A 72,089-nucleotide genomic window follows, 5' to 3' on the forward strand; every position below is an offset into this window, starting at 1 on the left:
TCTTAATGAATGCAATTATGAACCTTCCCATCTGGTATTTTATTCCTTCTAAAGTCATGAAATGCACATTGAAAAGTTTTTGCTTGCAGTAAATTGAATGGATTGCCATGATTTGTGTTATAGTTATCATAACTTCAGTGTTTCTTACACCAGGTCCCTATGTTCTTTCCACCGCTCACCACCAGAGGTCATCATCTCCAGAATTCTATGAATTCAAATGAATACTATGTGCTGGAAAGACCCAGTGGATCTGAACGAGGTTAAAATTCCCTTCTCATCTGTTGATGTTTTTTCTATAACCCACCATTAAAGCTCCATCTATTGTAGTCTAAGTAAACATTCTTCTCCAACCTGTTAACTGTACTTAACTCTAACTCCCTGGACCTGCCCCTGCCCTAAGAGGCCTACGAGGCCTCCCTGCTACAGAGCGTGGCCACGGCCTGCAACGTAATCCACGACTTCCACGCAGCCCAGCAGCTGATTGGGCAAGTGGAGGTGGCAGACTTCCTGTAACCCGGAAGTAAGACCTTCACCATGGTGGGTGAGTGTGTTAGCCAGAACCTGCTAGAAGACGTTGCCATGGAGCTGGATGCCCTGAGGAGGAGGAGCCCGGGGCCCAGCAGCAGCAGTGGGAGGAGCAACAGGAATCAGGAATGCCTCCGTCTTGACTCGCCTCCTGCCTCTCGTCCTCCTCCACTTCCCGGTCCTGCTACTCCTCCTCTTCTTCCACCTCTGTTTTCTCCTCTTCTTCGTCCTCCCAACCCTCCACCAGCTCCTCCACCTCCAGGGGCTCCATGGCTCGGGCCCCTAGCCCAGAGGGACATCATTTGGGGCCGCTCGGAAAGACTGACACCCCCATCCTCCAGAGATGGTTCAGACTGGTAAGCTGAAAACAACACCACACACTGGCACTAGGTAGAACTGACCTGTACTGAGTCAGCGATAAGAAGGGACGACATGTGACAATCTCAATGAATCTGTGTGTCTTTGCTCTCACTTCCAAACCCAGAAGAAAGAGAAGACTTTCCTTAAGGATGGACAGAATGTGGCTGCCAAGGGAAAAAAGACAAGCAGAAACAAAGTGTCTCCCCTTTGCGCTGAACGTAAGATCCTGACTGCACATTTGCTCATTTAGGCTTTCCCACTTTAGTTGGCTCTCCAACCATTTCACACACACATACTTGCACACACACTCACAAACACACACTGCATACAGATACGCACACACACACTATTTTTAAGTGAGAGGTCACAGTGCTGAAGTTCCGTGTGATGTCATACCCTGTTGTGTGATGGTGTTTCCTGTCCAGGTCCAGACCTTGGCGAGTCCTCCATTGCCAGAGGACAGGAGAAGAAGAAGAAGACGTCCATCAAAGCCTTCTTCAGGGGGTTCTCTGCAGTTCTCTCTAGGGCTTTCTGCTTCGGCTGCGTGAAGGATATTCACCAGTAGAGGGCGCCACCTGCTTACTCAACTGGCTGGCAGAGAAAGAGAACCTGTCACTATGACAACAACTGTAGCTACTTCCCTCTTCTTCAATTTTTTTGTATATTCCAATAAAAAATACTGGAATTTTGTTTATATCTCCTTTGTAATCGTTAAGCTGTTTGTGTAAAAGGTTGTGACATCACCATGTCAGGACTGCAGCCACACAGAGAGGCTGATTAGCATTTGTTAGAGTAATTGTACACAACCACTTTACATCAGTGTAAAAGTTACCTTAAACAATAGCAGACATGTGTATGTAAAACTTTTACATACACATGACCAAACTATTTATTTTGAGAATGCTACTTGAGTTTTTTCAGAATAGTTGTGATTGTTCCCCAATTTAAAAAGAGCCTTCTTTTGTAATTAATGGGCGGTTCAGGTAGTTCAGGCACGGAACTCGGGCAGCGCGCGCCACATCACCCATCGCCGTGTTCTCAGCCCATAGGCTTAGCTTGATAGGCGGCGCTATAAAGTCGCACACATGCACGCACACGCGTCCTCGATTACCCTTGTCTTCTGCGCTGCTGCCACCTACCACCATCCCCTTCTCCCCCTTGTGGTCTGTCTGTTCTCCCCGTGGGGGATTTAACTCGTTGTTCCCTGCCTCATGTCATGCATGCTGCAGTGAAGGCAGGGAGTGCTTCCCCATGTACATCCATTCCGCCAATGTTAAACCATTTGTCATGTGTATGAATAAATGGGGAAATCAATCACTTGAGTGTCTTGACTGAATTAGATTGGTAAATGGACTGCATTTTTATAGCACTTTTCTACCTTAGCGGCACTCAAAGCGCTTTACAATGTTTGCCTCATTCACCCATTCATACTCACACTCGCACATACCGACGGCAGCGAGCTACCATGCATGGTGCCGGCCTGCCCATCGCGAGCAACATGGGGTTCAGAGTCTTGTTCAAGGATACTTCCTTGAACAAGGGGAGTCAGGTGGCTGAGCGGTTAGGGAAGCGGGATTGTAATCAGAAGGTTGCTTGTTCGATTCCCGGCCGTGCAAGATGACGTTGTGTCCTTGGGCAAGGCACTTCACCCTACTTGCCTCGGGGGAATGTCCCTGTACTTACTGTAAGTCGCTCTGGATAAGAGCGTCTGCTAAATGACTAAATGTAAATGTACTTCGACACATGACCGAGGAGGAGTCAGGGATCGAACCGCCAACATTGCGATTAAGAGACAATCCTCTCTACCCCCTGAGCCACAGCCACCCCCGAGATTGAAACACACTACCGTTCTTCTTCATTCCAAGTGGTCTTGCTTGCATCTGCTCATACATGTTTAGCTAACACACACAGATACACACACAGATATTGATTTATGGTATGTGTGAGCCACTCTGTTTGATAACTTGTATTTTTGGAGCAGTTGATCCAGTTGCAGTAAGTTTTATTGCACACGCACGCACGCACACACTGGCACATAGCACAGAAAATAAACCGGAACCACTTTACCTTTTTTGGAATCTTCACAAAACGTGATCTGCTCACAAAATTCACACTTGATAATAAGACATTATTGTCATCAAACAGAGCTATAGAGACAGGGTGAGACAAAGAGAGAGGTAGAGAGCCACAGATGACCTTTCAGATGACCACTTGTACTTCAGGTGACCACTCCTATGGTGACCAATGTAATAGAATTTTAGGATGCATGTACAATTGTCAGAAAAGGTAAAAATGTCACCCTTCATTCTGTATAAAATGATAGTGTTCAACATTCCTTTTGTGCAGAGAGGAACTACCCCTACAACAGAAGAACGAAATGCCACAATGACAGAGTTACGTGGACCAGGATAATTGTTTGGCTATCGATTTTTACGTTTAACACGCAATATATACTTTTGCATAAGTAGCCTACTATTTGCTACATGCTTCGATAGCCAAACAAATGTCCTGGTGCACGTAACTCTGTCAGGCTATTGCATTTTGTACTTCTGTCGATCAATTTCTTGTTAGATACTGCATCCATTCAGCAACGAAGTGTTGTACCTACCCTTTCCGTTTTGAGTTAAAGTAATGTGTTTTTGAGTTAATGTAATGTCGTTTCCCATTTGGGGGAGCGTGTCTTTGTATTGGGGGGATGTGAGCAAGTCATCCTATTTGGGGGGAGTTGACTCGTATTTGGGGGGAGTGTTTTCATTTGGGGGATGCACTCATGTTAGTGGGTGTGATTTGCACTTCAGGGCCACCGTAGGATTCTTTTAAGCTTGAAAACACGCAACTACAAACACAATATGATGAAAATTAGGAAATGTAAGTGTAGATACTTATTGGGTGTGCAGCAGATGTTTTAACCTCCACTGACTGAAGAAAGACCAAATGGGGGAGGGGATGTCACTGAGTACATCAGTTGGTTTCTTAAAGGGGCGTTTACCCCATAATGACAGGGTGGACAGCAATTTCAGGGACACATGCAAAATGATTAATATTATTATGAAACTCAAATATAAATAATCAAAATGACTTGTTTTACCAAATAACTTGTTAAGGACAATAAGTACATTAAAAAAGTATAAAAATTGTATGTAATTTAACCACTTTTTGCACTCACTGAAGTCAGCTGAGCAGCGTGTGGGACATGCCCAAATCACATACATCCAATCAAAGAAAATGGTATAAAATCAGAAAAACACATTTTCAAGAGACTTATCATTGTACCTGTATGTGTTTGTTTTGCCATTTTGTAATAAAACCTCAGTTTCATTATTTTGCATTATGTTCATGATGACTGAGCGATTCTGATGAGGACACCAAAGGCACTTTATAGTGATAATGACCCTGCTAGTTTAAGAGCATTATTCATACAGCCATTGCGGCATGAAACATAGATGGCAAGAAAACTGGGTTTATCGATCAAATAAAAATGTCACCTTTCTGTCTAAAACGCATTGTTTATGAAGAGACGGCACATGGCCCTCTCCATGGTGTATAGACATATTATGACGTCATTGGGCAGACAGGGATTGTGACGCGCTTTACAAACTTATAAGAACGTTACAAAATCATTCATTGTTGCAGCAGGCAAGGAGCGAACCGCGTCTACTTTTTTCTCGTTGGAAAGTGTAGTAGAAATGTATATTTATTGTGGAAATGTATATTTATTTGAGTATTTCTTAGATTGCCATCTTTAAAGAAACATGGATGACATTCCGAAACATAAAACTCTTCGGCGGCCTAAACAGAAGGTAAGTCTGGTAAACCTAAAGTAAATAAAACAATTTAGACTGTTGATAAACATCGACGAAAATACTAGATTTTTCTAAATTGTTTCAGTAGGCTACTTGTGCCAGCCCAATTTAGCCCCGCCCACAAATAAATTAGGTCGGGAAGTTGGGTCTGGGGAAGCTCGGTTGGGGAAAAACTATGTCCGAACAGGGGCCGTTCGGACACAGTTGTGTTTCACAAATAGCCTAACCCTAAACTGTAGACCTTTTTCATAGTCATATTTCATATGTAAAAGTAACATTTCTTTTTCGAAAAATAAAATAATTTCTGTTCAAGACACTCGCTGTATTTCCCCGCTAACCCTAACCCTTCTCACTCCTCCTTATGTTTGTGTGCGCGTGTGTGTTTTCATACGTCTGTGTATTTACGTGGCGTGTGTGTGTCTGTGTGTGTCTGTGTGTGTCTAGCCTGCTCGTCTGGCTACCTACCGCCTCGCGCCCTGTTGGCCAGAGCTGGGAGCTGAACTGAAGCTTCCTGCCCTGCTGTTCTCAGAAGTTCAGAACCCCCTCCAGGTATAATAAGGAATAACAGATTAAGGACACTCAGTCCTCACTGTCAGTGTCAGGACAGTTATCTTCCAGTTCCTCAGTTTCTTTTGTGTTGGCACAATTACAACAACGACATAAGTCTGTGCAACACAGTCCTGCAGAAAAACATGAACATCTGCTTGTCTCACACGCACTTTTGCAGCCGCAGTGTATCACATGTAAAACACTGTCAGGGGCCGAATTTCTGTTACGTGAAAGGTCCCATCCTCTATTTGCCAAACATATCCATCCATGTTGACAAAAAGAAGCTACCTTATTGGTGTATAACGATCACGTGTCGAACCGTGCCACCAAAATCCTATTATACGCTCTGAAGAAACTAGTTCTGCATAAAACATAATCGACTGGAATTTCAGCGACAAACTTTTTTTTGGTAGCTTAGCACGAATCTTTCTTTTTTATGAGCTAAAGATTGTGTAGATGCCAGACTGTGGAGCGGGAATCATTTTCTAAAAGACTTTCCGTGGTTCACCTTGCAGCCTAGTAGGAACACATACCTGGAGAGACTCAACACATTTGACACTTTGTTCATGTTGTCCACATTGATCAAAAGTGACATACAAACATACAGTAGATAATAAAGGTTCAGAAGTGCATAAGTCTAACAGTGTTTCAGTGGGTAGAGCAAAGGGAGTCTGTATTTTACCAGCTACTATCAACATAATCTCAAATACAGTGTGTTAATGTCAAAGAGCAATAATAACAATATAATCATGTCAGAACTTGGTGCCAAAGCCTCCTCGATGCCCGGAGCCCAGCCGCAAGAGCAAGGCTGCCAGGAAGGCTGCAGGAGCTGAGAAGGATACAGGGGGCAACAAAGGGCCTTTGGCAGAGTCCTGGAGGGTTGTGGAGGACGCTGGAGCGGCTTATCCTTCAGCCCTGGATGACGAGCTGGCAGGACTAGGCAGGGTGGTGAGTAGAAGGCCCTAATCCACCTCCCTGGATGCTACAGACTCCAGCCAGGCTCCTCTTCTCCTCTCTATCTTCCTCCACCTTTCCTGTATCTCTGATACTGGCTCTGTTACTGTGCCTTGCTAAGTATTTTCTTGCCTGCAGGTGACTGGTGGTGCATGTGCGAAGATGCTTCCCGTCCCCCAGACCAGCTACTGTGAGTCTTTGTTCAATAATGTATCAAATGTAGACTATTCCTGATGAAATGATCACTTTCTGTCAAGAGAAGGGATCCACCAATCACATTGTCACTTTCCTCTTCCTGTAGGTGTTCTTCCAGCAATCAAAAGTTCCTCTCGCCCAGTGGAACCAATCAGAGCATCGGCCTCTGAAACACCCGGGCCCCTGGGCTGCAGAGCCACACCAGATGGAAGGGAGAGTGCGTACTCCTCTCCACCTGTGTCTCCACCTGCGTCTCCATCTCCACCTCCGTCTCCACCTCCGTCTCCATGCCGACCTGAGGCGCAGTCTCCAGGTTCTTCTCCACCTCCAACCTTGAATGACCCCATGACCTGGGAGACCACGCCCAGTCTTCTGTCATCGGAGGAGACCGAGGACGAGCGTTCTGTGTTGGAGGCCATGATGTCACACCCGTGAGTGCTCCTCCAAACGTCCCCTTTAGACTAGTGTCCTGTTCAGCATAATGTTACGATGCGTCGTCAGTTGTCATTGTACTGGGAAGTGATGTCAAATGTCAGTTCTTGTTCTTGTTACAGTCATTGGAAAATCATCAACAGGGTCCTGTTGAGAAAGGTAAATAAAATGTTTACGTTAATTTCCTTTTATTCAGTCTGACAACAGTAGATAACAAAGGTTCAGAAGTGCATAAGTCTAACAGTATTTCAGTGGGTAGAGCCAAGGGTCTGTATTTTACTATTTAATATCAGCATAATCTCAAATACAGTATGTTAATGTCGAAGTGCAATAATAACAATATAATCATGTCAGAACTTGGTGCCAAAGCCTCCTCGATGCCCAGAGCCCAGCCGCAAGAGCAAGGCTGCCAGGAAGGCTGCAGGAGCTGAGAAGGACACAGGGGGCAACAAGAGGCCTCTGGCAGAGTCCTGGAGGGTTGTGGAGGACGCTGGAGCGGCTTATCCTTCAGCCCTGGATGACGAGCTGGCAGGACTAGGCAGGGTGGTGAGTAGAAGGCCCTAATCCACCTCCCTGGGTACTACAGACTCCAGCCAGGCTCCTCTTCTCCTCTCTATCTTCCTCCACCTTTCCTGTATCTCTGATACTGGCTCTGTTACTGTGACTTGCTAAGTATTTTTCTTGCCTGCAGGTGACTGGTGGTGCATGTGCAAAGATGCTTCCCATCCCCCAGACCAGCTACTGTGAGTCTTTGTTCATTAATGTATCAAATGTTGACTATTCCTGATGAAATGATCACTTTCTGTTAAGAGAAGGGATCCACCAATCACATTGTCACTCTCCTCTTCCTGTAGGTGTTCTTCCAGCAATCAAAAGTTCCTCTCACCCACTGGAACCAATCAGAGCATCGGCCTCTGAAACACCCGGGCCCCTGGGCTGCAGAGCCACACCAGATGGAAGGGAGAGTGCGTACTCCTCTCCACCTGCATCTCCACCTGCGTCTCCATCTCCACCTCCATCTCCACCTCCGTCTCCATGCCGACCTGAGGCGCAGTCTCCAGGTTCTTCTCCACCTCCAACCTTGAATGACCCCATGACCTGGGAGACCACGCCCAGTCTTCTGTCATCGGAGGAGACCGAGGACGAGCGTTCTGTGTTGGAGGCCATGATGTCACACCCGTGAGTGCTCTTCCAAACGTCCCCTTTAGACTAGTGTCCTGTTCAGCATAATGTTACGATGCGTCGTCAGTTGTCATTGTACTGTGAAGTGATGTCAAACGTCAGTTCTTGTTCTTGTTACAGTCATTGGAAAATCATCAACAGGGTCCTGTTGAGAAAGGTAAATAAAATGTTTACGTTAATTTCCTTTTACTCAGTCTGACAATCACCACATGTATATGTATTGCCATATCACATCTCTCCCCCTCCCTCTCCCCCTCCCCCTCCCCCTTTCCCTCTCCCTCCCTCCCTCCCTCTCAGAACAAGAGCGTAGCTGAGCTGCAGGAGCGCTCGGAGGAGGTCATGGAGTGGGTTCTCAAGGTGACCAACGAGGTGGTCCTGCCCGCCATGGCCCTTTACCAGGTCCTCCACATCCGCAAAGACCAAGATGGCCGCCCGCTGTCCGCCACCATCTCCTACAGCAGCTGTGACTCCCAGAGTGACAGGTCCTCTTCCGCAGGGCTGCTGTCCACAGCCAGGCCTGTCACTGGCTCTCTGACTGGGATGGTATGTTTCAACCCTGCTGATTCTCCCCAGGACCAGGCCTCTTCTCCGGGCTCCGCCCAGCCCTACGTCCCCCAGGGCGTTCTGAGAATAATCTCAGAGAGGTTGCACCATCTGCTGCTAGGAGGGCAGGGATCCAGGTCCCAGAGCAGGATGCTGGGTGGCAGGCCTCTGATGTCCGAGGAGGACGTCCTCGCCACGGCATCCCTCACTGTGGCAGAGATTCTGCTGAAGGTGCAGGCGGTGAGGGATAAACAAGAGCACGATGCAGAGGACAAGCTGTCAGCCTGTGCGGAGGACCTCTACGAGTCTGTCATGGGAGAGGTGCTGGAGAAGTTTGCACTCCACCGCCCCTGCTACTTGCTGTCGGACTGCCGTGTGACCAGCATCTCAGAGGACCTGATATGCAACGCCTGGCAGGACGCCAAGGAGAAGATTCAGGTCCTCGCCAGCAGCCACACCGACGCCATCAACGAGCTGGTGTCCCCGCGGCCCCCGTTGTCTGCCGACACGAGGGAGAGGATGGAGATGGCCTCCTTCCTCATTGGTAGCGTGGCGGAGGCGGAAGAGATGGAGAAGGCGATGGCTCCGCCCAGCCGCGTGACGTCACCGACCCTCTGCTCCCTGAAGGAGAGCCTCTCTGGAATCCTGGCCTGCCACGCCCTGTTCCAGAGCCCGGGCGTGGTCCCCACGGAGGAGAAGCTGGACCTGGTGAGGATGGTGGGGGGCTTCCTCCAGGAGATGGAGCCCACAGAAGGAGGCTCTTCCCTGGACCAGCCCCAAGAGGCCTACGAGGCCTCCCTGCTCCAGAGCGTGGCCACAGCCTGCAACGTAATCCACAACGTCCTGAAGAACTTTCACGCAGCCCAGCAGCTGACTGGGCAAGTGGAGGTGGCAGACTTCCTGCAGCCTGGAAGTAAGACCTTCACCATGGTGGTGAAGTGTGTTAGCCAGAGCCTGCTAGGAGACGTTGCCATGGAGCTGGATGCCCTGAGGAGGAGCCCGGGGGCCAGCATCAGCAGTGGGAGGAGCAGCAGGAATCAGGAATGCCTCCCTCTTGACACGCAGCAGGAGCGACCAGTGGAGTGCAGCTCTGCTAGCAAGGAAGAGCAGGAGGAGGAGGATGCTCAGAAGAAGGAGGAGACCGCCCCTCCCTCCTCCAGGAGCACTAGCGCCTGGAGCGAGGCTAGCAGTGCTGCCAGCTGCCAAGACCTCAGCCTCACCGCTGAAAACATGCTGGACGCCATCGTGCGGATGGCCCACTCGGCCTCCAGATCCTCCCCCGACAATCAGGACGACAAATGCGACGTCAAATCGTTCGACCAGGCGGAGTACGACCTGGGCCGCCTGCTGGCATCCCACACCATGTGCACCAGGATGTTCCAGGTGAGGATCCACCACTTCTCCGAGCAGCTGATTGGACGCATTTATCAGCTTCTCCTGGACACAAGGATGGGACGACTCCCCTCGACACCCCATTGCCGCTCCGAGCCCAACTTCCAGAACCTGGAGGACAAGGAGCGCCTGGACCAGGAGCTCTTCACCCCTCTGCTTTACAACTTCTTCCAGACGGCCTTCAAGAGCCTGATGGGGAACCTGCTGGGCGAAGAAGACCTCACGGACGACCACCGGGCTGACTCCTGCAGCGATGCGTCCTCGGACAGCAGTGACAGCAGCAGTGACAGCAGCAGTGACAGCAGTGACTGTCCCTCCCTGGACTGGTCCCGTGGGATGATGCCGGGCCCCAGGCATGGGGTTGTGGGTAGTAGGAGATCGCAGAGCAGGTTAAAGCCCTCCTGCAGCCAGGACCAGAGGTGGGCGCTGGAGGCCATTTGTGAGGTGTTGACTACCCAGGCGGGAAGTGACCTCTACAAGACCTGCAACGACCCACAAGAAAACATGTTCGTTGTTAGCAAAGGTAGATACATTTTTTTACCTTTCAGATAAAAAAACTGGTAACTATACTATTTTAAGACATGCTATTGTAAGACAGATTTGTAAGTATTGAGTTCTGCTGAATGACAGTGTAGGTCAAGTAAATAACTATAATAATAATATTGTAGTTAACAGCCAAAATATGTAATGAGAAAAGTATAGTTAATAGCTGTAATAGTGTAGTTAAAAGTGTGTTTTCTTGTGCCAGGCCTTGATGCTGAGGCCATGGCCAAGGTCGGTAACCTAGCCAGCTCCTCCTCTGAAGACATAAACCAGGAAGTGACAACAGGAAGTCTCGACCCAGAGTCAGGTCTCATCAACCAGGAAGTAGGCCAGCCTGAGATGGATGACAACGAAAATGCTGACTACACTGATGATTTCCACGAAGAGGAAGAAGGGTCAGATTGCCAGACAATTGCCAAGGGTGCATTGATCAAGGAAGAAGAGGAGGATGAAGATGATGGAGCTCCAGGCCTCCCTGAGGAGGTCCAGGATCATCCCTCCCTACCTGCGAGACACTCTGAGACACCCTCCCTACAGCCTGGGGAAGTTCTGATCCAGGAGAAGGTCCTGATACCCCCCCGGCCCAGTGCCCTGCACCACCAGACCCTGCATGACCTGCTGCACAGGTTGGTGGGACGCCTGGCCCTCCAGGGGCCCCTTCGTTCCTGCTTCACCCCCACCAACTCGGAGATAGAGGCTGACCTCCTCCAAGACGTGAGACGGTTTCTCTGGAACCAGGCTAGGATTGGCCTCGTCCTGGAGCATGAACCCCAGAACCCGTTCTTCGGTGGCGCCGATGCCCTGGACGCCATGTTTGAGGCGACCTACGCTGAGCTGATGCTCTGTTCCGATAGAAACAGGGCCCAGGTCCACTCCGCCCTCCAGGGAGGGGCAGGCATCGTCTGCATGGCCGAGAACGTCGCCAAGGTAATCTTCCGTCATGCCGAGGTTTGGCGGCCTTCTGCCGTGTCGGGTGAGAGTCATGATTTGGAAACAGGTTGTGAGGAGAAGGAGAGCGCAGAGGACTCTGCTGGCTTGGAAAAGGCCGGTAGAAATTCCACCACCTTCATCACAAACACGAGCTTGGATGAAGGACTTGAGATGGACTCTGCTGGCTTAGAAAAGGCCAGTGGAAGTTCCAGCCCCTTCATAAGCAACACAAGCTTGGATGAAGGACTTGAGATGGACACTGCTGGCTTAGAAAAGGCCAGTGGAAATTCCAGCCCCTTCATAAGCAACACAAGCTTGGATGAAAGACTTGAGACTGCTGAGTCTGCTGGCTTGGAAAAGGCCAGCAGACTCACCTCCTGCCTCTTGTCCTCCTCCACTTCCCGGTCCTGCTACTCCTCCTCTTCTTCCACCTCTGTTTTCTCCTATTCTTCGTCCTCCCAACCCTCCACCAGCTCATCCACCTCCAGGGGCTCCATGGCTCGGGCCCCTAGCCCAGAGGGACATCATTTGGGGCCGCTCGGAAAGACTGACACCCCCATCCTCCAGAGATGGTTCAGACTGGTAAGCTGAAAACAACACCACACACTGGCACTAGGTAGAACTGACCTGTACTGAGTCAGCGATAAGAAGGGACGACATGTGACAATCTAAATGAATCTGTGTGTCTTTGCTCTCACTTCCAAACCCAGAAGAAAGAGAAGACTTTCCTTAAGGATGGACAGAATGTGGCTGCCAAGGGAAAAAAGACAAGCAGAAACAAAGTGTCTCCCCTTAGCGCTGAACGTAAGATCCTGACTGCACATTTGCTCATTTAGGCTTTCCCACTTTAGTTGGCTCTCCCACCATTTCACACACACATACTTGCACACACACTCACAAACACACACTGCATACAGATACGCACACACACACACACACACACTATTTTTAAGTGAGAGGTCACAGTGCTGAAGTTCCGTGTGATGTCATACCCTGTTGTGTGATGGTGTTTCCTGTCCAGGTCCAGACCTTGGCGAGTCCTCCATTGCCAGAGGACAGGAGAAGAAGAAGAAGAAGACGTCCATCAAAGCCTTCTTCAGGGGGTTCTCTGCAGTTCTCTCTAGGGCTTTCTGCTTCGACTGCGTGAAGGATATTCACCAGTAGAGGGCGCCACCTGCTTACTCAACTGGCTGGCAGAGAAAGAGAACCTGTCACTATGACAACAACTGTAGCTACTTCCCTCTTCTTCAATTTTTTTGTATATTCCAATAAAAAATACTGGAATTTCGTTTATATCTCCTTTGTAATCGTTAAGCTGTTTGTGTAAAAGGTTGTGACATCACCATGTCAGGACTGCAGCCACACAGAGAGGCTGATTAGCATTTGTTAGAGTAATTGTACACAATCACTTTACATCAGTGTAAAAGTTACCTTAAACAATGGCAGACATGTGTATGTAAAACTTTTACATACACATGACCAAACTATTTATTTTGAGAATGCTACTTGAGTTTTTTCAGAATAGTTGTTATTATTCCCCAATTTAAAAAGAGCCTTCTTTTGTAATTAATGGGCGGAGCTAGTTCAGGCACGGAACTCGGGCAGCGCGCGCCACATCACCCATCGCCGTGTTCTCAGCCCATAGGCTTAGCTTGATAGGCGGCGCTATAAAGTCGCACACATGCACGCACACGCGTCCTCGATTACCCTTGTCTTCTGCGCTGCTGCCACCTACCACCATCCCCTTCTCCCCCTTGTGGTCTGTCTGTTCTCCCCGTGGGGGATTTAACTCGTTGTTCCCTGCCTCATGTCATGCATGCTGCAGTGAAGGCAGGGAGTGCTTCCCCATGTACATCCATTCCGCCAATGTCAAACCATTTGTCATGTGTATGAATAAATGGGGAAATCAATCACTTGAGTGTCTTGACTGAATTAGATTGGTAAATGGACTGCATTTTTATAGCACTTTTCTACCTTAGCGGCACTCAAAGCGCTTTACAATGTTTGCCTCATTCACCCATTCATACTCATACTCGCACATACCGACGGCAGCGAGCTACCATGCATGGCGCCGGCCAGCTCATCGCGAGCAACATGGGGTTCAGAGTCTTGCTCAAGGATACTTCGGCACGTGACCGAGGAGGAGTCGGGGATCGAACCGCCAACCTTGCCATTAAGAGACAACCCTCTCTTGATTTATGGTGTGTGTGAGCCACTCTGTTTGATAACTTGTATTTTTGGAGCAGTTGATCCAGTTGCAGTAAGTTTTATTGGACACGCACGCACACACTGGCACATAGCACAGAAAATAAACCGGAACCACTTGACCTTTTTTGGAATCTTCACAAAACTTGATCTGCTCACAAAATTCACACTTGAGAATAGGACATTATTGTCATCAAATAGAGCTACAGAGACAGGGTGAGAAAAAGAGAGAGAGGTAGAGAGAGCCACAGATGACCTTTCAGATGACCACTTGTACTTCAGGGGACCACTCCTAAGGTGACCAATGTAATAGATGTTTAGGATGCATGTACAATTGTCAGAAAAGGTGAAAATGTCACCCTTCATTCTGTATAAATGATATTGTGTTCAACATTCCTTTTGTGCAGAGAGGAACTACCCCTAAGTTAACTCTAGGCTTACGTAAACGTACAAACCTTGTGTGGGGGGGAGGGTGAGCATTTGTTACTCTGTGTTGCCCAAGACTACAGGATGTTGGGGGGGTTTGTTTTTGTAAAGGAAATAGGAGCTTTTATGACACCAGGACTAGAGATTCAGCTGCTATTGTGTTTCAACCAGGCTTGATGTCGTAAAGACGCACACACATACGCGCAAGATCTATGCAAGGGAGTTAGCCAATGAGAGGAGACATAGGACAACTGCATGTCTTTATGATGACTGTATGTCTTTATGAGGACCAATGACAATTGAAAACTGTGCTCTGTAAATGGTTTGCAAGGAGACTGGCTTTGAGACAACTTTGGACCTCCATTGCTATTAGTCTCCTTGCAGCCGCCAGCAAGTAATAAAGCTTCCTTGACTTCATCGACTCTGTGCATTACCTTTATTCATTTAGCAGACGCTTTTACTTGATAATGACATTTCTTCAACAGCAATTCATGTGTTTTAAATGTGGTTCATGTCAGGGGCGTAGCCAGAAAAATATTTTTGTCTAGGCCTAGAAAAATATGGATAGGCATCTTTTCATTTTGTTTTACTTATTTACTTTGCGATGTGCACCCTGTGCATAAGTTTTCGGAGATATTTTCGTTTTCGGGTAGGCCTTAGTGGCTACGCCCCTGGTTGATGTATAAGAAACATGCTGAAACAACCACTTATGTTCTTTGCAGGAAGGGGAGATAATTAAGCCGAGTTTGTAGGTTGAGAGGTTGTCCTGTGTTGTTGTTATTCACCATCAATAATATAAACAACAAAAAGAGAAAACATACACGCCAATACGAACAAGTTATTCCTCAAATTAGGCCTCTTGGAATTGGTATGATGCAAACCTGGTTATGTGACGAGAATTGTCCAAAAAAAGCTTGCCATTTACGCATATAGGCACAATCTAGGACTGTGTGGATATTTCCTTGTCTGAACGGTTTAACATTCTTGGAGTCGCGATCAAAAATAAAAACTCAAATTGTAAAATGAAAGTTGTATGGTGCCATGCAAAATCGGTTGTCACCCGCACAAAATGAGCGAAAACATTATGTGCGCAAAATGCTGAAGAAAATGAACGAATTCTACTTCAGCCATGGCACCCTGGCAGCGCACCTGATTCCGCCACCTCAACTACACCTGTGTTATCGGACGTGGTATCTTTCGCAGGCTAACTGATAACCCTAACTTTCTGTAAGTCGCTCTGGATAAGAGCGTCTGCTAAATGCTAAATGATTAGCCTAAATGTAATGTAGCCTAAATGTCCGATAAGGCAGCATATTGTATACGACTTCACTGTTCTTCTAAATAATACATTGTGCTTCCTTGGTTCTCTCCTCTACCAATAACTCGTACATACACATATTATTCCGTTTATTATTTGAAGTGACTTTATGCAATGTATGAGATCGTACCCCTTGTTATCTGAACAATTTCGGAGCGCTTGAACACTTCCCATTTTTTGGTACTAAATGACATCTGACTCATTCAGTCTCCAACCACCGAGGAGAGAGGACCTCTGAACTATCGCTTAGGAAAACTGCACACACAGCCTAGCCTGCGAGTCGGGTCTCTCTCTCGCCCCAAACAATATGTTTCTATCTCCTTTGAAACAAATGGGACAGCGGGCAGCGTTGTGAAGAGTTGTTAGGCGTACACTGTGTGCACTGTTTCCCAGCAACCTAGGTTTCTTGCTCTATTGACACGAATGATGTCCACTTGCAAACCAGACAAGCCACCTGTTGGTTTCTAGCTCATTTCTATTTCATTTTAGAGCACATCGAGTCAAAAACAGGAAAAACAAAAATATTGAAAGTAGAAAAAAAAACAAAAAAACTTTGATTGCAAACCAGGCAGGCGCGAGGCCACCAGTGACCCGAGGCCTTGTGCGGTCACACAGCTGGGACAACCCATGTCACGGTTCTGGCGGGCAGCATCATGGCGAGATGATAGGCGTACACTGTGTGCACTGTTTCCCAGCAAACTAGGTTTCTTGCTCTATTGACACGAATGATGTCCACTTTTCCCCAGCCTCACAGCTCAATTGAAACTAATCGGACAGTGGGCAGCGACGTAGCGAGTTGATAGGCGTACACATTATTTTCCCAGCCACCTACCTGTAGGTTTCCAGCTCCATTGACACGAATGATGTCCTCTTTTTGCCAGCCACACAGCTCAATTGAAACTAATCGGACAGTGGGCAGCGTCGTAGCGATTTAATAGGCGTACACTGTGTGCACTTTTTCCCAGCCACCTGTTGGTATCTAGCTCATTTCTATTTCATTTTAGAGCACATCGAGTCAAGAACAGGAATACAAAAATATTGAAAGTAGAAAAGAAAAACTTTGTGATAGCAAACCAGGCAAGCCACATGTTGGTTTCTAGCTCATTTCTATTTCATTTTAGAGCACACCGAGTCAAAAACAGGAATAAAAAAATATTGAAAGTAGAAAAAAACAAAAAAAAACCTTTGTGGTTGCAAACCAGGCGGGCGCGAGGCCACCAGTGACGCGAGGCCTTCTGCGGTCGCACAGTTGGGACAACCCATGCCACGGTTCTGGCGGGCAACATCATGGCGAGTTGATAGGCGTACACTGTGTGCACTGTTTCCCAGCAACCTAGGTTTCTTGCTCTATTGACACGAATGATGTCCACTTTTCCCCAGCCTCACAGCTCAATTGAAACTAATCGGACAGTGGGCAGCGTTGTAGCGATTTAATAGGCGTACACTGTGTGCACTTTTTCCCAGCCACCTGTTGGTTTCTAGCTCATTTCTATTTCATTTTAGAGCACTTCGAGTCAAGAACAGGAATACAAAAATATTGAAAGTAGAAAAGAAAAACTTTGTGATTGCAAACCAGGCAAGCCACCTGTTGGTTTCTAGCTCATTTCTATTTATATTTCATTTTAGAGAACATCGAGTCAAAAACAGGAATAAAAAAATATTGAAAGTAGAAAAAAAACAAAAAAACTTTGTGAGGCAGGCGCGAGGCCATGTGCGGTCGCACAATTGGGACAACCCATGCCACGGTTCTGGCGGGCAGCATCATGGCGAGTTGATAGGCGTACACTGTGTGCACTGTTTCCCAGCAACCTAGGTTTCTTGCTCTATTGACTCGAATGATTACCACTTTTTCCCAGCCACACAGCTCAATTGGTTATAGCTGGCTGCGATGCCACCTCCTGTCTATAATGAGACAAATGAAACATGTTAACTTCAAAAATCAAGTAATAAAGTGTAAATATTACAAGTCTAGACAACCTACGTGTTTGAATTGTTGTTTGGGTTTCATGGATATTTTATTATTTGGCTATTGCATCCAGAGATATTTTAAAGGCGTCAGTTGTCAGATGGCTGAGCGGTGAGGGAGTCGGGCTAGTAAGCTGAAGGTTGCCAGTTCGATTCCCGGCCTTGCGAAATTGACGTTGTGTCCTTGGGCAAGGCACTTCACCCCACTTGCTTCGGGGGGAATGTCCCTGTACTTACTGTAAGTCGCTCTGGATAAGAGCGTCTGCTAAATGACTAAATGTAAATGTAAGGCACAAGCCCAACTGAACAAGATTCCCTCTCCGTCCGTCAGATTCCCTCTCCCTCTCCGTCCGTCAGATTCCCTCTCCTGTCCAGGACGAGACCTTGGCGAGTCCTCCATTTACAGAGGACATTTCCTCCCGACTTGGAGAGAATTGTAAAACGAAAGTTCTTATCACCTGGGGGAAGGAGCTTTTTTCCAATCACACAGCTCAATTGAAACGAATGGGACAGCGAGCCGTAGCGAGTTGATAGTCGTGCACTTTTTTAGAGCCACCTCCTCTTCGGATCCTCCTCGATTTCCTCCTTGGTTTCTCTCTTCGATCCTCTTCGGTTTTCTCTTCGGTTTCCCAGCCTCTTCGGATCCTCTTCGGTTTCCTCTTCGGTTTACCAGCCTCTTCGGATCCTCTTCGGTTTCTTCTTTGCACTATCCCGGCGGCGACTCGAAGTGGCTGTGAGCTGGAAGCATAGACTTATATAGCCTACAAGGCTGGAAGGCGTAACGGACTGACAGTGGCCCTTCGGATTGGTTATAGCTGACTGTGATGCGCTTTAGCACCTCCCATTTGTTTGTACTACATGACATCTGACTAATTCAGTCTCCAACCACCGATGAGTGAAGTCCTCTGAACTTTCGCTCAGGAACACTTCTTAACACACACAGCCTAACCTACTGAAATTAACAATACATTTTTTTTTAAAGAAAAATTGTGCTTCCGTGGAAATCTCTCCAGTACCAGTAACTGATACATGCCAATACGCACAAGTTAATCCTCAAATTAGGCCTCCTGGAATTGGTATGATGCAATTACCTTGTTATCTGACAAGAATTGTCAAAAAGCTTGCCATTTACGCATAGGCACAAATTAGCAACCTGAATCTAGGGCTGTGTGGCTATACTTGTCTGACAACATTCTTGGAGTCGCGATCAAAAATATAAACTTTAAAACTAAAAATTGTAAAATGAAAGTTGTGTGCCAGGAACAAATCGGTTGTCACCCGCACAAAATAAGCGAAGACAATATGTGCGTAAAACGCTGAAGAAAATGACCGAAGCCTAGTTCAGCCATGGCACCCGGCCAGCGCACCTCATTCATTTAGTCATTTAGCAGACTCTCTTATCCAGAGCTCTGTGATACCCTGCAAAAGTTACAACGTCCGATGAGGCGGCATCAAAATGCCTCAACTATACGACTTCACTCACTCCCTGTTGTAAGATATCATTGAGCTGCTGCCATCTCCATCCATCTCCCCAGTGTTGTCTGAACAATTTCGAAGCGTTTTAGCGCCTCCCATTTCTTTTGTAGGCTTCCACATGACTCATTCAGTCTCCAACCACCGAGGAGAGAGGACCTCTGAACTTTTGCTTAGGAACACCGCATAACACACACACTGCATGTTTAAATTAACAATAAAAAAATCTTCTAAAAGAGAAATTGTGCTTCCGTAGAAGTTTCTCCAGTACCAGTACCTCATACATGCCAATACGCACACGTTATTCCTCAAATTAGGCCTCCTGGAATTGGTAGGATGCAAACATTGTTGTGTGAACAGAATATTTAAAAAAGTTACCATTTAAACATCGGCACAATCGGGCCTACCTTATAACATGCTTGGAGTCGCAATCAGAAATAAAAAGCTTTTAAAACTTTTATTGTAAAATGAAAGTTGTATAGTGGTATGAAGACTATCACCCGCACAAAATGAGCAAAATCATGTGCGCAAAATGTTGAAGAAAATGAACGAAGTAGGCCTACATATGAACCCCTAGATGCGTGCATAATGGCATCCTGACAATGGCGTATTACTCCTCAAAATTGCAACATTTACATGTTACAGGGTTAGACTTCGGCTGACAACAGAATCTTTAAATTACATTTCAACCACGGCTGAATTGTCCGAACATTGTTATGTCTAGGTATGACTGTTCAGAACATCCAACAAAGCTGGTTTATCCAACCATGCTTTATGTTTATTCATTTTTTTATGCAACAATGTGTATCCAACCTCGGCTGAATTGTCCAACCAAAGTTTGTATATATGGCGTCCTCCTCAGCTCCGAACGCAGAAGACGCACCTCAAGGCTGTTGTAAACCTCGCACAAGTCTCCAATTAAAAAACGACCAATTTTCCTGTCATGGAATCCGTGTTGTCTGACGAACTACAGGACGAGCAGTCCACATCAGTCAACTGGACTTTGACATTTGGATGCATTCGTCTGACTTTCCAATCAGACGCCAGCGGAACCGCTTTCGTGTTGAGATGTGTGAGGAATTTACCTGCCACGCCCACGAATAACTACAGGGGGATACCTGGGAGAGAGCATTTTTTCCAAAATCATGAAACCCCATCGGCAGTGCATGATAACACTGTCCAGGACGCAGTCACGACCATGGCGCTGTCCTCTTCGGATCCTGGATCAACCCTGAGCAACGAAGTAAATACTCACAGTGTGAACACAGTGCGTCTGGCACTTTCCGGGCAGCGACTCGAGATGGCTGTGAGCTGGAAGGCGTATGGACTGACAGTAGCCCTTTGTATTGGCTATAGCTGGCTGTGATGTCACCTCCTGTCTATCATGAGACTAATGAAACTTGTTAACTTCAAAATTCAAGCAATAAAGTATACTATTATAACAATTACAAGTCTAGCCCTCCTGTTGTGTCCCCGTCAAAAGTGACCAATTTACAGTTAAGTTTATTCTGATTGACATAAGGTTCCATGACTTTCTCCACACAGGGTAGGCCTATCTAAACAGCCAAAACATTTTTTCCAGAAGTTCATAAAAATGTGGGCGTTTTATTCTATGCTTTATTTTATACCTGTGTTGTTCCCGGTCGTAAATGACCGGTCATTCAAAAGAATGGGTAAGACCATTTTTTTGGTTTAAAATGTTGTTCAGGCACACACCCATGCACGTGTGTGTAATTGGACAAGATTACATTCAAAATAACCATTAGATATAAAGTTACATTGTCAAGGATTACTTCATGACATTTTGATCCCGTCTTTAAAATTGCCTTTTGTAACTGGTTTCATGATATCGTAGGCAAAAGTTCCTGGTTGGGACAGGCTACAACAGTTCTCACCCATTCTCAAGAGTGTAAGGGGGGCCTAGGGGGACGCCTCATTAGCTTCAAGGTTGTTACGTGTTTTCTCGCCCTAGAAGGATTTGTTATGGAGAAAGGAGCCACAACAATGTATGAGAGAACAGAAAACAAGGAGGACAGCCAAGGTCATCAGTTGAGAACATGTAGGATTGAAGGCCAAGCGTCTGGGGGTGCAGGTGTTCCCTGAACCTCTGCCCATCGTGGGAGCAAAGCGGAACCAAGTGGAACAGGTCAGGTTGACCGTAGACAGATATCGAGTGTGTACACATGGCAGCCTCATTGACTCTGGGCAAGGTTTGGGAAAACATTGAGAAACCGCTCTATGAAGGGAGGAGGATTTTCCTAATTTAGACTATATAAAGTGTTGCATCTTTTTGTAGCTTTGCTGAATAAACCTCTCACGCCATCTTGACTCTTCTGTCTTGGAAAATATCCTACAATGATAGCCAATGCTATTAACCAGTGGTGTCTGGTAAAATCAGATGGCTGAGCGGTTAGGGAATCGGGCTATTAATCAGAAGGTTGCTGGTTTGGTTCCCGACCATGCAAATGACGTTGTGTACTTGGGCAAGGCACTTCACCCTACTTGCCTCGTGGGAATGTCCCTGTATTTACTGTAAGTCGCTCTGGTTAAGAGTGTCTGCTAAATGACTAAATGTGCATTTAAATGTATTCAGTAATTGACTAGGTCAAGTAGTATTCTTCAAGTAATCTGACCCAACCCTGCAAGTATGTGAAGGAAAAAGGCTTGAAATGTATTTATGGGACATAACCTTGGCCACATTCATCTGGGAGGCACGGAGAGCAGCCATTGCCTAATTGATCTTAGAGTGCAGAGCTAGTGGAGACCCCAGCAGGTGGATCACCTCATCATTTTCCATCTCCAGGAACGGGTATAGACTTTTCTTCAAGTTTTTGCCATTTTAATTTTTGGGGCAATAAAACGTGCACGTTAATGGTTATTATTGAAATAATCTGATGAATGTCGATAATCTGATGAATGTCGACTTTTTTCAATAGGCTATTTTTACAGATTGTATTTTGTGTGTTTGTTCTTACATTCTCATATGGGTTTATACAGACTCTCGGAGAAAAAAAGTTCCATCTATACTTTTCTTCAAGTTTTCGACATTTTAGCTTAAGGACTTTTAGCTTAAGGACTACCTAGTGTTTTTCATTTATACTTTGCTCCTATACTTGTCACACAACAGAGTTTGCCTCCTAACACATCCAGAAGGCTTAATTTGAGGAAATCCGACACTCTTGCTGTTTGACCAGGTCTCATGCTAGTTATCTCTCTCTCACACACATCCTGTGGCCATTACAAGTTCCTCATTTGATGATTATCGCACCTGTGCCAGCCTTCCTACGAGACTCCTCTCTCACCACAGTCCTGCGGAGTGTTCCTCTTGTCACAGCACTACTTCGAACTTCAAACTTGAAGATAACACAATTCTTCAGACTGGCAAGTCATGCAAAAAAGCACACTATTATCTGAATGGACAATACTATCTGGATGATCAATGTATGGGTTATGAATGGTAAAACATGATTTACAAATTGATTGATTATCGTTGATGAGTAGGTCTATTCTACGTTGAACTATAGTGTAGCGGACCGTAACCTGCTTTGTAGGCTAGGCTACAGGACGGGGGAAAAGTAAACATTTGAATAACTTTTTAAAGATACGATCCTGGCTGCATGCACGTGATCCCCCGCCCCAAAATAGCATTCATTTGGGCTTTTTTGGGGGGGGAGGGCCTGAGCGGGGGAGGGAGCGAGCGGGGAAGGGGGTGAGCAGGGGTGAGCGGGGGAGGGCGTGAGCGGGGGAGGGCGTGAGAGGGGGAGGGCATGATAAATAATTTGTTGGGGCAAAATACGTGCCCCAACACAACTCAGTATTAGGTTAATTACATAAACACGCACAATGTACTTCCACACTATTCCTATTGCTCACTAGCCTGCACTTATTTCATGCAATGCATTTCATTATGCCAGAGAAGCACTCATCTTGCCTGTGCATTGTTTGTGGACATTTCGCTATAATATGACTCAAAACTGTAGGCTAATGCTTGGACAATATCACCTCCTAGTGGAAATAACTGGCACACTAGCTGGCACTCATTTGAATGAATATTTTCACACATGGTGTCTGGTCCTGCCATCAGTCACTCCTCCCTCCGTTTGTCAGCTAACAACGTTTCTTGTACGGTGGAGTGTTCTGTGAAGAACGGGAGAGATGTGACCCTATATATATATATTTTAGAGATAGAAGCTACTTCTCCTTGCTTCTTCACACACATGCTTCTGTCTTTCCAGTTCCCTTCTCCCAGGATGTGTTCGGCAACCACACTCTTCCCGGCCCCAACTTTCCCCAGTACTGCTTATATATATATATATATATTACAGGTAGAACAGAGACTAGGTCGGGGGCAAAAACAAGGTCAGTATCCCAAGGTATGTGGAAATAACTGGCACACTAACTGGCACTCATTTAAATGGAAATTTTCTGACATGGTGTCCGGTCCTGCCATCAGTTACTCCTACCTCCGTCTGTCAGCCAACAACATCTCTTGTACGGTGGAGTGTTCTGTGAAGAACGGGAGAGATGTGACCCTAACCTTGTACAAAGGAGAGGAGAGACTTAACCAGACCAGCAGTCCTGATCTCTCCTCCAACATCTCTCTCCATCTGGAGATGAAGGACCAGGATGGAGACACCTACAGCTGTGTGGCTGAAAACCCCATCAGTAACCAGACAGCCAAACTCCACAAGACAGAGCTGTGCCCAGGTCAGTGGCTGTTTCTCTCCATGTCAAGAGAAGCAGATGACAAACAACTAAACATGGAGACTCTGAATCCTCAGTTTTCATAGTAACATCTCTGATGCACTTTATTACACAAATTATAAACATTATAGTACACTGTCATGTCTGCCGGTCTGTTTACTGTTGGTTATAAAAACGCCTTGTGAGAAAGACAACCATTTAGCACTCACTTTTGACCACAGAACCTGGAAACACTAGTAAAACTCCATGGTTGTGTGTGTATGTGTTTCTTCAGGTCTGCCTACAACCACCAACTTTCGCAAGGGACCGGGGTGCTGTGGCTGTGATTGTGGCTGTTGTGGAAGAAATTGGGATTTCCTGTGTGCTTACATTAATCACTAATCAATAAAACTAGTCATTGGATACTAGTTAGTACGTTTATCATGTAAGCTTGCTATTAATAACAGTATATTGTGTCTATGTGTCAGGTTAATAGATGTTCGGGGTCAGGAGAAAGTACTGGCTAAACGGTCCTTGTCATGACTACAAGGAGAGCTCCAACTATGAACTCTCTAGTGTGAGAGTTGTCATGTGTTGGGAGCAGTGAATCTTTTTCTCTGAGACTGTTGTAACGTCATTCCTGCCTGACTGTCACAATCTATGTTTACATTCTTGTGCCCTATAAAAGATGGTCCTCCGGCTTTCGGAGTGGGGAGAGACCTGGTTGAGACCTAAGCTTGGTGTTGTGTTGTCATTTATGGTCAGAAGACTGGTTTTCTCTCCCAATCTGCAGATTGATAAATACGTATTAAAATCCAGAACTTAACTGAACTTAGTCACTCCGTTTATGAAGAGACGGACAAAACACTTTCTTCATCAGTGTACAGGGAGAAAAGCAGAGGAGAAAGGACGCAGCCCTGAGGAAATCCGGTGCTGATGGACCGGGAGTCAGAGACTTGTGTTCCCAGCTTAACACACTGCTTCCTGTCAGACAGGAAGTCTGTGATCCACCTGCAGGTGGAATCAGTCACGTTCAGCTGGGAGAGCTTGTCCTGAAGCAGGGCTGGGATGATGGTATTGAAGGCAGAGCTGAAGTCCACAAACAGGATCCTGGCGTAGGATGCTGGGGAGTCCAGGTGCTGTAGGGTGAAGTGGAGGGCCATGTTAACTGCGTCGTCCACAGACCTGTTGGCTCTGTAGGCAAACTGCAGGGGGTCCAGTAGAGGGTCTGTGATGGATTTAAGGAGGCTATTCTACCTGGCACAGGGACACTGAGAAATCAAGGTTAACCCCAAACCCTGGACAGAGGGGCTCAGCGAATGTGATGTGAAAGGTGTGCAGATAACCTGTAATCAGACTCATCCCCGCCAGAGATGATCCCAATTAGGGTGGTGTCAGCAGAGAGCAGCTTCATGCCAATGTCCTGCATGTCATTGTTACTCAGCTGTTACCAGTTTTCTCAGGGAGGAGTTTAACTTCATGTTTGAGGCCAGAGAAGCACAGCCCTGCTCTGTGACCAGACAGACTGACAGCCTGTAGAAGGTTATCATTACAAGAAGGACTACAAACACCACCGTGGTCCGTGACGCGCTCCTAGTTGTGGTGCTGCTTTGTCGCTATAGGTTTTACAGGACAGTGATTGGAGGGCTAAGGAGGTTGTCTGGCTGATTACCTTCGACTGCGAAGCTCCCTATATTGGGAAAATGTAGCTGGTTTATCCACTTTGTATTGATGACATGGTTATAGTACCACACACAATATTCTTTCAAATGAATAACATATGTTATACATTTATGGTCTACACCCCCTGTTTAGAAACGTGTTTTTTCCAACCCCACTACTTGAGATGAAAGTTTCTGCACAAAATACTTAGAATTAGCAATAATACACAAAACATGCTTTTGATATTCTTTGAAGTGCTTCAAGTACAATAACGCTGCTAGTTTTAAGAGCATTATTCATACAGCCTCTAGGTCTATGGCACATCTATGTGCCTCATGAAACATAGATGGTAAGAAAACTTAATTTATTGATCAAATAGAAATGTCACCTTTTTGTCTAAAACGCATTGTTTCGGGAGAGACAACGTATGGTCTCCATGGTGTATAGGCATATCATGACGTCATGGGGCAGACAGGGATTGTGACGTGCTTTACCAAATTATAAGAACTCGTTACACAATCAAATCAGTCATTGATGCTCTGTAGACAATTAGCGAAAATCTTTTGATTCTACTTTTTCCTCGTTGGTAAGTGTACTGGAATTGTACATTTTATTTGAGTATTTCCTATTTCCTTCCTCGTTTGTGATCTTTAAAGAAACATGGATGAAATCCCAAAGCATTAAAAACGTTGGCGGCCTTAACAGAAGGTAAGTCTGGTAAACCTGAAGTAAATGAAACAATTTAAACTGTTGAGAAACATCGACGAAAATACTTAGTTCTGTCATTTAAAAAAATGTGTTTCAGGTGAATGCAGTGTTCAGTATCGTTAATCATATCGAGTGGACTTTATAGTTCCAGATAATCCTCAGATGCAGTAGTAAGACCAGGTAAAACGCAAAGTAAATATCCTTGCACATTTCCTGTATAACCAACCAATCTGTCGAGCACGTCTCAAACTATTGAATGTCAATCAGTATTACTGTTACAACTCTATTCAGTTGCTTGTTGTTGGTTTCAAGCAGTATTTTTAATCAGTATTTGAGTATGACTATGGTATTGTACGTATAGCACTGCTTTGGCATATCTGTTATGTGTGGGGGCTGAAGTCTGTCTATATACACAGTAGGCCTAATTCTGATAATAACTTAACCAGTACTTAAAATGACTAGGAATGGTTGTTAATTTCTGTCTATTGGGCCCTGGACATACTCTCAGAGGTTCATTTATTCATACACTCTAGGTGGCGCCATTGCGGCATGAAACATAGATGGCAAGACAACTGGGTTTATTGATCAAATAGAAATGTCACCTTTATGTCTAAAAGGCATTGTTTCGGGAGAGACAGCACATGGTCTCTCCATGGTGTATACATTATGACGTCATCGGGCAGACATGGATTGTGACGCGCTTTACAAAATTATAAGAACGTTATTAAATCAAATCAGTCATTGATGCAAGCAAGGAGCAGACCGCATCTACTTTTTCCTCTTGGAAAGTGTAGTGGAAATGTATATTTATTGTAGAAATGTATATTTATTTGAGTATTTCCTAGATTGTCATCTTTAAAGAACATGGATGACATCCCGAAACATAAAAAACTTCGGCGGCCTAAACAGAAGGTAAGTCTGGTAAACCTAAAGTAAATAAAACAATTTACACTGTCGATAAACATCGACAAAAATACTTAGTTATTGTATCAGTAAGGTACTTTTGCGTTTGACAGTTGTGTTTCACACATAGCCTACCTAACGTGATTAATACTGTAGACCTTTTTCAGTCATATTTGATATGTAAAAGTCATATTTCTTTTTCGAAAAATAAAATTATCTCTGTTCAAGACACTCGCTGTATTTTCCCGCTAACCCTAACCCTTCTCACGCCTCCCTATGTTTGTGTGTGCGTGTGTACTGTATGTATGTTTTCATACGTCTGTGTATTTACGTGGCGTGTGTTTGTGTGTGTTTATGTGTGTGTTTGCGTGTCTAGCCTGCTCGTCTCGCTACCCTCCAGTTGCCCCTCGCGCCCTGCTGGCCAGAGCTGGGACTGAAGCTTCCTGCCCTGCTGTTCTCAGACAGGAAGCTGCTGTTCTCAGACAGGAAGCTGCTGTTCTCAGACAGGAAGCTGCTGTTCTCAGACAGGAAGCTGCTGTTCTCAGACAGGAAGCTGCTGTTCTCAGAAGATCAGAACCCCCTCCAGGTAGGAACACATACCTGTAGAGACTCAACACATTGGTCTGTATTTTACTATTTAATATCAGCATAATCTCAAATACAATATGCTAATGTCGAAGTGCAATAATAACAATATAATCATGTCAGAACTTGGTGCCAAAGCCTCCTCGATGCCCGGAGCCCAGCCACAAGAGCAAGGCTGCCAGGAAGGCTGCAGGAGCAGAGAAGGACACAGGGGGCAACAAGGGGCCTCTGGCAGAGTCCTGGAGGACACTGGAGCAGCTTATCCTTCAGCCCTGGATGACGAGCTGGCAGGACTAGGCAGGGTGGTGAGTAGAAGGCCCTAATCCACCTGCCTGGGTACTACAGACTCCAGCCGGGCTCCTCTTCTCCTCTCTATCTTCCTCCACCTCTCCTATGTCTCGGCCTCTGAAACACCCGGGCCCCTGGGCTGCAGAGCCACACCAGATGGAAGGGAGAGTGCGTACTCCTCTCCACCTCCGTCTCCACCTCCGTCTCCGTCTCCACCTCCGTCTCCACCTCCGTCTCCACCTCCGTCTCCACCTCCGTCTCCACCTCCGTCTCCACCTCCGTCTCCACCTCTGCCCCCATGCCGACCTGAGGCGCAGTCTCCAAGTTCTTCTACACCTCCAACCTTGAATGACCCCGTGACCTGGGAGACCACACCCAGTCTTCTGTCATTGGAGGAGACAGGGGACGAGCTTTCTGTGTTGGAGGCCATGATGTCACACCCGTGAGTGTTCCTCCAAACGCTCCCCTTTAGACTGTTCAGCATCATGTTACAATGCGTCGTCAGTTGTCATTGTACTGTGAAGTGATTTCAAACGTCAGTTCTTGTTCTCGTTACAGTCATTGGAAAATCATCAACAGGGTCCTGTTGAGAAAGGTATATAAAATGTTTACGTGAATTCCTTTTACTCCACAATCACCACATGTATCTGTATTGCCACATCACATATTTTTCTCCCTCCCTCCCTCCCTCTCAGAACAAGAGCGTAGCTGAGCTGCAGGAGCGCTCGGAGGAGGTCATGGAGTGGGTTCTCAAGGTGACCAACGAGGTGGTCCTGCCCGCCATGGCCCTTTACCAGGTCCTCCATATCCGCAAAGACCAAGATGGCCGCCCGCTGTCCGCCACCATCTCCTACAGCAGCTGTGACTCCCAGAGTGACAGGTCCTCTTCCGCAGGGCTGCTGTCCACAGCCAGGCCTGTCACTGGCTCTCTGACTGGGATGGTATGTTTCAACCCTGCTGATTCCCCCCAGGACCAGGCCTCTTCTCTGGGCTCCGCCCAGCCCTACGTCCCCCAGGGCGTTCTGAGAATAATCTCAGAGAGGTTCCACCCTCTGCTGCTAGGAGGGCAGGGATCCAGGTCCCAGAGCAGGATGCTGGGTGGCAGGCCTCCGATGTTGGACTCTGATAGGCCCACGAAGGAGGACGTCCTCGCCACGGCATCCCTCACTGTGGCAGAGATCCTGCTGAAGGTGCAGGCGGTGAGGGATAAACAAGAGCACGATGCAGAAGACAAGCTGTCAGCCTGTGCGGAGGAGCTCTACGAGTGTCATGGGAGAGGTGCTGGAGAAGTTTGCACTCCACCGCCCCTGCTGCTTGCTGTCGGACTGCCGTGTGACCAGCATCTCCCAGGACCTGATATGCAACGCCTGGCAGGACGCCAAGGAGAAGATTCAGGTCCTCGCCAACAGCCACACCGACGCCATCAACGAGCTGGTGTTCCCGCGGCCCCCGTTGTCTGCCGACACGAGGGAGAGGATGGAGATGGCCTCCTTCCTCATTGGTAGCGTGGCGGAGGCGGAAGAGATGGAGGAGGCGATGGCTCCGCCCAGCCGCGTGACATCACCGACCCTCTGCTCCCTGAAGGAGCCTCTCTGGAATCCTGGCCTGCCACGCCCTGTTCCAGAGCCCGGGCGTGGTCCCCACGGAGGAGAAGCTGGACCTGGTGAGGATGGTGGGGGGCTTCCTCCAGGAGATGGAGCACACAGAAGGAGGCTCTTCCCTGGACCAGCCCCAAGAGGCCTACGAGGCCTCCCTGCTCCAGAGCGTGGCCACAGCCTGCAACGTAATCCACAACGTCCTGAAGAACTTCCACGCAGCCCTGCAGCTGACTGGGCAAGTGGAGGTTGCAGACTTCCTGCAGCCTGGAAGTAAGACCTTCACCATGGTGGTGAAGTGTGTTAGCCAGAGCCTGCTAGGAGACGTTGCCATGGAGCTGGATGCCCTGAGGAGGAGCCCGGGGGCCAGCATCAGCAGTGGGAGGAGCAGCAGGAATCAGGAATGCCTCCCTCTTGACACGCAGCAGGAGCGACCAGTGGAGTGCAGCTCTGCTAGCAAGGAAGAGCAGGAGGAGGAGGATCCTCAGAAGGAGGAGACCGCCCCTCCCTCCTCCAGGAGCACTAGCGCCTGGAGCGAGGCTAGCAGTGCTGCCAGCTGCCAAGACCTCAGCCTCACCGCTGAAAACATGCTGGACGCCATCGTGCGGATGGCCCACTCGGCCTCCAGATCCTCCCCCGACAATCAGGACGACAAATGCGACGGAGGCTCCTCCGTCAAATCGTTCGACCAGGCGGAGTACGACCTGGGCCGCCTGCTGGCATCCCACACCATGTGCACCAGGATGTTCCAGGTAAGGATCCACCACTTCTCCGAGCAGTTGATTGGACGCATTTATCAGCTTCTCCTGGACACCCGGATGGGATGACTCCCCTCGACACCCCATTGCCGCTCCGAGCCCAACTTCCAGAGCCTGGAGGACAAGGAGCGCCTGGACCAGGAGCTCTTCACCCCTCTGCTTTACAATTTCTTCCAGACGGCCTTCAAGAGCCTGATGGGGAACCTGCTGGGCGAAGACCTCACGCACGACTCCTGCAGCGATGCGTCCTCGGACAGCAGTGACAGCAGCAGTGACAGCAGTGACTGTCCCTCCCTGGACTGGTCCCGTGGGATGACGCCGGGCCCCAGGCATGGGGTTGTGGGTAGTAGGAGATCGCAGAGCAGGTTAAAGCCCTCCTGCAGCCAGGACCAGAGGTGGGCGCTGGAGGCCATTTGTGAGGTGTTGACTACCCAGGCGGGAAGTGACCTCTACAAGACCTGCAACGACCCAAAAGAAAACATGTTCGTTGTTAGCAAAGGTAAATAATTTTTTTATACTTTTTAGATTAAAAAAACTGGTAACTATATGTAACCTTTATTGATAATAAGTTACAAGTATTGTGATGTATTTAGGACTAGATCGACAGAAGACCAAATTCGGCTATGGAGTCTAGCATACACAATACCCGGAATCACAACACACAAATACTTTCCTTTTGGGAATCACAATCCCTTTTATTACATTAAATATGGAAATAAAATAAAATAGAAAATACTCTTGTCCCAATTATTGATTCAGTTACTTATTAACTTTAGTTTTATGCATTAACTATTACCTATTTGTCATTATCCATTTACTATTTATTAATATTATTAGTTACTATTTATTTATCTAACTTGCTTATTATTATTAATATTATGTACTAACGGCTAATCTATTAATTTCAAATTTTATTTATATATTAACTAAACTTATTTATTCAATAATATTACTCTTTCCGATATCTTTGAAATGTTACTTTTTCAAACAATCCCCTTTCAAATATTACCTTATAAATAATTCCCCTTTTAAATGTTACCCGGGTAACCAAAGAAAAGAAAATACATTAATATCAATGGTCTAAATAACAATGTAGCTAACACACAAATCTTTGATACCTAGGACCGGTATGCACACCCTACCACACTGCAGAGTGGACTGGTGTGTGTAGGACAAAGTCTCTCAATCTTCTGCATATGGCAGGCCGTTTTAACATTTATTTCTATAAACGTACTAGTCACTATTTTAAAGTTACTAGTACTTATTCTTTAGTTACCAGTAACTAATCCAATAGTTACTAGTATCTATTCCCGTTTTACTAGTAACTTTCATTAGATACTAGTAACTATTCTTTAGTTACTAGTAACTAATCCAATAGTTACTAGTATCTATTCCCGTTTTACTAGTAAGTTTTCATTAGATACTAGTACCTATTCTTTAGTTACTAGTAACTAATCCAATAGTTACTAGTATCTATTCCCGTTTTACTAGTAACAAATTGGACAATTTTACAATGGTATCCTATGGGGCTCTGCTTTACAGATATCTACTATTTGTGTCCAACTAGTATCTATTCAAATAGTTACTAGTATCTATTCCAGTTTTACTAGTAACTATTCATTAGATACTAGTAACTATTCTTTAGTTACTAGTAACTAATCCAATAGTTACTAGTATCTATTCCCATTTTACTAGTAACTTTCATTAGATACTAGTAACTATTATTTAGTTACTAGTAACTAATCCAATAGTTACTAGTATCTATTCCCGTTTTACTAGTAACATTTTAAATTGTACTATCAAGTAGTCATTTTTACTCGTCATAAGCAATGACGAGTAAAAACGCATTTGTTACTAGTAAGAATAATAATGTTACTAGTAAGAATTGTAATAGTTACTAGTAACTAAAGAATAGTTACTAGTATCTAATGAAAGTTACTAGTAAAACGGGAATAGGTACTAGTAACTATTGGATTAGTTACTAGTAACTAAAGAATAGTTACTAGTATCTAATGAAAGTTACTAGTAAAACGGGAATAGATACTAGTAACTATTGGATTAGTTACTAGTAACTAAAGAATAGTTACTAGTAAAACGGGAATAGATACTAGTAACTATTCTTTAGTTACTAGTAACTATTCCAACAAGAGATATCCCGAAACCAATAAGTACTAGTAACTATTGCCAACAAGATATCTAGTTAACATGCAAATTAGCTTTAGAAGATATCTAGTTAACATGCAAATTAGCTTTAGAAGATATCTAGTTAACATGCAAATCGGCTTTAGAAGATATCTAGTTAACATGCAAACTAGCTGCCGAAGACCACACCTCACAGAAGACAGCACTACAGTGAACTTATCGACACGAATTTATTTCAGAAATGGCACACACGTGTTATTGAACAAATTCCAACAAGGCAACGTACGCCACGCACAATTGATTGCCTATTGATTCATTACTGGTGAATTTAAGAAGACTCGAAGGCATTTTATCGATGGAGACATTGGAAGAACGTGTTGCTAGTCTTTCAGAACTCGAGCACCACGCACTCGATGTCTGCACAGCAAAGACGCCTTCTCAGACCCTCGTATGCCATCAGGTAACTTTTGGATTTCGCTTTTAGAATAACATTACTCATACAATGGTAATATGGTTAGCCAAATATACCTGATCCCCATAGGTTATATTCCTTAAACTAGCTTGCTACCTGGCGAGCGCTAATGTTATCTACCTAGAATACAGTACCAGGGCTTGGTTTATACTAATCAAAATGTCTAGCCACTGGGTGACCAAAGGCAGGCTAGGGGAACTCGTATTAATGTTAAATAACCTCATAAAGTGACATTTTTATGCCTTGAGACCTTAACAAAACAACCACCATGGCAATGACTACACAATGGAACTTGCATTTACCTTAGCTTAGTTCTAACAATAAGGGCCAATATATGGTTATGGTGTTGCATGACAAGTTATTGGCTATCCATTCAGAATATGCAAAATGTGTGTCATTAAACAGTTTGTGATGGTGCCCTTACCTGTGTTGCAGCTGGCTAGGGCACACTCTCTCACACTTGTGTCCTGTCGCTCCCCACTGTCCTATCTGAGGCAAAGGCTACTATTTGACTGTAGTTCCAAATTTGTGTCCTGTTTTTCATTACTGCAGGTACATGGATGACCTCGGCGAAGCAGGACGACTGACATTATCCACCTCTGCTGCTCACCAGGCTGCTGCGCTGCTTTTTGAAAATGGCGTGGGCACAGAATTGGACATGGAAGCTGGGCAGTGCTCTGTGCCGTCAAAGTCAACCAACACAGCGTACAAAGTAAACTTGTTACACTTCACGTGTGAGGAGTGAAGTGTGGAGAGGGTGGCGGGACTTCCGCTTCCTGGGGGTCCACTTACAGGACAGCCCATCCTGGAGTGTGAACCCCTCTGAGCTGCTGAAAAAGTCCCAGCAGAGACTGTACTTCCTGAGAACACTCAGCAGGAATAACATCACACAAAGACTGCTGGGTTCCTTCTACCGAGCCTCCATTGAAAGCATCCCCACATATTGCATATGCATTTGGTATACTAGCTGTACAGTGGCTCAGAGGAAAACGCTCCAGAGGGTCATCAACACCGCTCAAAAGATTGTTGGCTGCCCTCTCCCCGCACTGGAAGACCTACACAGATCCCGTTGCCTCAAAAAAGCCCAGAACATCATAAAAGACACTTCACACTCCTGGGGACTCCCTGTTTGAAATGTTGCCTACAGGCAGACGATACAGATCAATCCAGGCAAGGACAAACAGACTAAAACACAGTTTCTATCCAACTGCAATAACCACTGTTAATGTTGCCAAAACATAATGTGCACAATGTTATGTATTATGTAATGACTGTGTGTGGTTGTTCACGGCACTGTCTTAGGTATATTAATTCTTATTTATTTGAGTAATGTTAGCACTTTAGTAATTTTATCCTTTTTATTGATATTGAGTCAATGAATGATGCACTGACCGGAAGAAGTTAAATTTCGTTGTACCAGTGACGATGACAATAAAGATCTATTATATTCATTTGTATAGTATGTGATTGTGTTGGGGGCACAGCCTGGCCCAAGGAGAATGCTGTATACTGTAGTTACATGGAGATTTTTGTTAATGGACCCAGTAGTGTTTGTTAGGGGACAATTTATACATGAGATGATCAATAAAACTACCATACTTGAGAAATCCAGAGAACAATATAATCATCAATTCTTGTAACTGGCTGAGCCTAAAATATCAGAACAATGGCCATTTGGTCTCATAAGCACAAGTCATTGTATTCCACACCGACACTGGTACAACATGATGCTAGTGTGGGGGTCTGTCCGTGCGGAGGAGACACCAGAGAAAGAAGACAATATATCTTAATGATTATTTGTATTTTCCCATGGGACCAGTGTGGTATCATCCCTGTATAATTAATATATCTCATATGTATTTTGTCCAAGAATAACTGGTGGAAGTTGTGGTTCAATGGCAAAATGTACAAGCCAGAAGTATCAGCACTACAACAAGCTGGATGATTATCAATGACATTTTCTGTTTTGAGTACAATTCAATTGAATAGCTATATTTCTTGATGATGCAATATATGAAGGCTAAGAGAATTCATCATGAATTGTGTTGCCGATGAACTCAGCAGAACAGACCACACTACTTAAGGCCTTGCGGTCCCTGTCTGTGCAGCTCCCATACCACACTGAGATGCAACCAGTCAGTATGCTCTCTATAGTGTATCTGTAGAAGTTAGTGAGGATAACTGAGTCCATGCTGAACTTCTTCAGTCTCCACAGGAAGAAGAGGCGTTTACAGGCCGCTTTGACCACCTTTGTAAGTGTGAGCAGACCAGGTGAGATCATTGCTGATTGTAAGGATGAGATCTCTGTCTCCAAGCAAGCCGGAAGGAGGCACGACTATTAGAAAAGGGTTGACTCGGTTTTATTAGTAACAACGTCAGATCATGCCATCAGTCCATGACAGAGGGATAGCATGTGAGAGAAACAAGTCTCTCAGAGGTCCATTATATACATGAGCTGGCCCATACAGATATAGTAACCACCAAAACATGCCCTTAAACAGTACACATTTCACAACTTAATGCACAGGAGAAATAGCACACTGGTGATGTGTCATAACTCATTGTTTGTACTTTTCTCAAAGGTTAAACAGAGCACATTCCCTGATCTATATGGGTATTGTCAAAGGCCCACTGCGTGACCTCTTGACCACAGCAAGAGACAACCTCACATATGTATAGAAAATCTTCATATCACTGATGTTCACCCCGAGGAACTTGAAGCAGCTGACCTTCCACTTCGGATCCGTTGATGTGTAGGGGTGCATGCTCTTCTTCCTGCCGCCTCCTATAGTCCACAATCATCTCCTTGGTCTTGCTGATGTTGAGAGAGAGGTTATTGTCCTGACACCATGATTTCAGGTCATCAACCTCCTCTCTGTAGGCTGACACTGTCAGAGATGAGGCCCACGATGGTTGTGTCGTCAGCAAACTTAACAAGGAGGTTGCCGCACAATCGTGAGTGAACAAGGTTAAGCACACAGCCCTGGGGGGTGCCTGTGTTGGTGATCAGTGTGGATGAGGTGCGGTCACCGATTCTCACCACCTGCTTCCCCGTCAAGAAGTTGAAGATCCACTTGCAGAGGGAGGAGCTTAGTCCCAGGTCCACAAACTTGGAGACAAGTCTGGAGGGGATAATGGTGTTGAATGCTTAGCTGTAGTCAATGAACAGCATCCTCACATACGTATTCCCTTTGTCCAGGTGGGAGAGAGCGGTGTGCATTGTCAGAGCGATGGCATCGTCTGTAGACCTGTTGGACCGGTATGCAAACTGCATTGGGTCCAGGGTGGGGGGCAGCGAGGGGCAGAGGAATGATTTGACTAGCCGCTCGAAGCACTTCATGATGACAGAGGTCAGTGCTATCGGGCAATAGTGGTTCATACATGTGACCTTGGTGTTCTTGGGCACAGGGATAATGGTGGTCATCTTGAAGCGATGGGGGGTACAGACAGGCTGAGGGAGAGGTGGAAGACGTCACTGAAGACCCCTGCTAGCTGGTCAGCACAACCCAAGGGCCCTACCTGATATACCGTCTGGGCCAGGAGCCTTGCGAGGGTTGATCTGCGCTGCCTCACCTCAGCTGCAGTTAGTGTAGGATAATGTAGGAAATATGTGTTGGGCTGGTTGATCTCTCAGACTGTCTGCCTGAGAGAAATGGACACACTAGTATCATGTTGTACCAGTGTACGTGTGGAATACAAGGACTTCTGTCTATGAGACCAAATGGCCATTGTTCTGATGTTTTAGGCTCAGCCAGTTGCGAGAATTGATCATTATATTGTTCTGGGGATTTCTCAGGTATGGTAGTTTTATTGATCATCTCATGTATAAACTGTCCCATAACAAACACTACTGGGTCCATTAATAAAAATCTCCATGTAACTACAGTCTACAGCATTTTCCTTGGGCCAGGCTGTGCCCCCAAACACAATTGCATACTATACAAATGAATAGAATAGATCTTTATTGTCATTGTCACAGGTACAAAGAAATTAAAGTGCTTCCGGTCAGTGGATCATTCATTGACTTAAAAATCAGGATAAAATTACTAAAGTGCTAAAATTACTCAAATAAATATACCTAAGACTGTACCGTAAAGAACCACACACAGTCATTACATGATACATAACATTGTGCACATTATGTTGGTATGTGGTTATTGCAGTTGGATAGACACTGTTTTAGTCTGTTTGTCCTTGCCTTGATTGATCTGTATTGTCTGCCTGAAGGCAACATTTTAAACAGGGAGTGCCCAGGAGTGTGAAGTGTCTTTTATGATGTTCTGGGCACAGGATCTGTGTAGGTCTTCCAGTGCGGGGAGAGGGCAGCCAACAATGCTGTGTATGACCCTCTGAGCCACTGTACAGCTGGTATACCAAATGAATATGCAGTATGTGAGGATGCTTTCAATGGAGGCTCGGTAGAAGGACACCAGCAGTCTTTGTGTGATGTTATTCCTCCTGAGTGTTCTCGGGAAGTACAGTCTTTTTCAGCAGCTCAGAGGTGTTCACACTCCAGGATGGGCTGTCCTGTAAGTGGACCCCCAAGAAGCGGAAGTCCCGCCACCCTCTCCACACTTCACTGCTCACACGTGAAGTGTAACAAGTTTACTTTGTACGCTGTGTTGGTTGACAGTGACGGCACAGAGCACTGCCCAGCTTCTACGTCCAAATCTGTGCCAACGCCATTTTCAAAAAGCAGCGCAGCAGCCTGGTGAGCAGCAGAGGTGGATAATGTCAGTCGTCCTGCTTTGCGGAGGTCATCCATGTACCTGCAGTAATGAAAAACAGGACACAAATTTGGAACTACAGTCAAATAGTAGCCTTTGCCTCAGATAGGACAGTGGGGAGCGCCATGACACAAGAGTATGAGAGTGTGCCCTAGCCAGCTGCAACACAGGTAAGGGCACCATCACAAACTGTTGAATGACACACATTTTGCATATTCTGATTGGATAGCCAATAACTTGTCATGCAACACCATAACCATATATTGGCCCTTATTGTTAGAACTAAGCTAAGCTAAATGCAAGTTCCATTGTGTAGTCATTGCCATGGTGATTGTTTTGTTAAGGTCTTAAGGCATTCAAATGTCACTTTATGAGGTTATTTAACATTAATACGAGTTCCCCTAGCCTGCCTTTGGTCACCCAGTGGTTAGACATTTTGATAAGTATAAGCTAACGCTAAGTCCTGGTATTCTAGGTAGATAACATAAGCGCTCGCCAGCTAGCAAGCTAGTTTAAGGAATATAACCTACGGGGATCTCTAATACAAGGTATATTTGGCTAACCACCATATTACCATTGTACGAGTAATGTTATTCTAAAAGCGAAATCCAAAAGTTACCTGATGGCATACGAGGGTCTGAGAAGGCGTCTTCGTTGTGCTCTCTTATTGCCATGGAGTGCGTGGAGAACTCGGAGTTCTGAAAGACTAGCAACAAGTTCTTCCATCGTCTCCATCGATAAAATGCCTTCCAGTCTTCTCAAATTCACGTCAATAACACGTATGTGCCATTTCTGAAATCGGTTTGCGTCGATATTTTCTCTGTAGTGCTGTCCTCTGTGAGGTGTGGTCTTCAGCAGTTAATTTGCATGTTAACTAGATATCTTCAAAACTAATTAGCATGTTAACTAGATATCTTCTAAAGCTTATTTGCATGTTAACTAGATATCTTCTAAAGCTTATTTGCATGTTAACTAGATATCTTCAAAAACTAATTTGCATGTTAACTAGATATCTTCTAAAGCTAATTTGCATGTTAACTAGATATCTTCAGACGCAAATTTGCATGTTAACCAGATATCTTCTAAAGCTAATTTGCATGTTAACTAGATATCTTGTTGGCAATAGTTACTAGTACTTATTGGTTTCGGGATATCTCTTGTCGGAATAGTTAACTAAAGAATAGTTACTAGTATCTATTCCCGTTTTACTAGTAACTATTCATTAGATACTAGTAACTAATCCAATAGTTACTAGTATCTATTCCCGTTTTACTAGTAACAAATTGACCAATTTTACAATTGTATTCTATGGGGCTCTCCTGTACAGATATCTACTATTTGTTTCCAACTAGTATCTATTCCAAAAGGTACTAGTATCTATTCCTGTTTTACTAGTAACTTTTCATTAGATACTAGTACCTATTTTTTAGTTACTAGTAACTAATCCAATAGTTACTAGTATCTATTCCCGTTTTACTAGTAACTTTTCATTAGATACTAGTAACTATTCTTTAGTTACTAGTAACTATTACCAACAAGATATCTAGTTAACATGCAAATTGGCTTTAGAAGATATCTAGTTAACATGCAAATTAGCTTCTGAAGACCACACCTCACAGAAGACCGCACAATTTTTTATTTTTTTATTCAGCCAATGAAATCTCCTAGCTCAATTCCCGCGCCTTTCTGGAGCTTGACAATTCACCAGCACAGGCTGATCGCCATATAGCTAATTGAGCTATGGCGGAGACACGTTCACCGACGAACACTAATCAAGACACTAATGAGCAACCAGTTGCAGCTGCAGCAGTGTTTGACCGAGTGTTTAATGCTCTGCAACGTGCTAGGCACGAATTGACGTTGGCTCCATCGGCAGGGACTTCTGGCACCAACATTTTGACATCAACCAGAAATCTTTTCAGAAGACGTGGAAATCGAGTTCAAGGTTAGTACTGTAGCTAGCTCTATCCAGTTCATTCAGTGGTGGCACAACTATGTAATTTGGCTAATAATGGCTAACGATAATTACAGAGATCATTATTTTTTTACTTTCGTTGTACAATATTCCTACCTAAATGCACAAATATAGCTAGTTATCGATTCTGCCACGTTATTTAAACATTTTCCATTGCAGCTTGAAAATCTAATCGGTTGGGGGTGCACATGGCGTTCATCAATGACATAAGCTAGCGTTAGCTCAGCGATTACAAACTTGTTTTAGCCACGGCACATTTTTTTACATTGGAAAAATCTTGCAGCACACCAACGACCAAAAAGTTTCCAAAATGACACTGTAGCCTATTACAATAACATAATTGGGTGTGCTCAAAGGCTTCGGCGAGTAGGCCTACAACCATTGTTCTCTTGCATATGTATTTATTTTCCCACCCCTTAAAAGTTGGTCCCGCTGGCTAAACTGCATACGAGTAAACCAAGATACTTAAAACTCATTTGAGATGCAGATGGGCTCCATGCTGGCTTTAAATTAGGTGTGCTATAATACCACAACTGGAAGTTTGCTTTGCAAATCGCCTGAAGTATTGAAATTATTCATTCATAAAGTAAATCTCAATCTTATTGAAACTTTGATTTAGGCACATCCTCCAGAAGGGGACGTTCGACTTGGCAGGTGGGCCTCTTTCTGCTCCCAAGACCAGATATCCAGTCTCTGCCATCAACTTCTGCGCGTCAGGCTCTAACAAATAATGGATTAGGTACATCATGCACTGTTATTAGGTAGAAGCAATGAAATGTGTTTGACAAAAAATAATATTAACTTGTATGACATTGGTAATATAATATAATAGAAACTTTTGTAATTTTAAAATGATCAAATGGATAATGCATTTGCAGTTTGTCAATCCTTAAAAAAAAGTTAATGTATGTAATCAAACTAGTATTGCAAGCCAATACAGGCATAGTCAATCTAGTAGATGGTTTATCAGTTTTAGAGGATTATGTCTTTCATTCATTTGTTTTCAATATTCTTTTAGGAGTACCAGTGCAGGAGTCAGTGGATGGACAACTGTCCACCATTGAGCTGAATTGGAGTCTGGCAGAATTGAACCACTTTGTTTGTCAGAGATTCCCAATGATTAGCTTGAACCTGGTGGGGTTTGAGCTGGCAAAAGTAGACAAGGGCAAAAAAATCAAAAAGGTCCAAGCCAACTCTGTGAGAGCCCTGAAGAAAGTGATGGGAAAGAGCAGACTCTACATTCTCCCCTGTGCTGAAGTGGGGCAGGTACAGTGCAGTTTCTATTCACTGTATTTGCATCCATGTGTCCAAGTGCATAATTCACAAAATATTCTGATTTGTCTCTTCAGACACAGGATCTACCCATACCACCTGACACCATACATGAAGCACAAGGCAACCCAGCACTTGAGAGGCCTCAAAGTCCAAGAGCAGAAGTCCTCACTGTACCTGCGACAATAAATGATGTAGAGGTAGGTAACTTGCTGTCTTAATTCTTTACTATTGGACTGGATTTCATCCGTGACTATTTATATGAACACAAGGGAGGTTGGCGGATCAGAGCAAATGCGTAACCACATGTCCTATTTGCTTTTCTGAATTGCAGGGGTACACCTCTGACTTGTCCAGTCATCATCAGAGTCTACATCCGACCAGCACTGAGACTGTAGAAAACCTTGAGAGAGCTCAAAGTCCAGGACTGGTTGTACTGCCTATAAATGGAACACCACATGATGTAGAGGTAACTTGTTCTTTCCTAACTTTACATAGAGGGGTTGGAGGACCTATCCAAATAAATGTATCTGCTGTGTCAAGGTTTTCTTTTTTTTCTATGACTCATTGTTGTCTCTATCCTTGACTCTGGTTTGTTGTAGTAATGTGCAACTTGAATTAAAACCCAAGCAATTTCAATTAATTGTTCACCATTGTCATTTAAACAATAGTTATAAAAAAGTGTTATAGCATTTGCTTCCTGGTTTTAATAATTGTTTTAACAGGAGTGGAGGACTGTACGGCAACAACAAGACATTGAATACAATCTGTCATTGAGAGCTGACCAAGAAAAGGTATATTTTTTTTGGAACATTTAACTAGGTATTTGCCTTTCCCCTCTGCTCTTCTCCTTGTACACTAACGGCTGCACCTCAAGTCCCCAGGGCCTTTTATATTGTGTATATTAACTATATACATTATAATTTATTCTGCATACCTTTCCCCGTAGTAGTTGGTTTTAGGTTGGCTTTGTACCTTGTTAGTATAGTTAGATTTGTTTAAACTTAACACCACTTATGTATTCCTATACGCATGCACCTTCCTGCCAACATCAATTCCTTGTCTGTGCAAACTTTCATGGTGATTAAAATTTCTGAAGCTGATGGTTTTTATTTGATGACAGGATCAGAGCAGACGAGCTGTCTGCGACTACGAGGAGAGGCGTTTGAAGGTACTATATCATCTCCGTAAGCATCTATTCAGTAGAAGGCACATATTCAACCTGTTACAAACTCACTGTCTCTCAGACAATAGATGAGAGACTCATGAGGACAACTGAGGAACCTGCTGGTGGCATACCTCTGAAAGTCAGTTTTCCAGATGGCACAATGAAGATCAGACGGTTCCATACATCTGATCCTATGCAGGTAAACATTGTTGAATGTACAGATGTATAAATGCTTAATTTGCTAAAAAAAAATTATGTGATTCTTCTGGATTTGTAAAATTTGGGATTTTCCAACCAAAAACCATGACCCATCTGAAGAATGTAGATCTGTAAGGTTTTGCATCTCAAATATGAAAACGGCTTTTCAAAGAAAAGGCTGTGTTTTTACAGAAGGCAAAATCATTCAATTGAGTGCTTAGCATTCCGCACTGTATGAGGTTACCTAATTAAACCTCTGAACACATGATGACATTATGTAATATCATATCAATTTCCTCATCCTTACATAGACATGGTTTGTCCTTGTTGTCTAAATTGACCATCTACTGGTGCCTGCAAGCAGGCCTCATAACTCTGGAAACTAAAAACCTTAACATTTTACTACTCACCCTCCACTGGTGTGTAAATGAGACTGCGTTACCTGCTACTGACTATACTATAAATATGGTACTATGTTACCCACATTTTGCATATAGTGCAATTGTAATTTTTGGTTTAAACACTATAGTTTTATATATTTAAAATATATAAACACAGCAAGGATGTCAGGTCAAAACGGCAGTCATAAACCTTGATTGTCATTGTACTGATATTTTCCGGCTAGTAAATAAGTACATATTTTATTTCAGGCCTTGTTTGACTTTGTTGGATCACATGCCTCAGCCACTGAGTATTTTTACATCAGAGAAACTACGTCAGGCACCACAGTCATCAACATGGTGTCTGGGACTCTTCTGGACCACAACATCACCTCTCCATTGAACCTCCATGTTCGATGGATGGACATGGAGGAAGTGCAGGTGAATAATATAATAAAAGTGGGGTGGGTATTTATCACTTGTGTTTTGGACAGCCTCATTTATGTTTCTGTGAAATCAATTTTAACACAAAATTTGCAATGACTCATGTGTAACGTACCTTTTGGTATTAAAGCAGCAGTTACAACTTCATTCAACACTTGTTTAATGCATTGCATGCTAGACCTCAAAGCTCATTTACCAATTTGAAAGTGTGATTTGGTTAACATTGTTGTGGATAGAACTAAATTAGATTACCTTTGAATTAAAATTTACTTTTTTGAAAGTAAAGATTTACAAAGGTGTTAAGTTTTAGCTCCGAAATCAATGTAATAGATGTAATCTTTTATCTTTGTGTATTTACAACTTATCACTTTCTGAAGACCATTTACCAGCAGCAAAACAGAGTTTCTGCTGAAGTGCCTGATTTGATGGAGGTTGTCCAAAGTGATTTTGGGCCTACACAGTGTGGACCTGCAGAGGAAATCTACATAGATTACCTTGACATCATGCCAGAGACTGAGATGTCAGAGCCAGATGAGATGCAGCTGTCTGAGCCAGATGAGATGCAGCTAACGGATAACATCGAAATTCAGTGAGTTGTACATATTTTGTTGTAGCGTTTCCAGTCTATGGTCAGTTGTTTCTAGATGAAAATATAGATTTTGGCATGTGACTTTGAATGCATTGGGGGGGGGGTGGACTTTACTGCATTTTAATATTTACAATATTAAAATGTTTGCAGATGCACAGAAGATTTTGACTGTTCCCCAAAAGAAATTCTTTTGGAACTTGGGAAAAATATTAACTACAACTTGAGCTGCAGATTTAACATCAACCGAAACAATGTACTCGATGGTGCATTTAGAGCATTCAACCGGAAATCATACAATCCATTTAAGAGAATTTCTGTTAAGTTTTCTGATGAAACTGGACATGTTGAGGAAGGAATAGATTTGGGAGGTCCAAGACGAGAGCTTTTAAGTCTACTAATGGAAGACATTGAGCGCTCCCCGATGCTGGCAGGTCCAGATGGACAAAAAAACCTTGCTCTTGACTCGATTGGTGAGCCCTTTTGTCTACATTTTCAGTTAACATTTTCATTTCAGTAGCACTGGCAAAAGATGGAATGGTTGCCTTGGAAGTTTTGAATAAAATGAAGTAATCATGGATAATTGGCTATTACATGTAAGACTACTTTGGAGTAATGTTATCATGTCAATTTTACTCTCCAGCTGTCAGAGAAGACAAGTACTATATCATGGGGAAGGCTATATCAGTCAGTATGGTTCATGGGGGGCCATCACCGGGATTCTTTTCTCCCACTTTATTTGATTGCATTGTGAAAGATAACGTCTCACCCACCATCGATGATGTGCACGACCTTGACTTGCGAGCTAAAATCATACAGGTAATTTCAGTTTATTTTTTAATTTTTTACTTGACCTATTCGTGCTAAAATATCTGATTTTGCCAGGTATCAGAGGCCAAGTCCATGGAGGAGTTGCGTTCAGTTGTGTCGAGTCACAGTGACTACCTGTCTAATGCAGGCTGCCTACGAGCTTTAAAATGTCTGGAGGACAAAGACCTGCTTTTGCAGGACATCCTCCAGTTCCAAGTCGTAAACCGACTCCATGGTCCACTCGAACGGTATAATTGAGCATTGTTTTAAGTGCTGTTTGTCGATTTGAGCTCTAACATTCATTGTAGCAACCAGCGTACAAATGCTGTAAATTTTCATTTATCCCATGAGATATTTATACGGGATAATGATTCCCTGCACTATGCAGTGCCTGGTTACACAGTAACACAACGTGAAATGTTTAAGTTCTGTTCTTACAGTACACAATTTTAGTTTGCTTTTCAATGCTACATTTGTATAATGTGACAATTCAGGCTTGAGCTCACTCACTTACTGGATCTATCCACTTTTAATTCTTCAAGGTTCAAGGAAGGCCTGAGGACATTAGGATTGTTGGAGGAGGTTGTCAAACAGCCAGAAGCCTTTCGTCCTCTCTTCTGCAGCCCACCACAGACCCTTAACGCAGATGGTCTCGATCACCTGTTTGTCATCTGTTTTTCCAGTGCAGGAAGTAACAGACGAGTACAGGAAAACATTGCTGTGGGCTTTTGGAGAGACTACCTTCTAGATGCAGAGGGCAAGTAATAGATCAGTTTGCTTTTTATTTAGTTTACCATAATTTTACCAGGCAAGTTGGGCCTGCCCGTGCATAGCTTGAATGTCACACACATTATCCAAACCCCGGCCACTGACGAGTTAGACACGCTACAGCTCGCTGACGCTTAACTTAATACTCTAGTGCATGATTCTGAACACCACTTAAACCTGCACTATAACTTTTTGAAACCCCCCCCCCCCCCCCCCCAAATATATATAAACTGTGTAAATGGTAGGAACTAATATATTGGATCCAGTGGTTGAAAAATACAAATTTGACTGCCGTATATTCCGGACTATAAGGTACACTTAAAAGCCTTTAATTAAAATAAAAACTGAGCTTTATAATCCAGAGCGCTTTATATATGAAAAAGATCGAAAATGGACCATTCATTGACAGTGCGCCTGAGTGCGAACAATACGGTAATACAAACTATAGACGACAATAAAATGGCTAAATCGACATCAACTTGAAAATAATGCATATTATGGACAAATTAATAATGTGCATTTTCAGAAATTGGTTATTGTCCCTGTATTACCATGTTCAGTAATAACTAGTTTAAGGCTGACAGGATCACTTTATGGAAAGTTGCATAGGGCAGCTTGAATTGGCTTCCTTATAACATTTCTTTCTTTACAGAAGGTAACTCCCCCTGCTCGTTGGAGAAAATTCTAATGTTTGCGACTGGATGCAGTGCGCTACCTGCCATTGGCTTGAAGCCGGAACCATCCATCGAGTTCCTGCACACTGACTGTCTTTTACCTGGGGACACTCAACAGAGGGCGAAGTTTCCAACGGCAAACACATGTGTGAACTGCTTGCGTCTACCTTTGCACAAGGATTACACTGCCTTTAAGTACAATATGGACTTTGGTATTTGCAATACACAGGGCTTTGGTCAAGAGTAGGGCTTAGAATGAAATGGTGTAAGGAAACTGTCAATAGGCTTTTTGTTTTTTGGTACTGTTCATCTTTAATTCACAAATTCAAACCAAGTTTTTGTTTCTGAACCTCAAATGTAATTTACAATTGTACAAAAATGTTGTTCAACTAAATGTGACGGAAGGGTTGTACAATAAAAGTGGTCTTTCTGTTACTATAACATCACCTAGATCTATGAATCAAGCACATTGCAAGGCAAATCTAAAAAGAGAGCATAGACATGCATTAGTCATGTGATTGAAGGCAGTCCCCTGGCTGGCTCATTCAACTTATTAGAAATTTCAGTGCAGCATGTTTGATATTTCACTTTCAAGTCCACAATTCCCTCTATAGCCCTCAAAATGTCTTGCTGTTGTTGGTGGTTAAGATTTACATTTAGTTGTTGGACAACTACAGCTGGGAACTGTTCTTCTATGTCAGTTGGAAAGTTGTTGATGCCATGTTGTGCCAGAAGGGCCTCTAAACTGTCCTCCCTATATGGGTCATCACCAAATACGTTGTTGATGGGAGTGCTGTCTGCCTCTATGTTGGTCAGCATGCCCTCTGTCCAGATCTGTGAGGGTGTTCGGTTGTTTTCTGTCCTTAGACTGTGCTGATTCCAGGCCTCTCTAAACATGTTCAACCTACGTTGAATTTCTGGTAGATAGGTCAGGTGTAGTGATAACTTGTGGATGTCATTTTCTGGATCTAGTATGGCAGCATCCTCTAGGCTGTAGAATTCATTGTAGAAGTAGTGTAGAACTTGCAGGAACACGTCTCTCCAGAGGCGCTCTATCCTCTGGTTGTGAACAGATTCCCCTGTTATGTGACTACTGCGCTCTACACCCTGGACAATATTCATGAACAATGCTACTTGTGTGTTCTCCCCACCATGATCAGAGCGAACTCTGGATGGGAGTCCATACAGGCATGTTGCCTTCAAGAACTGTGTAAGTACAGTGACAGCTTTGTTGTTTGTATTACAGTTTAGGTATGTTACTAGGCGTGAGTATCCATCTATGGCTCCATGAACAACTAAGCCCCACCTGTAAAGGAAAAACTATTGGTCAACAAAATTAGTACTTCTCAGTTATATACAATACATCTTTAATGGTGCCATTTGTAGAATATGAGAAGAAACAAACTAGTTTCTCTTTCCAGCTGACCATCTTAAATGCTGAATTTCTGATAATCAGGGAATACATGTTCTACAGCTTTTGGAAGCTGGTTACTGAAGAAGAAAGTAGTTTGCTTGGTACAACAGTGCATATTTAATTGTCAAATACAACTGAATACCTGATGAGACGCATGTTTCCATCCATATGCCACAGACTGTTGGGATATGGCACATGGTATGTTCTTCTTGCCACGGTAGCACTCCATCTTCGCGCAGCAGCCGCTGGGTCAATATAAGTCAGCATCGCTCTCACTCTCTGTCGTGTTACAAAGAATCCTTCTGCTCGCAGCAATGCCCTCATCATCTGAAACCACAGGCAATTTACACCTTTGGTAAAACATTTTTTTACTAAATTGACGTGTTTTGATAGAAAATTGAATCTTCATTCCCCAAGGTGGCATTAAATATATCAGAAATAATAGTCAAACATAATTAATTATGAATGAGCTAAAAGGAAAATGTCTCTGCAGTTGTATTTACATTAGTAATCATGAATCAGTCATTTACAACAGTGATAGATATTTGCAACATTGGTAAGGTATTGGATATCTATTTTAATCAATTTAATGTCACCTTAGTGAAACTATCTAAAACATTAATAACCCTAGGTGTTCTTAAACATTTGAGCGGTAGTGCATGAACACTATTATACGTCTATTTATGCTAACAAAAAGGCCAACAAACTTTCAGAATGAAAACGTGTAGGCTAGCCTACATCACACGGGCCAGGATGCTAGAAAATGTTACAAAAATACTGATTAGTTATAATACACTTATAACAATGTCACCTCATTTCCAGATCTTGGAAACTGTCTGTGAAGTCTTCTTATATGATCTTCAAGTTCCTCATTGGTTAGGGTTCTTGACCTGGAACTCCTAATTGGTAATCCAAGCGCTCTGGTTTTCTGATATAAAAAAGATGCTGAACATTTCAGCAGCTGTCCCATCCGCTTGACTGTGTAGCCTTGACCCACGAGGAACTGTATTTGCTGCCTTGTTATGGCAATTTTAGGTCTCCCTCGCTGGCCTGAGAACATAAGTTAGAGATACAAGTTGGGCAGAGATGGTCAGGAAACGTTAGCAACTAATGTAGCTAATAAAGACAATACTGTAAAGTCAAGGTAGATAACATCGGCCCTCGACAGCTAGCAAGCTATCTTAAGTAATAACCTACAGGGATCTCTAATACAAGGTATATTTGGCTAACCACCATATTACCATTGTACGAGTAATGTTATTCTAAAAGTAAAATCCAAACGTTACCTGAGGGCATACGAGGGGCTGAAAAGGCGTCTTCGCTGTGCTCTCCTGACATCGCATGTGTGGTGGTGATGAGAGCTCGGAGTTCTTCAAGGCTAGCAACAAGTTCTTGCATTGTCTCCACCGATAAAATACCGTCCAGTCTTCTTAAATTCACAAGTGATGACTCAATCGGCATCAATCGTGCGTGGCTTATGTTAGCTTGTTGGAAAGCTCTTTCTAATGCTCTGCATTTTCGTCCTATTTCTTCAATTACACATAGGTGTGCCATTTCTCAAATCGGTTCGTTGATATTTTCTCTGTGGTGCTGTCTTCTGTGAGGTGTGGTCTTCAGCAGCTAATTTGCATGTTAACTAGATATCTTCAGAAGCTAATTTGCATGTTAACTAGATATCTTCTAAAGCTAATTTGCATGTTAACTAGATATCTTTAGAAGCTCATTTGCATGTTAACTAGATATCTTCTAAAGCTAATTTGCATGTTAACTAGATATCTTGTTGGCAATAGTTACTAGTACTTATTGGTTTCGGGATATGTCGGAATAGTTACTAGTAACTAAAAAATAGGTACTAGTATCTAATGAAAACTTACTAGTAAAACGGGAATAGATACTAGTAACTATTGGATTAGTTACTAGTAACTAAAGAATAGTTACTAGTATCTAATGAAAGTTACTAGTAAAACGGGAATAGATACTAGTAACTATTGGATTAGTTACTAGTAACTAAAGAATAGTTACTAGTATCTAATGAAAGTTACTAGTAAAATGGGAATATATACTAGTAACTATTGGATTAGTTACTAGTAACTAAAGAATAAGTACTAGTAACTTTAAAATAGTGACTAGTACGTTTGTAGAAATAAATGTTAAAACGGCTTGCCATATCTGCATGCAATTCTTTGTTCTTCTCCGTTGGGTTGTAGCTCGCCATCAAATGTGGAATCCAATCCAGGATCAACTCGAACTCAAACTCCTCAAAAAAACCTGACCTATGTGGGCAAGGTCAGAACTTATGTTCAAACTCTTATTTACAATGAATAATTATAAACAAAACAAGAATCTATTCTAAATCTGATATATACACTTAGTACCAACTGGCCACATCGATACCAAATATATATGACCTCGTGCTCTGCCTCGTGCGACAGGAGCTATGTAGCATAGCTATGGCGACCTAGCCACCTGCGCTACCACTTAACAAAACAGTTCCCAAATTCAAATGAAACATCTCACAAATATAATACATGTCTTAACATATCACAAATATAGTACATATCTTAGCAAAACATTGTTCGAGTGACATACATAGCATAGCCAAGTTATCACTTACAATACTAGCAACGGCATTTCTTACCAATGCGGTACAAATTCTCAACTGCAGAATCTCCACAATGTGTGCAATCTTCAACTCGGTATACAGCAACTCAATGTGAAACGTATCCGCTAACTTATTTAAATCTTCGCTCCAGTGGAAAATCAACTCAATGTAAACTTATTATTTAACTTGTTTGAATGTTTGTTTCAATTAATTGATCTGTTCGTCAGCGTGGCTGCTCTCATCCTCATCTTGGTATGAAAAAGAAAGAAGAACGAGTACACGCGAGTTTTATTAGGCACCTGTCTCTGATTGGTTACTGAATTGGGGGTTTCTGATTAGTTGTGCCAACTTAAGTATTTTTATTTATTTTCTTTTTAAAACAAAATCAAACCATCACTCCACTTCAGGCTAACATCAAAACAACAGTGTAAAACAATCCATGAATATCATATTTTAACCTGGGTTACATATACTATTGTAAGACATGCTATTGTAAGACAGATTTGTAAGTATTGAGTTCTGCTGAATGACAGTGTAGGTCAAGTAAATAACTATAATAATAATAATATTGTAGTTAACAGCCAAAATATGTTATGAGAAAAGTATAGTTAATAGCTGTAATAGTGTAGTTAAAAGTGTGTTTTCTTGTGCCAGGCCTTGATGCTGAGGCCATGGCCAAGGTCGGTAACCTAGCCAGCTCCTCCTCTGAAGACATAAACCAGGAAGTGACAACAGGAAGTCTCGACCCTGAGTCAGGTCTCACCAACCAGGAAGTAGGCCAGCCTGAGATGGATGACAATGAAAATGCTGACTACCCTGATGATTTCCACGAAGAGGAAGAAGGGTCAGATTGCCAGACAATTGCCAAGGGTGCATTGATCGAGGAAGAAGAGAAGAATGAAGATGATGGAGCTCCAGGCCTCCCTGAGGAGGTCCAGGATCATCCCTCCCTACCTGCGAGACACTCTGAGACACCCTCCCTACAGCCTGGGGAAGTTCTGATCCAGGAGAAGGTCCTGATACCTCCCCGGCCCAGCGCCCTGCACCACCAGACCCTGCATGACCTGCTGCACAGGTTGGTGGGACGCCTGGCCCTCCGGGGGCCCCTTCGTTCCTGCTTCACCCCCACCAACTCGGAGATAGAGGCTGTCCTCCTCCAAGACGTGAGCTGGTTTCTCTGGAACCAGGCCGGGATTGGCCTCGTCCTGGAGCATGAACCCCAGAACCCGTTCTTCTGTGGCACCGATGCCCTGGACGCCATGTTTGAGGCGACCTACGCTGAGCTGATGCTCTGTTCCGATAGAAACAGGGCCCAGGTCCACTCCGCCCTCCAGGGAGGGGCAGGCATCGTCTGCATGGCCGAGAACGTCGCCAAGGTGATCTGCCGTCACGCCCAGGTTTGGCGGCTTTCTGCCGTGTCGGGTGAGAGTCATGATTTGGAAACAGGTTGTGAGGAGAAGGAGAGCACAGAGGACTCTGCTGGTTTGGAAAAGGCCGGTAGAAATTCCACCACCTTCATCACAAACACAAGCTTGGATGAAGGACTTGAGATGGACTCTGCTGGCTTGGAAAAGGCCAGCAGACTCGCCTCCTGCCTCTCGTCTTCCTCCACTTCCCGGTCCTGCTACTCGTCCTCTTCCTCCACCTCTGTTTTCTCCTCTTCTTCGTCCTCCAAATCCTCCACCAGCTCCTTCACCTCCAGGGGCTCCATGGCTCGGGCCCCTAGCCCAGAGGGACATCATTTGGGGCCATTCGGAAAGACCGACACCCCCATCCTCCAGAGATGGTTCACACTGGTAAGCTGAAAACAACACCACACACTGGCACTAGGTAGAACTGACCTGTGCTGAGTCAGCGATAAGAAGGGACGACATGTGACAATCTCAATGAATCTGTGTGTCTTTGCTCTCACTTCCAAACCCAGAAGAAAGAGAAGACTTTCCTTAAGGATGGACAGAATGTGGCTGCCAAGGCAAAAAAGACAAGCAGAATATTCAAGACAAACAAAGTGTCTCCCCTTAGCGCTGAATGTAAGATCCTGACTGCACATTTGCTCATTTAGGCTTTCCAACTTTAGTTGGCTCTCCCACCATTTCACACACACATACTTGCACACACACACACACACACACACACACTATTTTTAAGTGAGAGGTCACAGTGCTGAAGTTCCGTGTGATGTCATACCCTGTTGTGTGATGGTGTTTCCAGACCTTGGCGAGTCCTCCATTGCCAGAGGACAGGAGAAGAAGAAGTCCATCAAAGCCTTCTTCAGGGGGATCTCTGCAGTTCTCTCCAAGGCTTTCTGCTTCGGCTGCGTGAAGGATATTCACCACTAGAGGGCGCCACCTGCTTACGCAACCAATTTTTTTGTATATTCCAATAAAAAATACTGGAATTTATATCTCCTTTGTAATTGTTAAGCTGTTTGTGTACAAGGTTGTGACATCACCATGTCAGGACTGCAGCCACACAGAGAGGCTGATTAGCATTTGTTAGAGTAATTGTACACAACCACTTTACATCAGTGTAAAAGTTAAAGGCCGATATATGCTTCTGCGTTTTTCGAAAAACGGACACATGGGAACGCCCTCATCTCCGTGGAACGCCCTCTACGAGCTCTCCGTCAGCCCTCGGAGAGCCCCGGAGAGCTCGACGTGCACCTCCTGAATTTTCAAACTTTTTTTTTTTTTTTTTGCAAAAACAGAACAACACACAAAAACTCTAGCAGGGGAAAGAGAATATACATACAATACAAATGTTTTCAAAGTGCAAGACAGAACTACCTAAGCAGTAAAACAAACAAAAACAAATCAAAAGGGGAATTACTCGAAATACACAAGGCAAAAAGGCTATGGAAAATAAAATTAACATTTAGGAGCGGCACACAAGGGGAAGTGAATCAAAACAGTAGTTTCTGAGATATGTCACTGCACATTTTTCTTGCAATTACACTAGATCTGATCTTTTTCAGTGATGAGAAAAACAATTTAAAATCATTCATAAACCAGACAAAGGAAGGCTTAGAACTTCTCCACTTACTGCAATGAATATGATATTTACCCATAAGAATAATCTTATTGACCAAATCTAATACAGATGAATCTACATCATCCATATAAAAGAGGATGTGTGGCAAGGTGAGAACAGGGACACAAACTATTTTAAGTGACAGCCAATCATGTATCTCAGACCAGAAGACGTTGGACACGGGGCAAAAAAAGAACATGTGCTCAAGAGTCTCATCAGCCACCTTACAAAAAACACAAGGGTCTACTGAATCTGTGTCTAAGAAAGTCAGCGACCGGATATATTTTATAAATTATCTTAAGGTGAGTCTCTTTGACTTTCGGGGAAATGGGCCATTTAATGAATTTAAAATGTGATTTTTCTATGGGCAATGCACCCGTATTCGGAACCTGTACACACAATCCTCTTCTATAATCAAAAAATAATTTAGATTTGAAAGCATCATTGATATATTTGTTATTACATTTACTGTCAAATAAAATACAATCATTTATAACTAAATTCGGTAAAGTTGGTATGGGTCTTGTTCTTGCATAAAACATTGTGCCTCGAACTAGCTGTAATAATGGTACAGGTATTGCGTTACAAATCTTGATAAATTCTCTAGAAGTACAATTTAAATTATATTTATCTAAGAAGGTCTTATACTCCAAAAATGAAAAAATGTTCATACCAATCAAATTTAAATAACGATTTCCTGTTGATCACAATGACCCTATTGTTCCATAAGGTGGATCCATGTGGAGAAAAGTTATGGGTTAATATCAGTTTCCAATACTGTAGAATTTGTTTGTGGAAGTTTGATAACTTAATAGGAATTCTGGTCAACTCAAAATCACAAAAAAAAAATTCAAGCCCTCCTACTTTTTAAAATATATTTCTAGGTATGTGAAACCACATAGAATCTGGTTGTGAAAGATACGTTTTCAACCAATTAATTTTAAAGGTCCCAAACATTGATTCGAAATCCAAAGCTTTGATACCACCCATATCATACTCTTTAACAAGCTGTGATTTCTTAACATAATGAGTTTTATTTCTCCACAAAAATTGGAAAATGACTGAGTTGGCTTTCTTAACATTACCAGGAGACACATACAAGGAGTGACTGAATTTTCTAACTATCCGTTGTAATTTCGGAGAGCGACGGAGAGCTACGGAGACCCCCTTGGCTGTGATTGGTCAATATTAAGAACCGCTTGCGTCAGGGGCGGGGGCGGGGTTGCCGGGATAAACAGGAAGAACAGAATCCTTTGACCGCCATTGCTGTAAGTTTTTACAATTCATATTTCAGCTAAACAGTACATGTAAATCAGCATCTGAATTAAAATGTGAGAGAAATGGGCAGTGTAGTTGCTGAAAATGTGAGTATTGTATTGATGAAACGGCTAATTTGTAAATTTGCTCCGACTTCTCGATAACCTAGGTAAATAAACACTCCACGACAACTTACAAAAAACTGTTGCGCCACCTACTCTTCTGGCGGTGAATTGTTTTCAGCACCCACAGCCTACGGAGAACCATAAACGAAGTCTATCCGTCCATATCCGTGCGTATCCGTGCGCCCGCCCATCCGTAAACGGAGACGCAGAAGCATATTTCGGCCTTAATACGGACCAATCACAGCCAAGGGGTATCCGTAAAATGACGGACGGACGGACGGATAGTGAGGAAAATCAGGAGGTGCACATAGAGCTCTCCGAGGGGCTCGGAGAGGGCACGGAGAGGGTGTTCCTTGACGGAGAGGGCGTTCCCTGTCTCGTCTCCGTCAAAACGCAGAAGTATAAATTGGCCTTAATTCGGCCTTAATTCGGCCTTTAAGATGCGCTACGTCTGACTTTCCGATCAGACGCCAGCGGAACGGGTTTCGTGTTGATATGTTTGAGTTCACTTGGTCCGCCAAAGTCAAAGCTATTTTTATGTCTATTGTAATCAATGAATTGTCAAATAAATAAGTAGGTATAGCCTAAGTGTGACTGTGTATAGAATCAGAATCAAAATGTGTTTTTATTGCCATGTAAGTTTACACAAACACAGAATTGACTGTGGCAGGAAGGTGCATACAATAAACATATACGGATCTTATTAAAAAAAGTTGAATGTATAAATACAATTTAAAACGTATAATACTAAACAGCTAAAAAATATACTAAAGAGCTAAACAATGTGAGATATAAAATATATATAAAATATATACAATGATACAAAAAGATATGAAATCGGGCAGCATAGTGCAAAATGGTGGTGGATAGACTTTTATATAACTTTTATACATAAATGGGCATAGTCGGAAATGTTGTTAATAAATTGGTGTCCTACTGAACTCCCGAGCTCCGATCGTAGCATATGCCATGTTGAGAAAAGGCACAGTTCAAGAACAACATATTTTCCTGTCATGGAACCCGTGTTGTTGATACACCCAGCAATCGTCTGCTAAAACATTATTGGGATGGTTAGTGGACACGTTGTGTCCCGAACATATAGCTAAACCGAAATGTTGTCCTATTAATGGTGTCGCGCTTTGAGAAGGTGAGAGAAGAAGCGCTTCACTGAAGTTTTAAACCCCGCACAAGCTTCCAATCAGGGCCGGAGTTGGGCCACTTTTCAGCCCGGGAGTTTCAGGCCCAAGACCGGCCCACTTTTTTTGTATACCAAACAGGGCCGGATGCAGCCTGCTTTGACTGGGGGTGCAGTGAACTTTTCTGGGGGTATCATGATTACAGAAAGGGATCGTATTTTTTATATTGATACCATTTTTGAGACTGCTTAACGATCCAAGTGTTAATCAGGCACGGAACCAGACGTTGTAAACATTCGGGGCTTAGCCCATTCGGGGCTTAGCCCTAGGACGTATTGATTTGATGTGATGCAAGGGACTTCCACACTTAATGCGAGCGCGCACATCGCTCGAGCGAAAAATGTTGGCCATTATTTGAGCGCAAAATAGTTTTTTGAGCTTAATGTAAAATAAACAGCCGTTTTTCAATTGGTAAAACCTTGTCTAGTGTATGGAGGACCAAACCTGCCATATTTACAAATGAATGAATGAATGAATAAATAAATGTCGGGCTAGTAATCCGAAGGTTGCCAGTTCGATTCCCGGTCATGCCAACTGACGTTGTGTCCTTGGGCAAGGCACTTCACCCTACTTGCTTCGGGGGAATGTCCCTGTACTTACTGTAAGTCGCTCTGGATAAGAGCGTCTGCTAAATGACTAAATGTAAATGTAAATGTAAATGTCCACATCCATGCATTTAGACAGAAATAGACGAATATATGTATTAATTAATGCACAATTGTCAATCAATAGTTACATATATTTTACATTTATGTATGTATTTATTTTTGTATTCATTTATTTATTTATTTATTCATTCATTCATTTATTTATTCATTCATTTATTCATTCATTTATTCATTCATTCATTCATTCATTCATTTATTCATTCATTCATTCATACATTCATTCATTCATTCATTCATTCATTCATTGTTCCCAATATGATAATGAGAGGAGGCCAGTAGGCGTGGAAACTGACGTTCAGACATTGCAATCAATCCAGAGCCATAGATTCAATCTAGCTAACGCCTGGGACACACTGGCTGCGAAGCGCCCTGAAGCGCCACAATCTGCTACGAATGGCGCGATGCTGTTCACACTAGACGCGCATTTCTCCACGCAGGTCACCAAGCCTTTCACCTTCTCTGAGCTTTCCTTTTATACATGTAAAGCTGACATTGTACATAATAGGATACAGGCTAATTAGGCTGTGAGCTAGATTGAATCTATGGTTCTGGATTGAGTGCAATGTCGGCCGTTCGGGAACTCTCCCTATTCTCCCGATGGCCAGTCCGACACTGGCTAAGATTATAAAACAAGGTAAAACATCAATATAAAATACAATAGACAATTAAAACTCATAAGATCTGCTAAAAATCAATGTTTTTATTGCCATTAAGTTTACACAAACACGGAATTTACTGTGGCAGGAAGGTGCACATATACGGATCAAAAATTTTAAAAGTTGAATGTATGAATAAAATAAAAAAGTATAATACTAAAGAGCTTAAGACCGAGGAGAGAGGACCTCTGAACTTCCGCTTGAACACTGCGTAACACACCGCCAGTTGATTGTTTGTGGTGACTTTGTGAGATGTATGAGATGGAACTCTCAGCTCCCCCCTCTCAGCTCGCAAACTCTCTCTCTCTCTCTCTCTCTCTCTCTCTCTCTCTCTCTCTCTCTCTCTCTCTCTCTCTCTCTCTCTCTCTATCTCTCTCTCTCTATCTCTCTCTCTCTCTCTCAGCTCGACCCCCTCTCAGCTCGTGAACTCTCTCTCTCAGCTCTCCCCTCTCAGCTCGCAAACTCTCTCAGCTCCCTCTTCTCAGCTCGCGAACTGCCATTCCCATCTCCCACATGTTGTCTGAACAATCTCGGAGCGCTTAAGCACCTCCCATTTATTTGTACGAAATGACATCTGACACATTCAGTCTCCAACCACCGAGGAGAGAGGACTTCTGAACTTTCGCTTAGGAACACTGCGTAACACACAGCCTATACAGCCTATTGAAATGAACAATTGAAAGTCTTCTAAAAAGGAAATTGTGCTTCCGTGGACATCTCTCCTGTACCAATAACTCGTACATATTATTCAGTTGATTGTTTGAGGTGACTTTATGCGATGTAGCCTATATGAGATCGAAATGACATGTGAGCCGAGCCTTTCCATTTTCTTCCTGGTGCGCACCTCCATGTTGAGTTAAACCGATCATTTCGGAAACTATAAGCCTGTCACGGTTAGCATGGGTTATCCATGTTGTTAATAAATTGGTGTCACTGAGCTCCCGAGCTCCGATCGTAGCATATGCCATTCGAGAAAAGGCACCAATAAGGAGTTTAAAGCCCCCCACAATAGCCTCCAGTTCAAACGTCGAACGACATATGCATTGTTCATTAAGTTAATATTACAGTAGTAGCGTGCTGTGACAGGAGCGATGTTATGAAAACTCCGCAGGACTAAAAGAGAAGTGTCTGTGTAACAGACTTAGCCCCGCTCCGTCACAACAAGGTGTTGTTCGCCACTCGCTGGGCTCGAACGCACGACCTTTGCACCACACCAAAGAAAAGCAAGCTCTTCGTTGTCGCGGATGGCCTTTTATAATTACTTTTTGGAGAAAATGTAAACTTTGATGCGGTCCTCTCACATCCATTTTCTATTCAACTCGTTCCACAGGCTGCGGCCGTACAGTAGCCTAGTAGGCTAGTATATGGCCGATACTTTAATTGTTCGTGAAAATCTTGATATTGATTTTGGGACAGTGACGTGTCTTGTTAGCTAGCAAATCTTTTTGTCAAACATATGACGAGGCGCGACCACGCCTACATCAGATTACACGCCTGATGTAGGCGTGGTCGCGACTCTTTTTAAAGCCTTGTGCGGCAACGAAGAGCTTGAGTTTTCATAACCTTCCTCCTGTCACAGCCCGCTACTAATATGAACTTAATGGACAATACTATCTGGACGATCTATTCTGTGATTCTGAATGGTAAAATATTATGCTTTACAAATTGATTTATTATTGTTGATTATTCTAAAGTGTGACTGATAACCGGTATTTTTATCGACCCATAATTCTGCAATGAACTGTCAATTGAACTCAATTTCTATCTTCAGGTATGTTGGCTTGGACAGCCCAGCCTCAAGTGACTCAACTCAGTGTGCAAAAGGGAAAGACTGTCACTCTGGACACACATATAGCTGGACTCCAGACTGACGACGAAATACTGTGGATATACAATGAATGGATGTTACTGCAGGTCCATCGGGGGAAATTACGAAGAACTTCGTTAAATGAGCGGTTTAAAGACAGACTTCATCTGGACAGACAGACCGGATCTCTCACTGTGAGAGACATCTCAGTCCACGACGCTGGAGTTTATCAGTTACGAACCATCAGAGGAGACAAAGTTGCTTATCCCATAACTATTAATCTATACGTTTATGGTAAGTTTGGTTCAAACCTTTTACACCAATCTGAATTTTAGCGGCATTAAAGTAGCTTATCTGAGTTTTGGTACGGGCTCTTTTAACTCTATATTGCAGTTTAGTTGCATATTGCAACTAATTAAACAAAAACATGTAGCTACTTTGACACAGTTCCTATAGGTCACTTTTAGGCATACAAATTAATTTGTAAAGCGCATTGAATTATGAAAGAAATGCGCACATGTTGCCGGTGCATTGTTTATAGATGTTTATTCTTTAATATGACAACTGAAAGCTGAAATGTTGAGTTAGCTTAGCCTACTTGGTCGAGTTCCCAGTTTGATTCTGGTGTAGAGGGAAATATCATCTCCTAGAGTAGCAAATCGGCAATTCATAACTGTTTTCATATTTTCAGACACAGTGTCCGGTCCTGCCATCAGTTACTCCTCCCTCCGTCTGTCAGCTAACAACGTCTCTTGTACGCTGGAGTGCTCTGTGAAGAACGGGAGAGATGTGACCCTAAGCTGGTACAAAGGAGAGGAGAGGCTTTACCAGACCAGCAGTCCTGATCTCTCCTCCAACATCTCTCTCCATCTGGAGATGAAGGACCAGGATGGAGACACCTACAGCTGTGTGGCTGAAAACCCCATCAGTAACCAGACAGCCAAACTCCACAAGACAGAGCTGTGCCCAGGTCAGTGGCTGTTTCTCTCCATGTCAAGAGAAGCAGATGACAAACAACTAAACACGGAGACTCTGAATCCTCATTTTTTATAGGAACATCTCTGATGCACTTCATTACACACATTATAAACACTATAGTACACTGGCACGTCTGCCCATCTGTTTACTGTGGGGTAACACCTGGTGAGAACTTAAAGAAAGCATACCACTCACTTTTGACAACAGAACCAGGAAATATTAAAACTCCCTGGTTGTGTGTATGTGTTTCTTCAGGTCTTCCTATACCCAACAACTTTAGCAATCACCGTTGGGATTTCCTGGTTCCTGGACTCCTGTGGCTGTGGTTATGGCTATGGCTGTGATTGTGGCATTATACAGGAAGTTTAAGGTAGAACATGGCAGAACATTCAACCAATGTTGAAAATTATAAGACAGTCATTCTAGTATATACTTGTATTGATGGCACTGTTGATTGCTGAAGGTCTGCATGTGTTCTAGTAAGCAAGAGTTCACAGTGTTGTGTCTCACACTCACAGAGAGCTTGTGATGCGAGGGAACCTCCACAGAACATGACAGTTCTGCCAACTGTCATCTGATGACCAGTGATGCTGTAGGCAAGGAGACACCCTGCCCTAACCTCTGAAATGCTGAAGAGTTGCTGAATCCTTTTTACACCTCACTGTGGTCAAGATGTGGTCTCAAGATTTATAAAAAAAAAATATAAGGCATCAAATGTAAGAAAACAAATTTATAAAATTGTGAACTGCTCTTTGATGATTATCTGCTGCTCTCATTACATGCACTGTGTATGTCATTTTGGTATACCAAATAAATAAAGTACTGTATTATTGATTAACAGTAAAATATTGTGAGAAATCGGCTGTAAAACAGCAAAAAAAATTCTGTGTATGATCAAAAATAAACATGCGCCCCTTTTGGTCATCATTTGGTTCCTTTAAATGATTTTTCTAATGAGAGACAAATACAACAAAACAACTCAACATTCTTCAGATATGATCATAGTATCATATATGACCAGAACAGATATTGTATATTAACATACAAATGCGTTATGATCCCTTTTTCATTTCTACCTTGCTCAACAAAAACCAAGCCAGAGGTTCCTGAGAATTCTAATCATCCTAATGAAAAATCACAAAACATTAAACTACACATGTTTATGTGTCCTCATATCATTCAGTGTATGTGGCTCCAAACCCTGAGAGAGCGCCTGAGATAGAGTCAAATACAGTTAACAGGTTGGAGAAGAATGTTTACTTTGAGTACAATAGATGGAGCTTTAATGGTGGGTTATAAAAAAAAAACCACAACAGATGAGAAGAAGTGAATTTGAACCTATTGATTTGAATTCATAGAATTCTGGAGATGATGACCTCTGGTGGTGAACGTTGGAAAGAACATAGGGACATGTAGGTGTAAGAAACACTGAAATTATGATGTATGTTGTTACACAAACTATAACACAAATCATGTCAATCCATTTTATTGACTTCAAGCAAAAACATGTCAATGTGCATTTCATGACTTTAAAATACCATATGGGAAGGTTTATAATGGCATTCATTAAGAAAAGATCTTCTCTTGGAAAGACTATCAATCAGTGCTTTTATTTTTTGGCCTATGAAATTCCTACTTTTTCATGTTTTTCTTCAGCAAAAGCTATTGTCACAGTGTTCTTAATGGCCTCCTTGGCCAGGTAGGCCTTGTACACAGCCACAGCCTCATCCACCTTGGCATGCAGAGCCTCTGGGGACTCCAGCAGGTGGAGAATCTCAACATTGTCCAACTCTAACAGCATGCCGGTGACCTTTCCAACCAGGCTGGGCTGCATGTCCTGGATCAGGTGGTACAGAAGCTCTCCCAGCATCTGCTTCTGGTCCTGGGGTGGAGTAGCAGCCAGCATGGAGGCTGTCAGAGTTTCCTGGGCCAGCACACTCAATGCTGACTGGAGGTGGACAGGGTTACAGCTAGGTAGGCTGTGTGGAAAACAGAGGTGGAAGTGGGGTTTGAAAGTGGTTGTACATACCTGCTTCGTAGCCACCTGGGGCTTGGCACTGATGTGCTGGTGGGTGCTGTAACGTCCAGGAACTCAACACACACCAACAGCGGTGGCCACATTCATCTGGGAGGCATGGAGGGCAGTCACTGCCTGATTGATCTTAGAGTGCAGACCCTGTGGAGACCCCAGCAGGTGGATCACCTCATCATTTTCCATCTCCAGGAACATACCGGTGAGCTTGTCAGCTAGGCGTGGTTGAACCTTGTGGATGAGGGTGATGAGACACTCTCCCAGCTTAGGCTTCTGGTAGTGCAGAGGAGTGCAGGCCAGTGTGGAGGCTGTCAGAGACTCCTTGCCCCACACATAAGCAGCAGGCTAATGGAGGACAGAGGGACACACAATTTAAAATACACCTTTACATACGATACACACAATCCTAGTGCTGCCACTATGTGAAACTGTAATACAACTGTAATACATGTCAAAAGTCATTTTACGAAAGCCAGTACTGTAATTACTTGCTTCATTCCAATCAGGGCTTGAACCTGGACTTGAGCACTGGTCTTGGTCTTGGCCTGAATCTACATCAGGGTTTGGGCCTTTGTCTGGTTGTGAGCCAGGGTCATGAGCTGGGCCAGAGCAGTCATGCTAAGTTGTCGGTTAGATACTCCAGGCACGTCACACACACCAGGAGAGCTTATCCATGTGTAAACAGCAGGCTGGAAAGAGACAGGGCACATATTATGTTAAATACACATAGTTAGATAGATACAGACACCCAAGGTTTTTGGTGCCGTGGGGTCCGACATGCCAATCAACCTGCTGTCTGCCAATCACGGGAATGCCCGGAATGCCGTGGTGGTTGGCGAAGGGGCATGGAGGGGCATGGAGGGGGGTTGGGCAGGGGGATGGAGCTTTTGAAGTTAAGACCAGGTTTAGCGTCTGTTCTTTCTGTTACGTCTGGGTTTCACAAGAGACGGTCACTATTGTTTTGTGGGCTACCTTTATTTTATTTAGCGTGCACGCCCCCATTGATCGAGATATCTACATGGAACAACCTGTACACGTCCTGACCTATGTTTCGTGGTGAGCAAGTTATCACAGCATTTTGCTGACCCTTCAGATGAACATTGGGTTACGGTGAAACATGTTTTGCGTTGTCTCAGGGGTACTGCAGACAAACAGCTCTGTTTCAGAAAGAGCAGAGAGAGTCTAGGCCTACAGGCGTATAGTGATGCAGACTGGGCTGCGGACGCTAGTGACAGACGCAGTACCACGGGGTATTGTTTGAGTATGGGTAAAGACAGCTCCTTAGTCTCTTGGAAAGCCAAGAAGCAACCCACAGTAGCATTATCCACATGCGAAGCCGAGTACATGGCTCTAGCTCTAACAATACAGGAGTGTATTTATTTGGAGCAACTACTGGGAAGTATAGATACCTATGTGTATAAGAAAACTGTTGTTTATGAGGATAACCAGGGGACAATTGCGCTTGTTAGGAACCCTGTGTGTAGACAAAGATGTAAGCATGTGGACATGAAATATCACTTCATTAGGTCTACCATAAGGGAAGACAAGATGTCACTTGTTTACTGTCCCACAGACGACATGGCCGCGGATGTTATGAAGGATTTCATCGGAGGAGACCGGGGACAAGCGTTCTGTGTTGGAGGCCATGATGTCCCACCCGTGAGTGCTCCTCAAAGACGCTCCCTTTAGACTAGTGTCCTGTTCAGCATAATGTTACCATGTAAGTCAGTTGTCATTGTACTGTGAAGTGATGTCAAACATCAGTTCTTGTTCTTGTTACAGTCATTGGAAAATCATCAAAAGGGTCCTGTTGAGAAAGGTAAATAAAATGTTTACGTGAATTCCTTTTACTCAGTCTGACAATCACCACATGTATCTGTATTGCCACATTACATTTTCCTCCCTCCCTGATGGCATCCCTCACCGTGGCAGAGATCCTATTGAAGGTGCAGGCAGCTTGTCCATTGCATCGTGCTCTACAAGTCTGTCATGGGAGAGGTGCTGGAGAAGTTTGCACTCCACCGCCCCTGCTGCTTGCTGTCGGACTGCCATGTGACCAGCATCTCCGAGGACCTGATATGCAACGCCTGGCAGGACGCCAAGGAGAAGATTCAGGTCCTCGCCAACAGCCACACCGACACCATCAACGAGCTGGTGTCCCCACGGCCCCAGTTGTCTGCCGACACGAGGGAGAGGATGGAGATGGCCTCTTTCCTCATTGACAGCGTGGCGGAGGCGGAAGAGATGGAGAAGGAGATGGCTCCGCCCAGCTGTGTGACGTCACCGACCCTCTGCTCCATGAAGGAGAGCCTCTCTGGAATCCTGGCCAGCCACGCCCTGTTCCAGAGCCCGGGCGTGGTCCCCACGGAGGAGAAGCTGGAGCTGGTGAGGATGGTGGGGGGCTTCCTCCAGGAGATGGAGCCCACAGAAGGGGACCAGCCCCAGCCCCAAGAGGCCTACGAGGCCTCCCTGCTCCAGAGCGTGGCCACAGCCTGCAACGTAATCCACAACGTCCTCAAGAACTTCCACGCAGCCCAGCAGCTGATTGGGCAAGTGGAGGTGGCAGACTTCCTGCAGCCTGAAAGTAAGACCTTCATCATGGTGGTGAAGTGTGTTAGCCAGAGCCTGCTAGGAGACGTTGCCGTGGAGCTGGATGCCCTGAGGAGGAGGAGGAGCCCGGGGGCCAGCATCAGCAGCAGCAGCAGCTGGAGGAGCAGCGGGAATCAGGAATGCCTCCATCTTGACACCCAGCAGGAGCGATCAGTGGAGTGCAGCTCTGCTAGCAAGGAGGAGCAGGAAAATCCTCAGCGGAAGGAGGAGACCACCCCTCCCTCCTCCAGGAGCCCCAGCGCCCGGAGCGAGGCTAGCAGTGCTGCCAGCTGCCAGGACCTCAGCCTCACCGCTGAAAACATGCTGGACGCCATCGTGCAGATGGCCCACTCGGCCTCCAGATCCTCCCCTGACGATGACGACGACAAGCGCGACGGAGGCTCCTCAGTCAAATCATTTGACCAGGCGAAGTACGACCTGGGACGCCTGCTGGCATCCCACACCATGTGCACCAGGATGTTCCAGGGGAGGATCCACCACTTCTCCAAGGAGTTGATTGGCCGCATTTATCAGCTTCTCCTGGACACCCGGATGGGACGACTCCCCTCGACACCCCATTGCCGCTCCAAGCCCAACTTCCAGAACCTGGAGGACAAGGAGCACCTGGACCAGGAGCTCTTCACCCCTCTGCTGTACAACTTCTTCCAGACAGCTTTCAAGAGCCTGATGGGGAACCTGCTGGGCGAAGAAGACCTCACGCACGACCTCCTGGCTGACTCCTTCAGCGATGCGTCCTCGGACAGCAGTGACAGCAGCAGTGACAGCAGCAGTGACAGCAGTGACTGTCCCTCCCTGGACTGGTCCCGTGGGATGACGCCGGGCCCCAGGCATGGGGTTGTGGGTAGTAGGAGATCGCAGAGCAGGTTAAAGCCCTCCTGCAGCCAGGACCAGAGGTGGGCGCTGGAGGCCATTTGTGAGGTGTTGACTACCCAGGCGGGAAGTGACCTCTACAAGACCTGCAACGACCCACAAGAAAACATGGTCGTTGTTAGCAAAGGTAGATAATTGTTTTTACCTTTTAGATTAAAAAAACTGGTAACTATACTATTTTAAGACATGCTATTGTAAGACAGATTTGTAAGTATTGAATTCTGCTGAATGACAGTGTAGGTCAAGTAAATAACTATAATAATAATATTGTAGTTAACAGCCAAAATATGTAATGAGAAAAGTATAGCTAATAGCTGTAATAGTGTAGTTAAAAGTGTGTTTTCTTGTGCCAGGCCTTGATGCTGAGGCCATGGCCAAGGTAGGTAACCTAGCCAGCTCCTCCTCTGAATACATAAACCAGGAAGTGACAACAGGAAGTCTCGACCCTGAGTCAGGTCTCACCAACCAGGAAGTAGGCCAGCCTGAGATGGATGACAATGAAAATGCTGACTACCCTGATGATTTCCACGAAGAGGAAGAAGGGTCAGATTGCCAGACAATTGCCAAGGGTGCATTGATCGAGGAAGAAGAAAAGAATGAAGATGATGGAGCTCCAGGCCTCCCTGAGGAGGTCCAGGATCATCCCTCCCTACCTGCGAGACACTCTGAGACACCCTCCCTACAGCCTGGGGAAGTTCTGATCCAGGAGAAGGTCCTGATACCTCCCCGGCCCAGCGCCCTGCACCACCAGACCCTGCATGACCTGCTGCACAGGTTGGTGGGACGCCTGGCCCTCCAGGGGCCCCTTCGTTCCTGCTTCACCCCCACCAACTCGGAGATAGAGGCTGACCTCCTCCAAGACGTGAGCTGGTTTCTCTGGAACCAGGCCGGGATTGGCCTCGTCCTGGAGCATGAACCCCAGAACCCGTTCTTCTGTGGCACCGATGCCCTGGACGCCATGTTTGAGGCGACCTACGCTGAGCTGATGCTCTGTTCCGATAGAAACAGGGCCCAGGTCCACTCCGCCCTCCAGGGAGGGGCAGGCATCGTCTGCATGGCCGAGAACGTCGCCAAGGTAATCTGCCGTCATGCCGAGGTTTGGCGGCCTTCTGCCGTGTCGGGTGAGAGTCATGATTTGGGAACAGGTTGTGAGGAGAAGGAGAGCGCAGAGGACTCTGCTGGCTTGGAAAAGGCCAGTAGAAATTCAACCACCTTCATCACAAACACGAGCTTGGATGAAGGACTTGAGATGGACTCTGCTGGCTTAGAAAAGGCTGGTGGAAGTTCCAGCCCCTTCATAAGCAACACAAGCTTGGATGGAAGACTTGAGATGGAGTCTGCTGGCTTGGAAAAGGCTAGCAGACTCGCCTCCTGCCTCTCGTCCTCCTCCACTTCCCAGTCCTGCTACTCGTCCTCTTCCTCCACCTCTGTTTTCTCCTCTTCTTCGTCCTCCAAATCCTCAACCAGCTCCTTCACCTCCAAGGGCTCCATGGCTCGGGCCCTTAACCCAGAGGGACATCATTTGGGGCCATTCGGAAAGACCGACACCCCCATCCTCCAGAGATGGTTCACACTGGTAAGCTGAAAACAACACCACACACTGGCACTAGGTAGAACTGACCTGTGCTGAGTCAGCGATAAGAAGGGACGACATGTGACAATCTCAATGAATCTGTGTGTCTTTGCTCTCACTTCCAAACCCAGAAGAAAGAGAAGACTTTCCTTAAGGATGGACAGAATGTGGCTGCCAAGGCAAAAAAGACAAGCAGAATATTCAAGACAAACAAAGTGTCTCCCCTTAGCGCTGAACGTAAGATCCTGACTGCACATTTGCTCATTTAGGCTTTCCCACTTTAGTTGGCTCTCCCACCATTTCACACACACATACTTGCACACACACACACACACACACACACACACACACACACACTCACAAACACACACTGCATACAGATACACACACACACACTATTTTTAAGTGAGAGGTCACAGTGCTGAAGTTCCGTGTGATATCATACCCTGTTGTGTGATGGTGTTTCCAGACCTTGGCGAGTCCTCCATTGCCAGAGGACAGGAGAAGAAGAAGTCCATCAAAGCCTTCTTCAGGGGGATCTCTGCAGTTCTCTCCAAGGCTTTCTGCTTCGGCTGCGTGAAGGATATTCACCAGTAGAGGGCGCCACCTGCTTACTCAACTGGCTGGCAGAGAAAGAGAACCTGTCACTACGGCAACAACTGTAGCTACTTCCCTCTTCTTCAGAACTGTGTAACCAATTTCTTTGTATATTCCAATAAAAAATACTGGAATTTCGTTTATATCTCCTTTGTAATCGTTAAGCTGTTTGTGTACAAGGTTGTGACATCACCATGTCAGGACTGCAGCCACACAGAGAGGCTGATTAGCATTTGTTAGAGTAATTGTACACAACCACTTTACATCAGTGTAAAGGTTACCTTAATCAATAGCAGACACATGACCAAACTATTTATTTTGAGAATGCTACTTGAGTTATTTCAGAATAGTTGTTTTTGTTCCCCAATTTAAAAAGAGCCTTTTTTTGTAATTATTAGATTGAAACACACCACTGTTCTTTATTCCAAGTGGTCTTGCTTGCATCTGCTCACACATGTTTAGCTAACACACACACAGACACACACAGTCACAAACTGTGCTGGTTCCCTGGTGACAGATATTGATTTATGGTGATTTATGGTGTGTGCGAGCTGTTTGATAACTTTTATTTTTGGACCAGTTGCACCAATTGATCAATTTATTTCTGGTGAATTGTGCTGATATTGAAGGAATTCAAAATGGAGATGATAAATTGATCATAAGTCAGTTGGCTGATGATTCATGCATTTTTGTAAGAATCTATATCAAGTGGGTTCAATACTCTTTTCTAAAGCGTCAGTGCAAGTGGTGAATACAAAAAAAGTTAAATAATGTTTTACATAACTCAAATGTTGCCTCTTTTGATTGAGTCTTAGTTAGGAATGTTGTTAAATACCGGTGTTCATATTTGTCAGTGTAGAAAGACTCTCTTGAAGCTTTTGCCCTAAATTAGAATCTGCTAAAAAGACTGTAAAATATTTCACTGTAACTTTACAGTAAATTACTGGCTACTAGTTGCATTACTTTCACAGTAATTTTACAGTAATTTATTACAAATATTTCACAGTAATGTACTGCACATGTTTCACAATAATGAACTGTAAACATTTCACAGTAAAATGCAATGCAACTACAGCGGTATATTGTAACTTCACAGTTGTCATGCCATTGGATTACTGTGATATAGCCGTATGTAGCTGTGGAATTACATCGTCTTGCTGTATATAAATTACAGTAATTGTCTGTATTTTTACTGTAAAAGTAATGCAACTAGTAGCCAGTAATTTACTGTAACTGTGAATTTAACACACAAACATGCTTTGGATTTGCTAAATTAAAAGTCAAAGCAAGAACAAAGACAACAAAGACAATGCTCATTTTAACTTTTTAATAATGATAAGTATTAAATTCACTATTAAATTCAAAAATATACTATAGGGCTGTCCCTAACATCAATGTCAGATATTTCATACCAGCTATCGATCAGCAATAACTTAACTGAGGAGGGCAGGGGAATGGGCAGAGATCTGGAAGTGGGCTGAAATGAAAGAAAAAATAATGAAAATTAATTAAACATATTTGCATCAAATTATTGTCAGCTACATTATTCACAAACTATCCCTTTTTTGATGCACTGCATAATGTCAATAAAAATACTGAGAACAAAACAACAAAATGTTCGCTCAACTCCTATAACTTTCAGACTTCCCATGTATTGTTTTATATTTTTTACCATCAACCTGGAATTGGCTTCCATTGTAAGGCAAAGACCTTAAAATACAGTTCATGAATACATAAATATACTTTAAGGATCACTGCTAAATTGTTGAGGTAAAGGTTATAGCAACTTTGTAGTGATTCATGACTATAAGCTTAATTTGATTTGAAACAATGTGCCATGGGAAGATCAAGATTTTTGAACAATGTAGTACCGTCTGTATATCTACTGTATATCTGGTGAAGGGGTGTAGCATGTGCCAACATAATTCTGACCATGATTCGTCATTAGGCTCCAAACGATCACTGCAAAAGAGCTGCAGTTCCTGTGCAGAGACAGGAGAACCTAGCAGAACAACCATCTCTCCAGCTCTCCATCGCAGCCATAGCCCACCTGAGAGGTCACTCGTTAGATGTATATTAAAATCGCATCGTTTGAGTATCGTAAGAGTCGAGACCTCAGGACCCCGGGTTCTGGACTGGATGGAGTGCTGCAGAGATGGCGTTCTGCTAGGTTCTCCTGTCTGCACCGGAACTGCAGCTCTTTTGCAGTGATTGTCTCCTATGTATGCACAGGGACACTGAAGCTATGTAAGAGTGTCTCTTTTAGTACAGGTTTACTGTGCAACACTAGTTCACTCCAATGTTAATACTTAGCTATAAAAATAGCATTCGCGCTGACCCACAGCAGAGTTAGCTAATAGTTCATCCTAAATTTGGAGCTGGCAAAAACCTACAAATTTGAAGAGGCAGTTAGAACCGAAACTGTACTGTTCTGTAGCTAGTGGTACGTGCCAGTGGAGCGAGTGGTACGTGACAGTGGCTAGTGGTACGTGCCAGTGCCTCTACTGGCACCTAGTGGTACGTGCCAGTGGAGCTAGTGGTACGTGACAGTAGCTAGTGGTACATGCCAGTGCCTTCGCTGGTACATGACAGTAGCTAGTGGTACGTGACAGCGCCTCCACTGGTACATGACAGTTACTGTTCTGTTGATAGTGGTACGCAAGTGTCTTGTGGCAGTTGCATTGAGTGTCTTGCAGCTTTTGTTTACTGTCGTCTAACTGCCCCGCGGCCATTTTAGAATAGGAGAACAGGCTATAAACTTTTATTTAAAAAAATAAGTTCAACTGTTCGTGCTAACAGACTCCAAACCATACTTTTGATGTCCACCCAGTGGTGGAATCAACTCCCCACCTCCATCAGAGACACTGACTGTCTCTCCACCTTCAAGAAAAGGCTCAAGACGCACTTGTTCCGGGAGTACAACGGTACTTAGGAATGGTTCGCTTGACCCGATGTTAGTTTCCTCAAGGATCACAATGACTCTTGCTCAGAGACTTGTTGCTCTTGTGGTTAGTGGTAACTGATTTAAAATTGTTTGTACTCGCTGTGATATATTGTTTTTATTATTGTTGCTTGTTTTTTTGTTTGTTTTTCCACAGGTACACTTGCACTTATAGCAGTTCATGTTGTTTAATTGTAACTTGTTTAACTACATGCTCTTATGGTTCTTCCCTTTGGCGCTTACTTTGGTTGTTCACAATGTGTGCTTCATGTTTTGGCTACTCGCAATGTTTTGTGGCTATCTCGTTGTTATGATCAGTGACCTATGCACTTTGTAAAGCTCTCTCTTGGAAGTCGCTTTGGATAAAAGCGTCTGCTAAATTAATAAATGTAAATGTAAAATGTGTCACTACAAGGGTCCGTGTACCTTGTGGCCATTAGTTTTTCTCATTTGCAACCCGTGTTGACAAACGCAAAATAGGGCGTAATATCGTTTTGTCACTTTAGTAAATCGAAAACACATTTAAGTATAACGGCTTGTTTTTGGTTGTTTCGTTTTTTTTGGAATAATGAAATAACCATATAACACAAATGGTATAACGAGCCATTAATCGTTGTTTTGATTATTCCATATCCTTTATGCTGATATCTGCAAAAGATGAAAAATAGGCTCGTAATATCGATTTGTCCATTTCGGAAGTCAGAACCAGATGATGGGGAAATGCGTGGTATCCGTTGTTTTGTTTTATTTTGGAATAACGGAATAACCCTATAACACAAATGGTATTACGAGCCATTTACTCGTTTGTTTGATTATTCCATATCCTTTATGCTGGTATCTGCAAAAAATGAAAAATAGCCTCGTAATATCGTTTTGTCCATTTTGGATTTCAGAACCAGATGATGGGGAAAGGCTTGGTTTCCGTTGTTTTGTTTCATTTTGGAATTACGGAATATCCATATAACACAAACGGTATAACGAGCCATTTACTCATTTGTTTGATCGGCCGTATTATGCATACTGGCACAAGTGAAAAAGAGAGAGAGGGGGAAAAATGTGAAACTATTGGGGGTGTTATTACTTGCGAACACCAGAGGGCAGCAACGACTAGCTTTAAAAAAATGTTCCTGTGATCTGCAGGCCTACAATCTTGACGACATGGCAGCAGGTTCTTTAGTAGAAGACACACACACCAAACTGAAGGCACATGTTGACCGCGTTTGCTAGTTGCTACTTAGTTAATAAATCTTTGATGAACCCAAGTTTCTTTAATATATATTAAGTTTCTTTAATATATATTAGAAACATTACAAGACGGGGCTCCAGTGTGTGTTCAAACAAGGCCAAAAGTGCCAGACGGTATCAATCACACCCGTGCAAGTAACACTCCACGCCCCAACCCTCCCTCCCCCCACCTAAATGACGCTTTCAGTTCTGTTGTACGTCTTAATGAAGTGCATTGAGGCAATCATAGTAAGAAAGTTGAGGTCATGTGGGTGTCATGGCCCCACCCCCCTGAGCTTGTTTCCATTACACACCTGCTCCTGATCATCGTTACCACTACTTAAACTGTGGCCTGACATCCAGTCTCTGCCGGATCGTTAGACGTACCAGTACGTTGCGCTTTAGTGCCTATATTGAAGTATACCACTAGTTATCCTGTTCGCTTTGCAAATTTTACCTTATTTTTCTGACCGGACTCTTGCTCCTCTGTTTCAGACCAAGCAGGTGTCTCAGAAGACGGTTGATCGGGCTATCCTCCGCTTCATCGTTCAAGGTCTCCAGCCCTTCTCCCTGGTTGAGAAACCATCCTTTCAAGACCTTATTGTAGAATTGCAACCGAGAAGTGCTGTCATGTCCCGCACAACTGTGCGGCGTAACATTGATTCAGCTACATCTAAAATGAAAGTCTCAAGAAAGAAATGAAAAAGGTACCATACATTGCCACCACTACTGATTGTCGGACGGCCAGGAGAAGGAGCTTTATAGGTGTAACAGCCCACTGGCTCGATCCTTGCAGTTTTGAACGCCGTTCAGCTGCCCTTGCTTGCCGTCAACTGAGGGGCTCCCACACATTCGATGCCTTGGCAGCTGTTTTGACCGACATTCATGCAGAGTATGAAATAAGTCTAAAGGTTGT

The 72,089-nt window shown here is 44.1% G+C and overlaps 3 protein-coding genes across 3 annotated transcripts; 2 read left to right on the forward strand and 1 right to left on the reverse strand.

Annotated features, from left to right (window-relative positions):
- Nucleotides 1–23,190: 23,190 nt before the first annotated feature.
- On the forward strand, nucleotides 23,191–59,670 carry LOC136965570 (transmembrane and immunoglobulin domain-containing protein 1-like). The gene is made up of 3 exons (XM_067259755.1): nucleotides 23,191–23,502; nucleotides 59,040–59,318; nucleotides 59,582–59,670. Exons 1-3 carry the CDS (start codon nucleotides 23,226–23,228, stop codon nucleotides 59,668–59,670), a joined length of 645 nt encoding a protein of 214 aa, XP_067115856.1. The 5' UTR covers nucleotides 23,191–23,225.
- Nucleotides 38,997–46,026, forward strand: LOC136965685 (uncharacterized). The gene is made up of 15 exons (XM_067259870.1): nucleotides 38,997–39,263; nucleotides 39,913–40,032; nucleotides 40,312–40,559; nucleotides 40,643–40,765; nucleotides 40,900–41,034; nucleotides 41,291–41,359; nucleotides 41,689–41,736; nucleotides 41,813–41,932; nucleotides 42,582–42,752; nucleotides 43,133–43,344; nucleotides 43,495–43,814; nucleotides 43,985–44,160; nucleotides 44,227–44,399; nucleotides 44,694–44,908; nucleotides 45,572–46,026. The coding sequence occupies exons 1-15, from the start codon at nucleotides 39,059–39,061 to the stop codon at nucleotides 45,838–45,840; spliced, it is 2,604 nt and encodes an 867-aa protein (XP_067115971.1). The 5' UTR covers nucleotides 38,997–39,058; the 3' UTR covers nucleotides 45,841–46,026.
- Nucleotides 45,887–49,063, reverse strand: LOC136965686 (uncharacterized). The gene is made up of 4 exons (XM_067259871.1): nucleotides 48,294–49,063; nucleotides 47,819–48,057; nucleotides 47,150–47,334; nucleotides 45,887–46,899 (listed from the first exon to the last, which is right to left on the reverse strand). The coding sequence occupies exons 1-4, from the start codon at nucleotides 48,559–48,561 to the stop codon at nucleotides 46,104–46,106; spliced, it is 1,488 nt and encodes a 495-aa protein (XP_067115972.1). The 5' UTR covers nucleotides 48,562–49,063; the 3' UTR covers nucleotides 45,887–46,103.
- Nucleotides 59,671–72,089: the final 12,419 nt, after the last annotated feature.

Source organism: Osmerus mordax, chromosome 21 (assembly GCF_038355195.1).
Source record: "Osmerus mordax isolate fOsmMor3 chromosome 21, fOsmMor3.pri, whole genome shotgun sequence".
NCBI lineage: Eukaryota > Metazoa > Chordata > Actinopteri > Osmeriformes > Osmeridae > Osmerus > Osmerus mordax.

Bases quoted from the DNA above. Each gene is read 5' to 3' on its own strand.
- LOC136965570 (XM_067259755.1), top strand. From the start codon at position 23,226: ATGGTGTCCGGTCCTGCCATCAGTTACTCCTACCTCCGTCTGTCAGCC. The intron at 23,503-59,039 runs GTCAGTGGCTGT...TCATATTTTCAG, and splicing joins CAAGACAGAGCTGTGCCCAG to ACACAGTGTCCGGTCCTGCC. The intron at 59,319-59,581 runs GTCAGTGGCTGT...GTGTTTCTTCAG, and splicing joins CAAGACAGAGCTGTGCCCAG to GTCTTCCTATACCCAACAAC.
- LOC136965685 (XM_067259870.1), top strand. From the start codon at position 39,059: ATGGCGGAGACACGTTCACCGACGAACACTAATCAAGACACTAATGAG. The intron at 40,560-40,642 runs GTACAGTGCAGT...TTGTCTCTTCAG, and splicing joins CCTGTGCTGAAGTGGGGCAG to ACACAGGATCTACCCATACC. The intron at 41,737-41,812 runs GTACTATATCAT...ACTGTCTCTCAG, and splicing joins ACGAGGAGAGGCGTTTGAAG to ACAATAGATGAGAGACTCAT.
- LOC136965686 (XM_067259871.1), bottom strand. From the start codon at position 48,561: ATGGCACACCTATGTGTAATTGAAGAAATAGGACGAAAATGCAGAGCA. The intron at 48,058-48,293 runs GTAACGTTTGGA...TTATGTTCTCAG, and splicing joins AGCCCCTCGTATGCCCTCAG to GCCAGCGAGGGAGACCTAAA. The intron at 46,900-47,149 runs GTATTCAGTTGT...TTTCCTTTACAG, and splicing joins GGAAACATGCGTCTCATCAG to GTGGGGCTTAGTTGTTCATG.